This window comes from Grammomys surdaster, unplaced genomic scaffold, assembly GCF_004785775.1.
Source record: "Grammomys surdaster isolate TR1022 unplaced genomic scaffold, NIH_TR_1.0 125630, whole genome shotgun sequence".
Taxonomy (NCBI): domain Eukaryota; kingdom Metazoa; phylum Chordata; class Mammalia; order Rodentia; family Muridae; genus Grammomys; species Grammomys surdaster.
In genome coordinates this window covers 1747191-1816784 of record NW_021620469.1, presented here as the reverse complement: position 1 = coordinate 1816784, position 69594 = coordinate 1747191, and the positions used below count along the sequence as shown (strand labels likewise).

The window sequence follows — 69594 nt, the reverse complement described above, 5'->3', positions numbered from 1 at the left end:
AATGAGTGACTAAACAACTTCCCTTTTAAAGACCGAGGGCACTTCTGCGATCCCGCCCCCTGGGGTGGGGCAGGCAAAATCTTGGGGCTACTTCCTGTGCACTTGCCTGAAACTGCTTCTACCTGAGAAGTAACTGGGCGCTGGGTGTGCCACAAAAGGAGTCCTGACCTTCCAGTCACCACGATGACTCTCCACAGCAGCCAGTCTCCCTTAACTCTAACACTTGCCAACCACATTTTGATGAAGGGAGGATGGAGATTAGGAGGATTTTATGGTCCCAGGTTCAGCTCTCCTAAAATCATGGAGCAATGCTCCTAGTAAGGTTTGTCTTGGGCCAGGTACACATACTGGCTTCTTTAATCTTAGATTAACCATATTTTCTTTTTTATAGACGAGGAAACCCAAGTACTTTCAGTTTCAATAGTTTGGCCAAGTAAGCATGGAAATAGTTTAGAACCGAGCTCTGCTCCACCAAGCTAGCCCATATTTATTTATTTAAAAGAATTTTTTTATTTTTATTTATTTTTTTTTTTTTTTTTGAAGATGGGGTCAATCTATGTAGCCCTGGTTGGTCTGGAAACTCGATCATACAGACCAGATAGACTCAGACTCACAGAGAGCCATCTGCCTCTGCCTCCTGGCTAAATGCTGGGATTAAAGGTGTACATCACCATGCTTGGCTTATTTATTTATCTTAAAATTTATTTATGTTTGTGCACATCCATGTATGTGGGGGAGGGGTGCATGTCATGGCGTGTGTGTGTGTGTGTGTGTGTGTGTGTGTGTGCGCAGGTCAGAGAATATCCTCTGGTGTTGGACCTAACCTTCCTCCTTGTTTGAGATAGGGTCATTTTGTTCTCTGCTGTGTGTGCATAATGCTATCTAGCCTGTGAATGTCCCAGTATTCTCCTGTCTCTCATCTTACTGTAGGAACACTGGGATGGCAGAAGTGGGTTACTGTCCCCAGTGTCACTTGAGTTGTGGGGATATGAGTTCAGGTTCTCATGCTTGCATGATAAGAGCTTTGCCTACCAGGCTCCTCTCCCCCTCCCCCCTCCAGCTCAAGTTAATTTTTGCAAATGCCTCTGGGCTATATAAGTCTACCTGTGGTACAGCCGGAGGTATGAGGCATGCAGTGATGCGCTGGCCTCTCTCTCTGAATTCCTGCTCAGCAAGAGCAGCTACTAAAGAGGGATTGTCTGATCTATGAACTACTCCATGGAGCTGGAAGGCCCAGGATCTATCCCAAGGCATTGCAATCAGGATAGGTGTGCTGACCCTGCAATAGAGCTACTGCCATTGCAATGTCCACAGCAGCAACTCTGACCAAGGGCTTCCCACCCTTTCCTTTGTGTGACACCTTCGGCAAGTAGATAGTCTGACTCATGCTTCGGGCAAGCACAGCATATATTCTTGCTGAAGGCTTTTCAAGACTCAAGAATGTCAGAGTATTGGGTAACAGGACTGGTGACACACACCTTTGGCCCCTCAAGAAGAAGAGGCAAGCAGGTCTACACAAGGAGTTCCAGGCCAGCTAAGCTACATAGCAAAACCTTGTCTCAAAAAGAAATAAATAAAAATGAATTTAAGGTAGGGGCTAGAGAGATGGCTCATCAGTGAAGAGCAGCTCTTGGTCTTCCAGAGGACCCAGGCTCAATTCCCAGTACACACATGGGGGCACACAATTGTATGTAACTCTAATTCCAGGGGATCTGACACCTTCTTGTGTCCTCTGTGGGCACAGACTATATGCAGATAAAACATAAAATCAAATTAAATTTTAAAAAGAATTTAAAGTAGATGACAGATCCCTATATTTTATCACTCCGTAGCATGGTTGTGACTGGAGAGTCAGCCCTAGCATTCAGTCCTTCATAGGAAGATCCGGCCTCAAGCTAACAGTCATAGTTACCCCCATTCCTTCCTCCCGGGCCCACAAGACCACCATTTCCCCCTCCCCATTCTTCACAGAAGAATACTTCAGATGCCTTATAAAAGAGATGCGCCATTAATCCCAATACTTTGGAGGCAGAGTTAGGCCAGCCTGGTCCACAGAGCAAGTTCAGGACAGTCAGGGCTACACAGAGAAACCCTGTCTCAAAAAACAAAAACAAAAACAAAACAAAATCATATGCCATCTTCTATGACTAGTTTACTTCATTCAGATTCAGACACAGCATCTTCAAGGTAAATTATGTTATGGGATGTTTCTGAATTTTATTAAGGTTAAACAATATCTGTAAAGGCTGAAAGTATCCTAGCGCACTGCATACCACACCTCCGTATCTATTCATCCATTCTGGGCATTTGGATGGTTTTCTCCTTTTGAACATTGTAAATGATGGTGCTGTGAACATTAGTGTACAGAATCTATTTGAATCCCAGCTTCTAGTTCTTTTCGGAAGTGGAAGCGTTCGTAGCAGATGCTGGTTGGAACGAGTCACCCCTCTCATCAGCATGGGTTTGGAAGGATGCTCAGTGGTGTGGGTTGAATATGCTGGAAAACTTCCTCTCCTTGCTGCATCTCAGAGTTCCTGAGACCTTAGTTTCCATCGTTAGGAATGTCTTAGTCCGTGGAGGGGAAACACATGTTCATTATTTCAGAAATGTTGTCTTTTCACTCCTTGAAAAAATACATTGGCAGGATGTACGATCCGTGTTTACATTTTCCCCCTCTTCTGGTGCAATTTATGTATGTTAAACCTCTTTGCTCCTTACACAAAGATTTTCAGTAGCCTTGCCTGTCTTTGCCAAATTTAAAGGAGATTCTTTTTCAGGGAACCAATTTGCTCAGCTGTATCTCCAGCTCTGCCATTTTAGTAGTTTCAGGAATTTTTGGCTGATGCTCCTATCCCCATCCCCAAATCCATTTGGGACTTTAAAGATATTTTCTTGTTCTTTTTTTTATTTTTTAATATGTTTTAGCAATGAGTGATAATAACAGCAACAGTGTAGATGTACTTAACACCACTGAACTGTATATTTTAAATACATAAAATGATGCATTTTAAGTTACACATATTTTACAAGTAAAAAGGATCTGATAAAGATAAGTTTTCATGTATTAAAAAAGAGATTCAGGGACTGGGGAATGTAACTCAGTTGGTGGAGTGCTTTCCTCTCTTACAAGAAGCTCTGAGTTGGATCCCAGCATGTGCATAAATCAGGAGCGGTGATGCACGCCTGGAATCCTATAATCCCAGCCCTCTGCTGGTGGTGGCAGGGGAACCAGAGGTTTAAGGTTATTATTAATTACATAGTGAGTTTAAGACCAACCTGGGCTACCTGAGACCTTGCCTCAAAAAGGAGGGGAGTGGTATATGAAGATAGATAACGAATATTTAACAACTTGTATTAATAAGCATTTTAGCTGAGTGTAGACATTAAATTTTATTGGGAGAATAAAAGTATAAATCTGGGAATGGTAACGTGTGCCTGTAATCACAACACTTTGCAGGGCTAGGTGAGAAGATGAGAAATTCAATGCCATCTTCTGATAATTCCCAAATTCGAGGCCAGCCTGAGCTACAGGGTGAAAAGGGGCCTGTTTCAAACAATAGAAAAGAAACAAAGAAAAAAAGAAGTATTATAGACCTGCTTAGAAAAATATCTGAATAAGAGATAGATATATTGGTCCAACACAAGGGAGGCTGAGGCAGGAGGATGGTGAATTTGAGGCTAGCCTGGTCTATGTAGTAAGATTCTGTCTCAAACAAAACTGAGTAATCAAGTAGGAATATGTTCTAAGGAGTTGTTCCCAGATAGGGGTTTATGGGCTTTATTTTTTTGTGTTTTATGTTATTTATTTAGACGAGGGTAGAAGAGGGTGTCAGATCCCCTGGACTTGAAGTTAGAGGCTATTGTGGGCCACCTGCCTCGGTCATTGAGAACTAAACTTGGACCCCCTGGAAGAGCAGCAAGTGCTCTTAACTACTGAGTCATCTCCCCAGCCCTCTGTATCCTTATTTAAAACTTGATATTCTAATTTTTCTGATATGAATTTATGAGGTGTGCACTGAATTGCAGCCTCCTGTTCTCTCCTAGGGCCCTGTGCCGAGATGGAGCCGCTTCCCTCCCCTCCCTGCCCTACTCTAACCCAGAAACTCTTTGCTGTCCAACTTTTGCTCCTAACTGAAACTACTAGGACACAGAGTTTTCCTAGAGTAAGATTCTAACAGAGATAAACTTGGAAGTGTGTGTGTGTGTGTGTGTGTGTGTGTGTGTGTGTGTGTGGTGTGTTTCCAGTTCAAGAGGGTGCTGTGATCCAACAAGGAAGTTCTCTGGACAAACTTACTTTCTGTTTTCTTTCTGCCCAGGCGTCATCATGTCATGTGCATCAACGTGACAAGAGCTGGCCTTTTTCCTAGTTAATAATTCATAAAGCACTGTAAGCAAACCACCACAGACTGAGGTTGGACAACTACAGATGAAGAAATAAGGAACTCTTCTAACTTTTTTTGTGTTGGCCTGGATGTAAACAAAGTATTAAGGAGGTTTTTTTTGTTGTTTTTGTTTTTGTTTTGTTTTTTGTTGTTTGTTTGTTTGTTTTAAGGTGGCAGTACAGGTCCCTTGTCTCTGCCTTAACTGCTGGGAAATATACCTCACCAGAAAGGGGAAAATATCCCTAGGGGAAACAAAACCACAAAACCAAAAAACTCAAACCAAAACAAACAAAATACAAAACAACAACAGTAACAACTTACCACTTTGAGGAACTGTGCTACAGGTGGAGAAGTCATAAAGCAAATCCCAGGATTTGGACAGAAACAAGCTACAGAGTAAGTCTCTGCCTGGAGAGAGACCTCAGCGGCTGCTAGGCCTCACTTCTCCCTTCTCCTGGCAGCTTTCTTTTAGAAGCCCCTCCCGTGCTGGCCTGGAAGCCGTGGTCTTCTCCTGCAGGAGTTCATGCACTGCAGAACTTTGCTTTTCTGTATCAAAGCTGAGAGGCCTTCACAAAGCCACTGGATCATGTGCCACCTGTGCTTCCTGTCTCAGGGAAGTAAAACCCTCCCCCATTCCCTCTCAGAAAGGAGTGTGAAGGGTGTACTAGAAAATTCTACTCATAGAACCTAAGTCCCTCTTCTGAACCCTTAAGGCAAGGGCACTGGGAAAGGGGACTTAACTCAATTCTTAATTAGTGTGGAGAGGCTAAAAGGATTTTAAAGGGGGCTGAAGAGATGGCTCAGTGATTAAGAGCATTGACTGCTCTTACAGAGGACCTGAGTTTGATTCCTAGCACCCACATACAATTCCAGTTCCGGGATGCAACACCTTCCTCTGGTGTCCTGTGGACACGCATGCACATGGTGCACACGTATATTTATAGCCAAATACTCATACATCTAAAGTAAACACAATAAAATCTTAAAATATTTTGAGCAGCTATAACTGCTGTGGCTGCATAAGTACTTATAATATATCCAGTAGTTTAGAGCCCTTCTGTTTACTAACTATCCAGCTAGTGCCAAAGATCTGACTTCCATCCTGTCTCACCCCAGTGGGGCAGGCTGGTCCCCCAAATGGACTTCCTGCTTACTGTGCTATGGTACTTTCTTTTCTTTCCTTCTCCCTTTTTTCCCTCCCTTCCTCCCCCTCCCTTTTCCTTCCTTCCTTTCTTTTGTCTTTCTTTTTTTGGTTTTTCAACACAGGGTTTCTCTGTGTAGTCCTGTCTGTCCTGGAACTTGCTCTGTACCAGGCTGGCCTCAGACTCAGAGATCTACCTGCCTCTGCCTCTGCCTCCTGAGATTAAAAGCATGCATTATTTCTTAAATCCAACGAGCCTACAATATATATGGAGGATTCATATAAGACATAGGGTAGGAGTGCATTTATTTATTTCTGGACAGGGTCTTATTATATGGCACTGGCTGTCCTATAACTTATGTACTATGTAGATCAGCCTGGTGATAACACATTTTAAAATGAACACCACACACACACACACACACACACACACACACACACACACAGGAAATGAAGCATTGTCTAGTGGTCAAGGGATAAAACTCTGGTGCCAGTAATAAAATTCTGCTCTGTTAATTACCAGCTGCTTGATCAATCTCTCTGTGTTTTGATTAATTATAGTACCTGCTAGGCTAGGTTATTTGTGAAGATGTAATGAAATAAAGCACCTGACCTGTGCTTAGTAAGTAGTAATCACCGCTGCAATAAACTGAGTTTCCAGTGTGAGGTGCATTTAGACTCGACTTTCCTTGTAGAACAGAGACAGCAGATTTAACGACTGCTCTGAATGGCTAGCACTTCCTTCTGATAAACGTCCAGCTCCACCCTTTCCTCTCAGCGCCCCTTTAGTGATTCACTCTTCCCACAGTCTCTCCTTTCTCCCAGACACCTGTCCTGAGGGAGTTACTAAGGAAGTTAGTAACTCTGGCTTACCATCCTAATCAAGACAAGGGCGTGGTCACTGCTGCAAGTCCCTTTAGGCTTGCCTGCCTGGTACAATGACACCTTGCTGACTGAGGATGGGATCTGTGCCTGGGGCAGCACTTAGGGTGCTTTGTATATAAGCCATCGTGTGGCCTCTGGTTTGAGCTGTAGCTGTGGTAGGCCTTTTGCTGATCTTGACAAGGCCTCAAGTAAAAGGTCTCTCTCTGCCTTTCTCCAGCAGCTGAAAGAATTGTGGAAAGACACCAGACTGAATGCTTTGAGGGTGACCCTCAGCTTCCTGTTCCTCCTGAGGTTTATGATACAGTCTTATATATATCACTTCAGATGGCCTCTGGAGGGACAGTCCTAACCAGAGAGAGGCAAACAACACATGTGTGTGTTTGGTATCCTCTCCTTCCCTGAAGAATGGTTTCTCTTCTCTTCCTTCTGGAGTGGGACACCACCCACCCCCACTCGCCATGAAGGCTCCAATCTAGATCTTAGACCCTGTTCTCTGAGGAACACAGTCCAAGATCTACCTTCTCCTCTGCTTTCTCCTCATTGTTTCCTTTGGATGGTCTTTGTGACCAGGGTTGCTGTCTTCAAGGAAAGATAAAAAAGAAAGTAAACAGAGCCAAATCCAACCACCCCAGAGCTGGGGCCTAATGTACACTGACACCTGGGATGTGCTATCAGCGACTCGAGCTCGTGAGGCTGCATAGTAACAGCCCTATTTAAAATGTTTGTGTATTTTTTTATGTGCACGGGTGTTTTTGTCTATACCTATGTTGGTGTACCACATGTGTGCAGTGCCCACAGAGACTAGAGAAAGCATTGGATTCCCAGAGGCAGACAGTTAGCTCCCCTGTATGTGCTGGGAATTGAACCCAAGCTCTCTGGAAGAGCAGCTAGAGCTCCAGCTAGAGCTCGTTATGCTGAGCCATCTCTCTAACTTACATTAACATTATTTTAAGGAAGCTGGACAAGGCGTTGTACACCTGCCATCGCAGTGCTTGGCAGGTAGGGACAAGAGGATCACCGTGAATGTGTCAGCTTGAGCCACACAGTGAATTCCAGGCCAGCCTGGTCTATATAGCAAGCTCTTGTCAGAGAGGTGGGCTGAGCCAGAGAGTAGGCAGTGGGGTTAACCAGGCCAAATCCACACAAAGACAGACAGATGAAGATTTGGAAACTAGACTTGTTCTCTGTGTTTGAGGGTGAAGAGGGACCATTCTTTAAGCAGAGCTATTAGTTTCTCTTGAGATAGCTCAGCTTTGTTGAACCAGAATGTTTAGCATTTGATCAGAGTTACGTTTGTACTAATATCAGCACCACAGCGGGATAGCATATCTATCACCTCAGAGTTTCCTTGGTTCCCTCTCAGTCCCCTGTTCTGCCCTTTAGTGTTCTCCTTTCCTGACAGCTACAGTCTGCTGTCCTTAGATTGGCTTGCAGTTTTTGTTTTGTATAAATGGAATCGCATAGCATGTATCTTCTTTTGTCTTGACCTCTTTCAAGAAGCATGATTATTGTTCCCCTGTGTTATGTGTACCGGCAGATTGTACATCTGATTGGCAAGGTCATCATTCCTCCGTGCTGCTGTGTGCATTGGCAGATCATACCTTTCCTTGGTAAGTGGTATTCCACTGTACAGGTGGCGGATGCCCCTGTTTATTTTATGCATATGATTTTCCCCTGTGGTGCTGAGGAACCGGACTTGGGGCCCTACTCAGAGTAGGTGAGTTCTTACCACTGAGCCACACTCCCAATGTGGCGTACACTTTCAGTTGTGAATAATTATCTGGGAATGGAATGGCTCAGCCATCTGGTAGGTAGATAATATTTAACTTTTTGTGAAATGGTCAAATGTCAGGAGGATTGTTAAGTTGGAGGCCAGCCTGGATTACATAGCAGACAAGAAAGAAAGATAAGTTGGGCGTAATGTCGCCTAGAACTCAGGAGGCAGAGGAAAAAGGACCTCTGAGTTGAAGGCCAGTCTGATCTACTTATGAGCTTCAGGGTAGCCAACACCACATAGAGAGACCTTGTCTCAAAAAACAAAAAAGGCAAGCAAACAACAATAACACTTACATCTTACCCTTTTAAAAAATGTGCTTATATCTTTTCAAAAATTGTTTGAGACTGGGTTTTATTATGTAGCCCCAGCTGGCCTGGAGCTCACTATGTAGTCCAGGCTGATCCCAAACTCCCAAAGATCCACTGGTCTCTGCCTCCTGAGTGCTGAAATTAAAGGTCACCACCATAGTGACCTGCTTGTATTTCACTAGATTGTTTACTGTCTTATTAATGGGGTTTTGTTGTTTGGTGGGTTTGCTGTTTTCAGTCCTGGGAATGAACCCAGGGACTGAGTGTGATAGGCAAGCACTCAAGTACTCTACCACTGAGCTGCACCCTCAACTCTGCTCTGCTTTGTTTTTATAAGATTTATTTATTTAATGTTATGAGTACACTGTTGCTGTTTTCAGATACACCAGAAGAGGGCATTAGATCCCGTTACAGATGGCTGTGACCCACCATGTGGTTGCTGGGAATTGAACTCAGGATCTCTGGAGGAGCAGTCAGTGCTCTTTAAGGACATTTCATTATTTAGTTTTAAAAGTCATTTGTATATTCTGGATACAAACCTTTTATGGATGTCAGTTAAAACACTTTCTTCCTGACTTACTCTCCCTCTCTCCCTCCTTCTTCTCCTTCCTTTCTTTTCTTTGTTCCTTTCATTGTTTGTTTCTTCCTTTCTTCCTCCCTTTCTCTCTCTGTCTCTCTGTCTCTCTCTCTGTCTCTGTCTCTCTCTCTGTCTCTCTCTGTCTTCCTTCCTTCCCTCCTTCCTTCCTCCCACCCCCCCACCCCCCCCCACTCTCTCTCTCTCTCTCTCTCTCTCTCTCTCTCTCTCTCTCTCTCTCTTTCTCTCTCTCTTTCTTTCTGCCTTCCTTTCACTATGGACCCCAGGCTAGCCTAAAATGAACAGCCACTTCATTGCTATGATTATTATACACACCAATACGTCTTCTCTTCAAAACAGTTTATTTAAGGGCAAAACATTATTTTTGGTTTATTTATTTATTTATTTATTTAGTATGTATGAGCACTGTGTCTGTATGTACAGGTGCATGCCAGAAGAGGGCATCAGATCTCTTTATAGATGGTTGTGAGCCACCATCTGATTGCTGAGAATTGAATTCAGAACCTTTGAAAGAACAGCCAGTGCTCTTAATAACTGAGCCATCTCTCCAGCCCTTGGTTTGTTTGTTTTTTTAAGACAGGGTCTCTCTACGTAGTCATGGCTCTTCTGGAACTCTCTGTGTAGACCAGGCTGGCCTTGAACTCATAGAGATCTACCCACATCTGCCTCCCTCCCAAGATTATACCTACCCAGTGTGACACTATACCTACCCATGTGAAGGGCAAAAGTTTTACTTTTGATAAAATCCAAACCAACTTATTTATTTATTTTTAAATTTTTTTTATGGGCCATACTTTTGATGTGTACTTCCTGGATTTTCTTTAAAATTTTCCTTTAGTTTTTAAAGAAGTCCATTTTGAAAGTGACAAGTTGAGTGGTTCTGTTGTTGTTGTTTTTATAGGAGAACTATGAACAGGAAATTTACATGCCTTGACCCAGTTGTATCGGAAGAAGATGCCCTACCCAGAACCATAGCTACTTCCCTGGAGTTCAGTAGAGAAATAACTCAAATGCGCATGGGAGATACTTATATACCCACTGCTTTGGGCTGAAGATGCTCCTTCCAGAGTCCTCTGCCAAAGGCTGGTAGGGTTTGCTTTTTTTAAAAAAAATATTGGAAACTGGAAAGGTTCTGATCTGTGTTGTTATAGGGTCAGATTGATCCATGATTTGTAAAGACCAAGGCAGTGGCTGCGTGGAATGTGTATTGAAATGGAAGACAGGGAAACCAAAGTCTGTAGTTAGAACAAAGGCAAGGGGTATTCAGAACGGAATTAATGCAGTGGGGCTGGAGAAGAGGAACCCCAGTCTAGAGTTTTTTCTGAGGTATTAATAGAAAGATCTGGGGGATGAAAAAGTCAGAATCTTTAAGCTTCTATTTTGGGACATTGACAGAATGGTCAGGCCATAAAGTCAGATATGGGATGTAGAAGGGACACAATTGTGGAAACAGATGTATGGCTGTGGTGGGCCACATACAGCAGCCTCAAGGGCAGGCAAGAGGAAACATGGGATCAAGACGTGGGGATCGATGGAAGCCTAGTTGAACATTGTGGGCCAGGCACAGTGGCATGCAGATGTAATCCTAGCTACCTAGGAGTCCAGAGCAGGAGGATTACAAATTGGAGGCATCCCAATAAAATTTAAAAGGGGGTATGGTTGGAGACAGAGTTTAGAGGTAGAGTATGTATTTAGAACTCATGACGATCCGGGTTCTATCTCCAGCAGTGCCAGAACAAACAAGACAAACAAAACCAAACCACCAAGTCTAAAACAAGCAACCAACCATCCTCCCTCCCTCATACATACAGACTAGTGGACTGAGGTCAGAGAAGCAGAACCATGGTACTGAGCCAGCAGCTACTGAGAGGGTGGTTGTCTAACTGGGATTTTGCAAAAGGAGAAACTGAGCCAGGTCAGGACCCCATGCAGTGTTTTAAATGGGGAGTTTCAGAAAGGAGAGCAAGAAACCAGAGACCGCGACCCAGGAAGAGCCAGTGTGAAGTGTTTTGTCAAGACTGTCCTAGGCTACTCCAGTAGGAGCTTTAGACTCAAGTTTAAGTAGTGCCTCAGAAACGCACACACAAAGCAAAGGAAGCTGAAATGGTCCTTGAATGTAGGTCTTTATTGGCTGTGACTATGCCTGTGGTGGGCAACGACTTCCCTGTATTACCTGGATGTCGCAGCAGGAGGAGGACAAGCTGCTCCTGCGGGTATACAACCTTGTTGTTATTTTGAGCCAGTTCTCGTTTGTCCCAGGTTGGCTTCAAACTCATTTCATCACTGAGGATGACCTTGACTTTCTGATCATTCTGCTGGGAGCAAAGGCGTGTGCCACCAATTTATGCAGCGCTGGGGATCAACCTCGAGTTTCGTGCATTCTGGGCAACTAAGTTCTACCAACTGAGCTGTGGCCCTTGCGATGGCTAATTTTACATATCGACGTGGAAAGATTTTTTTTTTATGAGATTAAGATCTAAATTGGTGAACTTTAAATAAACACAGACTTGTTCTCAATAAAGTGGTGAGTCTCATCCATTCAGCTGAAAGGCCTGTGTGGAACAAAACAGACTCACTTCCCCTAAGAGAGCCAGCCTTTGAATGTCTTCTGTACCTTTGATTCTTTTGGGTCTTGAGCCTGTAGATCTGCTCTGAGGATTCTGTACTTGTCAGCATCCATAACCATGTAAGTCAGTTCCCTATATCAACCTCTATCTACTTGTTCTGTTTTTCTGATAACCTCAAGTGGTACAAACCTGGAGCAGAATGTGAGCCGTGGTGCAGACTTGGGCTATGGTGCTTGCAAAGCAAGGCCAGTCTGCGTCAGACTGAACCCTGAAGTGGATGCTTAGAGCACAAACACCACTAACAATCATCATCAACAACAACAACAACTAAAAATTAAAGATATATTTGAGGCTGGTGAGATGGCTTAGCAGGTAAAGTCTTTGTTCCAAGCCTTGTGGCCCGAGTTCTAAATCCAGAACCCACAAAGTAGGAGAGAACTGGCTTCACAAATTGTCCTTTAACCTCTACATGAGTGGTGTGGCCTGGTCACACAATAAATAAATTAAAATGTAATTTAAAAAGAAAAAATGTAGTACGTAGAGACACACAGTTGCATTAGCATCACGACAGTTGCTAATAAATATCAAAACAGTTAAGACTCAATATGAGAATTGTAATTTTATTTATTCTTATGGTAGACTTATATGTGATATGTTCCTTTTTAAAAATATACCATATTTAGTGTGTGTGTGTGTGTGTGTGTGTGTGTGTGTGTGTATGCCTTGGTATGCTTATGGAGGTCAGAGGACAACTTTGTGGAGTTGGTTCTAGATAAATTATTTCTTCACTGGTGAAATAAGCCAATCCAAGTCAGATTAGAGTATATATAAAGGTAGGTTGCAGTTTTATTGGGAAGCAGCTCTCTGGTGAGTTCACTGGTCTTAAGAAAGGAGGCCAGGGAAGTTGTCATGGGGATGGAGACAGAGGGGTGGGTGAAGAGAAAGAAAGTATACTTGCAGGGTTGGGGTAGGAGGTGTGGAACCAAAATGTCTGGATTCTGTAGGGAAGAGCTTCAGGGTAGAGGGTGGGGTATGCCATAGGGACTGAGGGATGCTGGGAGAGCTTGGAGGCCAGGCCCATTTTGGTGTGTTAAATAGGCACTTCAGCTATTTGCCCAGGCCTCAACCCTGACAGTTCTCTTCTTTCACCATGTGAGTCTTGGAGATTGAACTTAGGTTGTCAGGTTTAACAGAGAGTAGCGTTACACACTCTGCCATCAGATCCAGTTTCCCCTTTTTAAAACCAAAGGGAAGATGGCTCAGTGGGTGCGGTGGGCAGCTTCGCCAACCTGCTACACTTAGAATCACCTGGAAAGAATGACAAGGACAGATTCTCTAAATTGGGTTGGCCTGAGGCTTGTCTATGGAGGATTGTCTCGTTTGCCTTGATATGGGAAGACCCAACCCACTACGTGGGCAGTACCATTCCTTAGGCTGGGGGTGGGGTGCAGTGTAAGAGCGAGAGCTGAGCACAAGTTAGCAAGCCAGTGAGCATGGATGCATCTATTCCTCTCAGCTGTTAACTGTGGGCCTGGTGTGACTGTCTAGGTCAAGTTCCTGCTACTCTGACTTCTCTGCTGTGATGGACAGTACTGTGGAATCCTAAGCTGAAGGCAGAGACTCTGTATCCACTGAGCAAGCCACTTTAACTAAACTAGCTGAACCTGAGAGTTACAGGTTCTGAGAGGGACTGTCTCAATATATAAAGTGGAGATCAACTGAGGAAGACACCCAGCATCAATTTTGCACCTTCATATGTAGACAAACAAGTGAACACACATATACATACCCACACCATATACATGCAAAAATATATTAATTATAACAACTATATATTACAATGAATAGAATAATTGTATATTAAAATTGCAATATTAATATTACATTATATATAATGTAATATTAATATAATTACAATGATTAATCCAATACTTCTTTTGTTGTGGGTTGCCCTGGTACTATTTGTATTCTGATATTAATTCTGCTTCCTCAAGAGGGCCTGCCCTGGGCTGGAGAGATTGGCTCAGAGGTTAAGAGCACTGGCTTCGCAAGGTCGATGGTGGCACACGCCTTTAATCCCAGCACTTGGGAGGCAGAGGCAAGGCCAGCCTGGTCTACAGAGTGAGTTCCAGGACAGCCAGGGCTACAAGAGAAACCCTGTCTTGAAAAACCAAAAAAAAAAAGAAAAGAAAGAAAAAAGAGCACTGGCTCTTCTAGAGGTCCTGAGTTCAATGCCCATCAACCACATGGGAGCTCATAACCATCTGTAATGGGATCTGATGCCCTCTTCTGGTGTATCTGAAGACAGCTACAGTGCACTCATATAAATGAAATAAATAAATCTTAAAAAAAAAGAGGTGCTGCCCTGAGGAGTGGATCACATACTCAGGTGATTTCATGTAAACCTCCTCCTTGTTTTAACTGGTCAAATAAAGGCTAGAGCCTGTGATTAGGCAGTGGAAGGGAAAGCGGGGGCTGGAGGTTATAGAGAGTGGGGGAAGAGAGGAGGAAGAGAGAGGAAGAAGATGGAGGAAGAGGAAGTAGAAGAAAGATGGAACAGCTGCAGGTAGCAAGGGCTCTCGTAGCTGGGACTAGAGTGGTGAGGTGGTACATCTGCCCAATCTAGGGTGCAGCCTATAAATACTGTAATTGAGCTGTGTGGGTTTTGCACGGGCTTATCGGGGTTGAGGATTTACACAGCACTTTTTCTCTATCATACAGACACCTATCCACGGATCTGTCCACATACACTTGGCATTATTATGCATTTGAGGTAAATACAACTTTTTTTACAATCTGCATTTCTTTTTGTGTGTGCATCTGCATGCATAGTGAAGGAGGCAATGCCTGTGCTGAGATGGATGTGTTTAGGTCAGAAGACAGTCCCGGCTATCTCCTGCCTTCCACCTGGAGATAGCACCTCTCTTCGCCATTTTTAACTATATCAGGTTAGTTGGCCTGTGAGCTTTCAGAGCCTCTCCTGTCTCAACAGTCTTCTCATCTTGCCTGAGAATCAGGATTGCAGAAGCAATATACCTAGTGAGCCCTTATGTGGGCTCTGGGGATTTGAACTCAGGTCTTCACCCTTGCACACCAGAGCTTTACCCCCTAAGTCATCTCCTCAGCCCATTCTCTTTGTTTCTTTCTTTTGACAGCCTTATGATTAGCCCTGGGCTGGCCTTGATCTCTCAGTGTAGACCAAGGTGGCATTGAACTCACAGAGACCTCTTTGCCTCGGTTGTGGAATGTTGGGATTAAAGGCTTGCATCAGCACCCTTGGCCCTGCATCTTTTCTGGCCATTGCTTATTTTTTTTTTTTAAAATCACAACCAATACTAAAAATAATTTCTTATACAGAAGAGTTTTTAATATTTTTTTTATTATTTTCTTGAGACAAGGTCTCACTATGTGTGTATGTTTTACCTGTATGTATGTCTGTGAACAACATACACACCTGGTGCTCTCAGAAACCAGAGGAGGGCATCAGATACCCTGGACCTGGAGTCACAGATGGTTATGAGCCACCATACGCGTGCTGGGGAACCAACCCTGGATCCCTCGGAAGAACATCAAGTGTTTTCAACTGTGGAGCCATCCATTTCTCTAGACCCAATCTAATCATCTTTTGTGTTTTAAAAATAACACACTGCGTCCAATTTATGCCTTGCATGTATTCACGGATATGAGGCCACACCTCATCTAAAGGAAATTGCTGCTCCTTCCTCCAGAATTAGGGGTGGAGGCTGGAGAAATGGCTCAGTGGTTAAGAGCACTGACTGTTCTCCCAAAGGTCCTGAGTTCAATTCCTGGCAACCACACGGTGGTTCACAACTATCTGTAATGGGATCACATGCCCTCCTCTGGTATGTCTGAGACAGCAACAGTGTACTCACAAACAGAATTAGGGGTGGGAGCTCATGAGTCCCTCCCACCTCTGTGCTCTATGTTGGCTGGCTTTATCTTGTGCAGGCAACCACAGCTGCTCTGAGTTCATGACTGTAGTAGTCCTAGAATGTCCTGAAGACACATTTTCACTTGGGTCTTCCCTGATCTCTGGCTCTTAATCCCCCCCCCCAATCTTCCTCCGTGGTCTTTGAGTCTTACTGTTCGGAGTGATATAAATGTTGTGTTTGTGGCTGACCTCTCCACAGGGACTTCTCTGCACCTTGTCCAGTTGTGAGTTTCTGTATTAACTGCTATCCACTACACAAGACACTTCTCTAATGAGGTCTGGGAGCCACACTGCACCAAGGGTGTTGAACTATACATTTTGAGAGACATCTGACACTATGTGGTAAGTTTACCACTGAGAGCTACCCAGCCATGGATTTTGGTCAGCTTTACAGTATCAAGCATGTGTTTCTTCCTGTGGAGCAGGCCTTAAATCCAACCAGAAAGAAGTTGGTTACCCCCAAGACATCCATGCCACCATTGCTGCCTCATGGTGGTTCACAGGGTTCAGGGCATGGTAAGGTTGTTGATGACTCCCCCAATCTCAGCAGCCAACAGGATTTTCCAGCCCTGTGAGCAATTGCCACTTCCAGATGCACATGTACTTACAGAAGAGCTATAGATAATGTTCTCTCCCTGCCCCTTTCTTTCCTAACAGACTCTTGTTATGTAGCCAGGACTGGCCTCTAACTGGTAATCCCCTTGAGTCAGTCTCCTGAGAACTGAGACTACAAACCTGACACAAGGTCCAGCTGCCGTTTATTAATTGAGGGCATAAAAGCAAGTCAAGAACTAGTATGTTTACCACAACCTCATGCACATAAAAGATAGTGTTTGTGTACAAGTATATGCTAAATAGATACAAAACTTGCTATCATAGTTAACTACATATTTTGTCTGACTTGGATCATTTATAAAGAGAATGCATTTTGTATAATTTTTTTAAAAAGCTATTCTAGCCGGGCAGTGGTGGCGCATGCCTTTAATCCCAGCACTTGGGAGGCAGAGGCAGGTGGATTTCTGAGTTCGAGGCCAGCCTGATCTACAGAGTGAGTTCCAGGACAGCCAGGGCTACACAGAGAAACCCTGTCTCGAACCCCCCCCCCCAAAAAAAGCTATTCTATAGACTTTCAAGTCTATAGAATAATACCTATTAGAATACGGAACACAAACTGGGAAAGGCATCATTAGTTTAAAATTCCAGCACTTGGGAAGGGGAAGGACGAGGATAAAGAGGAGTTCCAAGACAATCTGGACCACTTGAGATCGGCTCTAGAGCAGTGGTTCTCAACCCTCCTCATGCTGCGATCCTTCAATACGGATGCTCACGTTATACCGACACCCAATCATAAAATTATTTCCGTTGCTACTGCCTAACTGTAAGTTTGCCACTGTTATGAATCATAATTTAAATATCTGATATTCCTAATGGTTTCGGGGACCCGCAGGTTGAGAACCGCTGCTTTAGAACAACCGAACTGAAGGAGCAAAGCAAAAAGTAAAACCAATCACAAGTGAACTCTGTTCAGGTGGGTACGCTAGGGGGCAGAGGAGCTAAGACCCACAAGGTGGCAGGAGAAATCGCCAAGAGGGAGGAAGGGCAACTGTGCTTTGTGGTCGCCAGGGGGCAGTAGTGTAGGACAGCCTAACTAGTCCTCGACCTCTAAGACCAGGGTGGACAAATCAGAGGTCATATGTTCCATCCCTCTGTCTAAGCCTAGGCACACCGGAGAGTTTGCTGTAGAGGATGCCCTACTCCGAAATAGTTTGTCTTTCTGAGCAATCATTGACATTAATACCTCACTTGGCCTAACTGTTCTCTCTTCTGCCTTCTTTCTTTTGCAACACCACGGTGGGGAAGTTGAGTCACCGGGAGGGGAAGAGAAAGAAAGTCGAAGTCAGCCAGCCCTTGTCTTCCAGACGAGAGAAGGGGGGAGGGTTCTCCAAGAAAACAAAGCGGGGTGGGTGGGGAGGCGGTTGGCTGGGCAGAGGCTGAGCCAGACACATGGAGAAACACTGCCCAGGATCAAAGGAAATATGACATTTGAAAAGAATGTGCGCGTCTGCTTGTGCCGCTGAGCGGGGGGTATGAGGGAGCAGGGCCCGGGCCGAATTTCCGGGTCTGTTCTCCATGGATTCCCACCTCTGCCCACCCTTCTCTTAGGTGCAGGGTGGTAGATGTTCTCGAGGTGCTCCTCGCGCCCCCTAACCGTGAGTTCCGCCAGCTCCGAGGTGAAGCAGGACGGGAATGTAACCTGAGAAGAACCGAAGGGGGGGGGGGATCAAACCAGGCCCTCTCCAGGCTCGGCCTCGGAACATTCTTCTCTCCCGCCCGCCAAGCCTCTCCTCCCTGCCCCTCCCGCCTCGCGGCCCTGGGCTTGCAGCCGGGGCAGCGCCGCACGTCACTGGGGTCCCCGGGGGCTGGGGGGGTCCCCAGGACGGGCTCGAGGGAGGACTGAGGGGAGGGAGGGGCGCCGCCTCCGCCGCCGCCAAGGAGCTGGGGCCCGCCAGGCCGGCCCCCCTTCCCTCTGCCCCGCAGAGCCTGTTTCTCATTAGAGTAATGGGCGCGGTCCCCGCCCGGCTCCGGAGTGTTTGTAAACGTCTGACCCGAGGGCCGGCGCTTAACCCTTTAGGTGCTGAGCTGGGGTTGCTATTGGGGGCGCGGGCCGGAGCCTGAGGGGTTTAGAGACTGAAGATCAGCCAGGTTTATCAGGGAAGTTTGAAACATGTGGTAAGGGTGCAAGGAGAATGGTGACTGCTCCCTTGCCTCGCAGCTCCCTCAGTCCGAATCAAGAATATCCAGTCCCATTCTTTCTCTTCTCACCCGGACCTCTTCCTGCCCGCCCTTCCTAGACACTCCAGAACGGGTCTTCCTTCCCTGCCCAGGTGACAGGTGTCCAGCCGGTGGGCCTTAAGTTTCTAGCTTCTGGCCCTTTCTAAACCAGGCCAAGAATTTAGGATGGCCGGGAGCGGAATGCCTTCCGATTCGAGTCTGCAGCTTTTGGGAGGAGGGAGCGGACTTCCTCTAAGGAGGCTAATTAATGGCCTATCTAGGTGGCTGGGACAAGGGTATCAGCAAAGCCTGGCCCGGATCTATGCCCAGCGGGGGCTGTGGGCCTTCAAAGGCTTCCTGGGGTTAGAAAGATCTGAGCGGCTTCTTGGACAGCTAAAAGTTCTTCATCTTAAGGGGTGGGTGGTGGAGGTGATGGTTAAGGAATGTAAAGGCTCCTTGGAGGCCCAGGTAGAGTGGTCTCAGCGAGGGTGGAGGCATGGCCTCCTCTTCAGAGCAGTTTAGATCCTCTCTCAATCCCAGAACTCTCTTTAACTCAAGATTTGGATTAAAAGTGCAGTGAGGTGGCCTTTCTTGGGAGATTTTGGCTTATACTACTCCAGAATGTACCGTTGGCCTGCTACAATGGGGGGGTGGTGGTGAAAAAATATGGCCTCTTTAAGGCGATCGGACCTGGACCCACAGTCTCTACGCTGGGACTAAATGGGTGAGGTTTGGGCCCTCGGTGAGAAATGATTGTCACAACTGCAGGCCAATAGGTACCATTAGAGTTCTATAACGTTTGAAAGGACCATTTTCCAATTCAGTTTTTTCTCCCTCTTTGGAGGGGGTGGGACTGGAGAAATGACTGAGGGAGGGAGAGTGGGGGAGGACTAGGGGCGCGTGGTTTTCCCATCTCATCCCTGGAGGAGGGGCCGGTGCATCCGGGGTAGCCAATCAGGGACAGGCTGGGGGGGCCGCTTTGAAGAAGTTTGGGAGAAAAAAAGTTTGGAAAAGTCTCTATAATAACGAGGGGGCGTCCAGAGGGAGGCGGCAGCGACAGAAGAGGGGGCGTCTCAGAGAAAGGAAGGGAGGGAACTACCCTCTCGTGAAGCTACAGCAACGTCCAGAGCCTCCCCCTCCCACCCAGGCGGGACCTGGGGGCTCCGGCCGGATCCATGGGGGCGGCAAGCTGCGAGGATGAGGAGCTGGAATTTAAGCTGGTGTTCGGGGAGGAAAAGGAGACCCCCCCGCTGGGCCCTGGGGGCCCTGGGGAAGGTTAGTGTGGGGCTGGGCAGGGGTCTTTTGGTCAGTGACTGAAGGGCCAGGAAATCTTGAGTCGGGACAGTTTGGGGGCCTGGAGCCAGGGGTGGAGGGTGAGGTGGGTCAGAGGATGAGAGGAGCTGAGGGACTAGACTACCAAGGCTGTGGAAGTGAGGCTGGGGGCTATGGCATCATTTTTTCCTTTTTAGGTCCTGACTGGGGTGGGAGTAGGGGTGTTGTTGCCTACGCGCCGCCTGCCGGCTAGGCCGACTGTCTCTGGGATGGGGTGCGGAAGGAAACTTCGGCCCCCAAGAGCCCGAGGTGCCGGCTTGGGAAGGGGAGGTTTGGCCCTGGAGTTTAAGGCTTTAGGACCTAGACTTGGTTCTACAAACGCGACGCCTGGGGCTGGGGGCTCCCTCGGGCAGCGCAGGGACACCCCCTCCCCCTCCCCCTGTCTGGCCGCAATGAGAGGCAGATGGCGGGGAACGAGTCGGGGGCGGCGGCTGCCGCTTGCACGGAATCCGCGCTGCCCGCTGCCCCCCCATCACCCGTTGGCTGGGCCCCGCACGCATCACCCTTGGGCTGCACCCCCGCCCCCTTTGGGGGGGGCGAGGGAGGAGCCACCTCCCCTCGTCACCACAGACATGCCCCCATCCCTCCCACCCCCAGGCCACAGTTGCGATGGTAACTGGGGTTTCTGCCAGCACCATTTGGGGGTTTGGGAACCGTCGCTAATTGGGTTCATGTGTGAGTCGCCCCCAGCCCAGTCCAGAGCCTGGGCAAGCACGCCTCCAGGCCCGGCTCTAGCATTCCCCAATTCACCCCAGCCCACCTGCCCAGGACCAGGGTGTCAGAGTATGAGGTTCTCGCATGCCTGTATCTCTTTTCTGTCTTCTGATGTTCAACTTTTCTTTTGTCCCGAGACTAGGAGACCTCTTCTAGTTGAGCATGTCAGGCTTTAGGGGCTGACCATCCGAGAATCTTAGACATCTCACCAGCTTCTCTCTCCCCATCTCCCTCTACCTCCCTTCCATTTTGACAGAGCTGGACTCAGAGGATGCCCCTCCTTGCTGTCGTTTGGCCCTGGGGGAACCCCTTCCTTATGGTGCTGCCCCTATTGGGATTCCCCGACCCCCACCCCCTCGGCCAGGGATGCACTCACCACCACCCCGTCCCGCCCCTTCACCTGGCACCTGGGAGAGCCAGCCAGCTCGGTCGGTGAGGCTGGGGGGCCCAGGAGGTAATGCGGGGGGTGCTGGGGGCGGTCGTGTTCTTGAGTGTCCCAGCATCCGTATCACCTCCATCTCTCCCACGCCTGACCCACCGACCTCGCTAGAGGACACTCCTGAAACTTGGGGGGACGGCTCTCCTAGAGATTATCCTCCACCAGAAGGCTTTGGGGGCTACCGAGAGGCTGGAGGTCAGGGTGGAGGTGCCTTCTTCAGCCCGAGCCCTGGCAGCAGTAGCCTGTCTTCGTGGAGCTTCTTCTCTGATGCCTCAGACGAGGCAGCCCTGTATGCAGCGTGTGACGAGGTGGAGTCTGAACTTAATGAAGCAGCCTCCCGCTTTGGCTTGAGCTCTCCACTGCCCTCGCCCCGGGCTTCTCCTAGGCCATGGACCCCGGAGGATCCGTGGAGCCTCTACGGTCCAAGCTCCGGAGGCCGAGCGCCAGAGGATAGCTGGCTACTCCTCAGCGCTCCTGGGCCCGTTCCAGCCTCCCCTCGGCCTGCTTCTCCCTGCGGCAAGCGGCGGTATTCTAGTTCCGGAACCCCGTCTTCGGCCTCCCCAGCTTTGTCCCGCCGGGGGAGCCTTGGAGAAGATGGTCCAGAGCCACCTCCACCACCCCCATTGCCTCTGATCCGGGACCCTAGTTCCCCTGGCCCCTTTGACTATGTGGGTGCTCCACCAACTGAGAGCATCCCTCAGAAAACACGGAGGACTTCTAGCGAGCAAGCAGTGGCCCTGCCTCGGTCTGAGGAGCCTGCCTCATGCAATGGGAAGCTGCCCTCCGGTACAGAGGACTCTGTGGCTGCTCCGGGGGCTCTGCGGAAAGAGGTGGCTGGCATGGACTACCTAGCAGTACCTTCTCCCCTAGCTTGGTCCAAGGCCCGGATTGGGGGACACAGCCCCATCTTCAGGTGAGGGTCAGATCTTGCACTCTTGAGTCCTTCAGCCCACTCTAGCAAAGGGCAGGAAGGGCAAAGGATGAGTTTAAAGACAAGTCATAATTCCATGTATGTTCCATATCTCATGAGAGCTTCTACAATAACATGCCCACAGTTAAACCAAAAATTGGTTTTAAGGCAATTTAGTTTTGGTTTTTGTTGTTGTTGTTTTTTAAAACCAGCTATCTGACAATGGGCTGAGCTGGTGATGGCTGGTTGCTTCCTGTGAACCTATTAGAAAAAGCCTCTTCACCCCCACCCTTCAGTATTCTAAGAGAAACAGGCAAGCAAAATGGAGTTCCTTCAGGGTTTCTTACACCTCCAGCTCTGGCCTTGCACAGGCAGGTTCATCTTAGCCACTGGCTGTTTAGACAGAACAGCTAGAACAGGCCTATGCTCCAATATTAAAAAAATCCTTCTCTAACTCTTAATTTCTAGGTCTAGCGCTTAAGAGCATTCAAATTGAAATAAAGTTACATTTATTTGCAAGTCAAAGAATTTATATTGAAATTTGGCATCTCTATCCTTTCTACTCTCAAAGAATTCTGCTCATTTCAATAGTCTCAAACCTCAGGATGTCAGACTGAGGTGGCTCCATCCTGACAAGCTTCTAGAGGGAAGCTGAGTCCTCTGGGATTCCAATAGGTCAACATTTCTCAATCTCAAAAAACTACTGTTTGAGTTGGGAAATTTGTAGTGCAGGGCTGTACTGTGTAATGGTTTCTCATCCTCCCAGGCCTATACTTACTAGTCACAAGTAGCCCCATTTTACATTAGTTACAGAAATTAAAAGACGTTGTCAAGTATCAGCTCTCCGTGTGTGTACATGTACAGGCAATTACCATTGAGACTTACTAGCAGATTATCTATAAATACAATTCCAGAAAAGCAGCTCCGAGCCCTTGTAACTTTAACTACTTAATCCCAGTTAGTGGGAAGGAGTTGGCCTAGTAGCAGAGTAGCCAACCCTACGTTTTATACAGGCTCTGTCCTCAGTCTCTTTGTCTGATGCTTTCTCTGGTCTTAAGTGGCATTTCTGTGCTGTGCCTGTGCTCTTAGGTGGGAAGACCAGCTTGGCCTTTGGGTTCCTCTATTTCTTTTTTTTTTTAGTTTTTTGAGACAGGGTTTCTCTGTGTAGCCCTGGCTGTCCTGGAACTCACTCTGTAGACCAGGCTAGCCTCGAACTCAGAAATCCGCCTGCCTCTGCCTCCCAAGTGCTGGGATTAAAGGCGGTCGTCACCACTGCCTGGCAGGTTCCTCTGTTTCTTGATAAAGTCTCCACATCCTGTGTGCAGAACTTGGGAGAAAGGGGTTTCTCAGGGCCTTTGTCATCTTCCAAACCCTCCTTTTCAAAGGACTCTGTTCCTTATCAATTCCCCTGTTTCTAAACTTTTAGAATTTACTTCTGTTGTGGTTTCTTATCTCTCCCATATTCATGCTTCCGCCTCCCTCCCAAGCCCAGTGTGATCCTGATGGGTCTGAGGTTCCAGGCAACCATGTTCTCTTCTATCCAGGACCTCTGCCCTACCTCCCCTGGACTGGCCTTTACCCAGCCAGTATGAGCAGCTGGAGCTGAGGATTGAGGTGCAGCCTAGAGCACACCACCGAGCTCACTATGAGACTGAGGGCAGCCGGGGAGCTGTCAAAGCTGCCCCTGGAGGCCACCCTGTGGTCAAGGTAAGGGCAGAAGGCAGGCCCCATGTTCTTTCTCTTCTCTAGTCCCAGGTTCTTGCAAATTGGCTTCAGCTGTACACAGAATCATGGCACTGCCCTTTCCCACACTCTCTGCTGTGACCCTGCAGACAGCCTAGGGGAGGGACTGGAACTGGGGGAGGAAGGGTACACAGCAAGGACCCGGATATACTTTCTACTCTTCTGTTCTCCTACACACACACACACACACACACATCCCTTGGGACATCAGCCTCAAGTCTACTTTGGAAAATGGTGACTTGCCAAATGTGGGGGAGGGTTTCAGCTGAGGCCAAAGGTCACTGGGAGTTAGGTTTTCTCTATATTGAGTTAGGCTAGTCTTTCTTGGAAGCTCTTCCTCCTTTTCCCAGCCCAGTTTGGGCTGTCCAAGAATAACACTGTGAACTCCAGGCCACATTTTCTCTACGACTGACGGCCAGTTTCCCACAGGGAATCCCTTATAGGAGATTCGTTGTCTTTCACCAGTCCCGTCCTTGGACTGAAAAATCCAAGGAGGGATAAAGGTTATAAGACTCGGGGGCTTTCAAATAGGTGGCCTCTGTCTCCCTCTGTCAGCTCCTAGGCTACAGCGAGAAGCCACTGACTCTACAGATGTTCATTGGCACTGCCGATGAGAGGAGCCTCCGGCCCCACGCTTTCTACCAGGTGCACCGAATCACTGGCAAGATGGTGGCTACAGCCAGCTATGAAGCTGTAGTCAGTGGTACCAAAGTGTTGGAGATGACCTTGCTCCCAGAGAACAACATGGCTGCCAAGTAAGCCCCCAGGCAACTTTAATCTCTTCCTCACCCCTAAAGTTCTGGGAATTGAACCTAGGGCTTTACATATGCTCAGCAAGGGTTCTGCCACTAAGCCACACACCCCCTCCCCACCCCATACCAGTTTCTATCCTTAATGTTTAGGAAGATAGTTTTGAGATTGGGGAGCTTTCTGGAGAGGCTATCTCTAGATTAGAAAACAGTCCCTCTAAGCACCTCTAGACACTCATGGCCTGAGGACTGAGGGCAAGGGGACTTTCCCTCTGAAAAAATGCATCTTTGTCTGGAAAGGCTTACCATCCTCTCCTTTGACTTCAGCATTGACTGTGCTGGAATCCTGAAGCTTCGAAATTCAGACATTGAGCTACGGAAGGGTGAGACAGACATCGGGCGCAAAAACACGCGTGTGCGGCTGGTGTTCCGGGTGCACGTGCCTCAGGGCGGCGGGAAGGTCGTCTCTGTGCAGGCAGCATCAGTGCCCATCGAGTGCTGTGAGCAAACAGGCCCTGGCCAGTTCTGTGTCTTGCAGCTCTTTTGTCTGTCTGCCACTTATTTTTGCTACATAGTATCCTGTGCACTGTGTGTCCTGGCTAGTCGGGTAGAGAGGTCTCAGCTTTTGTTTTAGGATGATGAGGGAGAGGTGAAGTTGGCATTTAAGTTTGCCCCTACTATAGACTCTGTCTCGGGGATGCCAGATGAACCTGTAGGGATCTGCTGTGTCTGCTTGCTTTGGGTCCTTACACAGGCTGTGTGGTTTCATGTTGCTATTGGTTACCTTTTGTATTTGTCACTAAAAGGAGGGCTCTCCTAAGGGTGCTTGTGGTGGAGAGGGCTGTCTTTTCTCCACTCAGCCCAGCCAGGTTTCTTTCTTATATTACCTTGCAGCCCAGCGCTCAGCCCAGGAGCTGCCCCAGGTGGAGGCCTACAGCCCCAGTGCCTGTTCCGTGAGAGGAGGGGAGGAGCTAGTGTTGACTGGTTCCAACTTCCTGCCAGACTCGAAAGTGGTGTTCATTGAGAGGGGCCCAGGTGAGTGCCTTCTGAGAGAAGAGGAAGAAGGGAGAGCTAACGAAGCTCTGACACTGTCACAAAAGTTAAGCCCCAGTTTTTTTGTTTTTTTAATCTCTCCTCCTTGTGTACAATTTCTCATGGGGAGATGGATGTGACCACAATCTAAAACTCCAAGGACAGTGAGCAAAGGCAAGGAGTACATATCTCTGGGGCTGGAGAGATGGCTCAGCGGTTTAGAGCACTGGTTGCTCTTCCAGAGGACCTGGGTTCAGTTCTCAGCACCCACACGGCAGCTCACAACTGTCTGCAACTCCAGTTCCAAGGGATCTGATGCTATCACACAGACATACATGCGGGCAGAACATGAAATAAAAACTAAAAATCAAAAAAATCATAAAAAATGCACATCTTGCTTATTGAAGAGGAGCTGGCTTTGAGACGGTTTACCCTCATGAAGATAAAGTATATGAAGGAAGAACTCACACGGTCACAGATCCTTCCGGGCCTGGCCTGGGATAAAGGCGTAGCTTTGGTTATGAGAGCCTATGGGGTGCCCCAAGATGAATCTAAGGGGTAGAGAAATGGGAGACTTAGAATTCTGGGGCCAGCCACCAAACTGTAGGCTTCTCCTTCATTCCACCCGGCTCACTGATGGCCCAGCCCCAAGACTCACATTTAGCACCCTGGAGTCTGGTCAGAGAAACTCCAGAGATTCCACACAATTAGCTTTGGTCTTAGCACCTCCCTTCAGGATGGGGCCCGCTCCTCCCTGCTGGTACCATGGGAGGGGATGTGTGAGTTAGGTGGGAGGTCTCCTGGGCTGTTTGCTTCTAACACTAACTCCCTCTTTGTCCCAGCCATTTTCTTTGCCTTAGTTTGCCTTCTGTCCTGTCTCTTTCATTGGCTAAACACCTAATACACTCTGTGCCATACCAGCTAAGAACCTTTTTAGTCTGGTGTTGACTCCAGCAGGAGGAGACATGGCAGAGGACTGGGGCAGGGGGTGGAGCCTAGAGCGAGGCTGAAGCTCTTCTTCTCCGGAACAGATGGAAAACTGCAGTGGGAGGAGGAGGCCGCGGTGAACCGGCTGCAGAGCAGTGAGGTACCAGTGTCCCCGGGGGACCCAACCTGATTGTGGAGTGAAGGGGAGAAGAAGTCAGGAAGTTCTCAAGAGCCCCCTTACCCATGGGCTTGGCGTCCAGAGTAATCTTTTCTGGCTAGGAGGGTCTAGTTGCTCGAGTAGGGAGATCTTCTCCAGGCAACGGACTTTACTCCTCAGCCGTGGAACTAGGAGCTAAGGGTTGGGTCTGTGGAAAGACTGGAGTGATGTGAGACCTTCAAGAACTTCTGTCCCATCCTCTGTTCTCCTAGGTGACATTGACTCTGACCATCCCTGAGTACAGCAACAAGCGGGTGTCCCGGCCAGTCCAGGTCTACTTTTATGTCTCCAATGGGCGGAGGAAACGCAGTCCTACCCAGAGTTTCAAGTTCTTGCCTGGTGAGCTCTAAGACTGCCTCTAGTTCGGGGGAGAGGGTTTGGACCACAACGTGAGGGGCTCAGGGGTGGGTGGGAAGGGAGGGAAGGTGGAAGGTGTGAATCGGTTGCCAGAACCTCACCAGCCTACTGCCTCATCTTCCTAGTGATCTTCAAGGAGGAGCCCCTACCAGACTCATCTCTCCGGGGCTTCCCTTCCACATCTGGTCCCCCCTTTGGCCCTGACATGGACTTCTCACCGCCCAGGCCCCCTTACCCCTCTTATCCCCATGAAGACCCTGCTTATGAGACTCCTTATCTGTCAGAAGGCTTTGGTTATAGCACACCCTCTCTGTACCCCCAGACGGGGCCCCCACCGTCCTATAGATCTGGCCTGCGGATGTTCTCTGAGACTGGGAGTACCCCCGGTTGTGCCCGCCTACCTTCAGTCTCCTTCCTTCCACGCCCCTTCTCTGGTGATCAATATGGAGGACAGGGCTCCTCTTTTGCCCTGGGGCTTCCATTCTCCCCTCCAGCCCCCTTTAGGCCTCCACTACCTTCCTCCCCACCACTTGAAGACCCCTTCCATCCCCAGAGTGCTGTCCACCCCTTACCTGCTGAGGGCTACAATGAGGTGGGGCCAGGCTATACCCCTGGGGAGGGGGCTTCGGAGCAGGAGAAATCCAGGGGTGGCTACAGCAGCGGCTTCAGAGACAATGTACCTATCCAGGGTATCACCCTGGAGGAAGGTGGGTGTGAGACTGGGGGCGGTGAGTGCGAGTGAGCGTAAGAGATCAGTTTGCATGTTTGCTGAAGGCTGGAGCTTGGCTGCTCAGGGACTTGGCATTCTTAGTCTCCCAGGGCTAGTCAGTGGTCTCAGGAGCAAGTTCTTTGTGTGTGTGTGTGTGTCCACCTGAATTCAGCAACTTAATTCTGAAGGGCACACAGAGTATCTGTTCTAGCCTTTTTTTTTTTCTGAATTTGCCCTAATCACAAAATTTCAGCCCTAGAAGTATTTCAAGACCATTCATTCCTTCTGGTTCCCTGAATTGTAGACCCAGGCAATGAGTTTCAGGGAGGGACATGGCTTGTGGAAAGCCAGGCTGAATAGTTCCCCCTCACCTTATCTTTCCCTGGCGACTATAGTCCACATTGGTGAAGAAGACTTCCGTTTTGTCTCTTTCTCCAACTGACAACACCTACGTCTGACCTGCTGCCACAGACGTAGGCCAAACTGGCAGGAAAGGGCAGGGCTGGGAACTTGCACGGATGGAGTTGGGCAAAATTTAGTTAGAAGCAGTTGTTATGAGACATTGGGGAAACTGAGGCCCAGCCAAAGAGGAATCCAGAGGTGCCCTAGCTAGAGGCCTGCCTAGAATTGAAGGGAGGGGCGGTCTCTGAAAAAGGAAAAGACCTGCCTTAGCCCTATCTTTCAACTGCCCCTCCTTTACAGTGAGTGAGATCATTGGCCGAGACCTGAGTGGCTTCCCTGCACGTCCTGGAGAAGAGCCTCCTGCCTGAACCACATGTAGTGGTCCCAGAAGCCCCGCCTCCTTGCCCTCTAAATTGGGGCGCTGGCTCCAGAAGCTTGGGGCCAACTCTAGTTTCTCTTTGCCCAGCTTCTATCTTCCTGTATTCCCTTTCTCTCCCAGCTAAGGTGTGGCCCCCAGGCCTGGTGCTGCCTTGAGAGGGACTGAGGATGTGGAGGACAGGGGATGGGGGTGGAGCCTGAGGCTGGATGCCAGAACTGACTGGGATGAAGATGGATGATGTCCAGGCTGTGCAGGCTGTGATGCTGGCAGGCTGGACAGGTTGATGGGTAATAAACTGCTCACTGACCAGTGCCTCAGGCTCCAGAGCTCTTTGGAGAAAGGGGTGGTGTAAGCTTACTCCAGCTTTGGCCCAAGGAGCCTGAGAAGTTGGGAGGAGATGGAGTCTGTCTTGGAGCAATGAATCCTAAGAATCTTTCTGATGGATGGGCCTGGGGGCTGCACACAGGGGTCCCTGAGGCCTCCTGGCTGGAGCTGAGGTGGAGATTCGAGACCTCCACAGGCTTCTTTACCCTCCTTGGAGGGTCAGGTTCCTTAGCTTTGGAATGAGACCTCAGAATCTTTGAGTTCTCAGGTTTCTGTGTCTTGCCACTACACAGATGATTCTGATTTATAGTCAAGGTGAGAAAACACCAGTCTAGTTTCTCACTCATTTAGAGAAAGAGGAACATGAAGTTCAGAGAAACAGGCTTGCCTAAAATCACACAGCTCCCCAGCAGCAGGCTGCACACTGGACTCCTGTCCCACTGCACACTTGGACATGCTAACCCAGATGACTCAGGCCCCCGAGGCTCATTCTCTAAGTGAGGGAGGGGACAAGGAAGAATCGGCATGGGCCAGCTACCCATGGAATCCCCTACCCTTGAGGATTATGAGGCCAATCTAGAAATATTGTATGTTAGTAGTAGACTGCAGGAAGCTAAGCAGTTTTCCTAACAGCTGTGAATTCCTTGGGGCTCAAGACATGCAGGAGCTCCAGGCTTATCTTGCAGATATGTCCATGCTGGCCTCCTGCATAGCTGGTGCATGCATTGTCATTAACAGACTCAGGCAGGAAGCCTGTTCTCTGCCCTGTCTGGGTAGTCTATGAGACCAAGATGCTATGAGCCAGGGAAAGTCAGACTATCTACCTGCTTACCCAGAGCCTGGTATATATGGGTAGACATGGTGCACAACCAGCTTCAAGGGTTCCTTTCACTTCGAGAGGGTACACCCAAGCCATTCAGAGAGTCAGTCCTTGGAAATCTTGCCTCACCTCCAGGCTGCTGGAGCATCTTCACGCCCAATGATTGCTGATAGCCCTGGGACTTTTCCTGGACTCTTGGAAAACAGGGAGAATCCAGATAGCCCTGGAAAGTCCCTGGAAAGCCACAGAAACTGGCTCAGGATTGGAAGACTAAAGAATCCAAATGACCTCGCCCCTCTGCCCATTGCTGCTTCATAATCAGTTTCTTTACTCCCTAGAACACAAACTGCTGCAAACCAAACTGACATCAGCTGCTCAGCTCACTAGGCCTTAGCCTGTGTATAGTGTGTGTGTGTGTGTGTGTGTGTGTGTGTGTGTGTGTGTGTGTGTGCGCGCGCGCGCATGGGCTCACACAAGAATCCTCTCCAACTCCAACCCAGAGTCATTATCCTATCAGTTTCATGTAGGAGGGGACCAGGGGACACATTGGTTATTTATAGCATTTCTCGGCTCCTCCCTGACCTCATACAGGATGGGTCTCCATCTGAATGAAGGGATGGGGTTTGCTGTCTTGTATTGGTTACTTTTCAGTTGTTTTGTGGAAATACTATAGCCAAGAACAGCTTAGAAGAACGAGTTTATTTTGGTTTAGGGTTCCAGAGGGCTGGATGTCCTTAATGGTGGGGAAAGTGAGATGGGGCAGGAAGTGGAAAAGCCACATCTTATCCACACACAGGAAGCAGAGAAAGAAAGCGTGAAGCAGGGGGAGGCTATCAACACCCCAAAACCCAGCCCAAGGAACGGATGTTCTCCAGCAAGGCTCTTCCTCCTAAAGGTTTTGTGATTTCCCCAAAGAGGCCAAATGTTCAGATATCTGCACTCCTGGAGGACATTCCTCTCTTCACCACAGACCTCCTATAACAGTTAGTTCCATCTCCAGGACATTAGCGCTCAGCTGTGGCCAGATGTTTATTGAGATTATTATTATTAGATTATTATTGAGCAGCTACCCAGTGTCAGTCTGAAGGATTTCTCAGTCTGCTGAGCTGGAATTCACATTGTCTCAAGGACATGTGTCATCACACAGGGCTTTTTTTTTTTAATTGAGATATTCTCTTCTAGCCCAGGCTGGCCTGGAACTCACTATGTAGCCAAGGATGGCCTTGAACTTCTTATTCTCCATCTCCTGACTGGGACTATAAGTGTTTGCCACCATGCCCAGTTTTATGCAATGTCAGGAGTAAAACCCAGTGCTATGTTTATGGTAGGTGCACACTCACTCTACCATCTGAGCTATATCCATATGTCTCTAGTTTTTTGTTTGTTTGTTTGTTTGTTTTTTCAATGCAGACTTCTAAGCAACCTCTAATCTCAGTTATGTTCTTGAAGTTCAGGACACAGGTATTTGCATTTTGTTTTTATTTATTGGGGAGGTATCTGCAATTCGTTTATTTGACAAGCTAGCCTGGAACTCAGTATATAGCTTAGGCTGGTCTCGAACTTGTAGTCCTGTTTCACTGGGATTACAGATAGTGACCCACTATGCCCACTGGGTCCATGCATTTTAAAGAACACAGTAGGCAATTCTCCAACTCAGGAAGTTGATAACTAAAAAGTGTAAGCTTCCAGCATAGGTTTTTTTTTTCCCCCATCCCAATCATGTCTGTGTGGGTCCTAGGGGAGGGCTGTATGGAGAAGTGGCCTGGAGCCTCTACTGCAACCAGGTCTATCCACCTGGTTTTGTTCCAATGGAATAAGAGACTGTTTATTCTGAGACAAACAGGAGTGACCGTGGACAAGGATCCAGGATGCCTCGAATGACATGCTCCACTATGAAAGAGGTTACCCGAAATTAAAATCACAAGAAAGTTGAAAAAGAAAGTTATAAATGGGTGTGTTTACATGGGTGGCTACATCAGGTGGGTGGGCTACAGAAAAACAGGGAGATTTCTGCTGCAGATTATAAAATTCTTACTTTTTGGGTTGGTGGACCTAGCGGTCAGCTAAGTTCAACCAATGTTTTGAGAGCTTTATCAATAGCTACGGAGTTGCTGCTCAGGTACAGAGAGAGATTTAAACAGCTACCAAATGAACTAGAGATAGCCCAATTTAAACAGCTACCAAATGAGCTAGAGATAGCCCAAGGTAATTTTGGCCCTTGATCAGGCAGCAAGTCACTTTACATTGTGAGATTCTAATCAGTCTCAAGGGTCTTTAACACAAATGAGATTTTTTTAGAGTAGTTCATTTCACAGAGTAATTCAAGGATGGTCTTAGGCAGATCCTGGAGCCCTGCTGCTGAAGCAGCCGCTCTTAGGACTCACTGAGTCTCCTGTGGCTGGAACTCTGGGCCTTCAAGATACTTGGAGAGAAACAAACCGGGCTGCCTTCCAGTTGAGTTTTTGGCTGTGCATGGAGCCAGTTCTGTGAGGTCTTGGGGTCTTGCTGCTGGGCTTTCTGAGTTGTGATGGAGAAAAAGGCCACACAGAATTGTCATCTCACACATCCTAGAAATTGTGGATGCAGAGGGTGTGAGGGCTTGATCACTTTTTTAGTACCTTGCTTTGGTGGCTGTTGGTTCCCCACAGACTTCTACAGGGCTCTTGTGGTGTGAAAACTCAGTGTCTTGTAGTGGGGACATGGGGGTCAGTGCCATACTTGAGCTTGTTCTGAGATGTCTCTAGAGGGAAGAGGCCTTTCTGCCTTGAGATTAGAGTGATGTGGACGTTAGGAGCGGAAATGAGGGGCTGGAGAGATGGCTCAGTGGTTAAGAGCACTGATTGCTCTGCCAGAGGTTCTGAGTTCAATTCTCAGCAACCACATGGTGGCTCACAACCATCTGTAATGTGATTCGATGCCCTCTTCTAGTGTGTGTCTAAAGCCAGCTGCAGTGTACTCATATAAATAAATAAATAAATAAATAAATCTTTAAGGAGCAGGAATGATATTTTGCTGTGGAAACACTGAGAGTCAAGCCCAAGGTCAAGTCTGAAGAATATTTTACTAAATGAATGTTTCTAGGCTGGTTTGTGAGGGAAGAAAGAGGATTTCTGGGAAAAAGATAGAGATGGCGGGGGAGGGTTGTACTTGCAGATTAAAGTGTATGAAGCCAAACCTTGTTTGATGAACACACCTACGATATCAGCACATGGGTGGTAGAGTCAGGACAATCAGGAGTTCAAGGCCAGACTTGGTTACACATGGAGTTTGATGCCAACTGGAGCTACGGGGAACACGTTCTCATAACATACAGACAGACAAACAATGCTGGAAGTCACACCTGGACAGCTAAGAAGAAGTGAAACACAAATGCTTTAATTGACCAGCTAAGAAGTTTGGCATGCATTTTGTAATAATGGAGAAACATTTGTATTTATTCGGTCAGAGCATGTATGTTTATATATGTGTGTACATGATAACTTACAGTTAGAGCCTATGTGAAGAGATGTTGCCAAGGAGAGCAGAAAGAAGGGGTTGCAGCAGGTTTCACAAAAGCAGCCTGTTTCTACGTACTGCTCAGATAAACGGGACGACCTAAGGCAGGGGTCAGAGAACAGGAAAGGTGGACGGTTGAGCTCAGCCACAAGGAACCACGTGACCCTTCATCATGTCACTAGGCTGAACTGGGTCATAGCTACATTGTATCATAAGCATTTCTTGATCTCTTGCTCTTTATTGTTCTTTGCTTTTAAGTGTAACTGGCAGCTAGAGGTTTTGGAGACTCAGAGAAAGGGCAATCTACCCGTGTTTTCCTGTTGCTTGCTTATAGTGCTGATACACAACTATACTTTGAAATAACTCCCTGGGCTCATCTCTTGATGTGGGCAGTGGCAGGGAAGGAAAACCGTACATTCTTAGAAATGAAAATGTATTCCCTGGGGCTAGAGAGATGGTTCAGCAGTTAAGAGCATTGACTGCTCTTCCAGAGGTCCTGAGTTCAAATCCCAGCAACCACATGGTGGCTCACAACCATCCGTAATGAGATTGGATGCCCTCTTCTGGTGTGTCTGAAGACAGCTAGAGTATATTCATAAATAAAATAAATAAATAAATCTTTAAAAAAATTTTAAAAAAAGAAAAGAAAAAGAAAATGTATTCCCTATGTTATTATCCCGAGCCAAGGAGTGTCTAGGGTCAAGACTATAGATGCAGGCACTGGGTAGAGTTGGAGAAAATAGCTCTCTCTGTTCTCTCAGATGGATGCTGGGGTATCTAGTAAGGCCTGAGGACCTCTAAGCAGCCTCTACCACAGTGAGGTAGAATCTGGGCAGGGCTGATAGCCAGGAACCAATGTTGTCCAAGGTGGTCCAGATGGGTGCTTCTCATCTGAGACTGCTCAGAGGCTAACACCCAGAAGTACTGGGCAGGTGACTGACAGCAGACAGGAGCAACAAAGTGGAGGAGTGGAGGCAGAGTGGGCAGGAGGGCGGGGCTTCTGAGGAAGGTTAGGAAATGGAATGTCACATTCTTGTGAGAATTTCACATCTGGTGTCCTCCTTTGCCTTTTCTCAACCTGCCTCCCCACTCTCCCACCAGAGAGACTCCTCCTCCTCAGAATCATTAGTCTTTTGGCCCTTAACAGTCATTGTGGTGGTGAATAAGGATGTCCCTCATAGGCTCATATACTTGAATGCTTAGTCGGCAGGTGGTGGCACTATTTGAAAGGCTTAGAAGGATTAGGAGGTGTGACCTTGTTGGAAGAACTGTGTCACTGGGAATGGGCTTTGAGCTTTCAAAAGCCCACGGCAAGCCTTGTGTCTCTCTTGCCTGTGGAGCAGGATATAGCTCTCTGGTACTGCTCCAGTACCTGCATGCATGCTGCCCTGCTTCCTGCCATGATGATAGTGGACAGTGTAAACAAGCCTCCAATGAAATGTGTTCCTTTTATATGAGTTGCTGTGGTCATGGTGTCTCTCCACAGCGATGGAACACTGAGAGAGCTGTGGAGTTGCGTTGTTAAACGTACTGTGAGGGAAACCTCCCTGTCTCCTTTACTGAATGGTAAGATCCTAAGGCGCAGAGACCACCTCCTGCAGTGTCTCACAGCGCTGTTGTGTGCTGAGGGGAGGGAGTTTTCATGGTTTAACTTTGAATTTGGTGCAGCTGCAAACCCAGGTTCAGGGAGTTATAAAGGAGGGTGGCAGGAGCCCTCACTCCACTTCAGGCGCCTCAGCCAGCCCTTTACACCCATGGCTCGTTCCTGTGATCCTGACAAGTTAGTCTTCCCAGACAAGGAAACCGAGGCACAGAGAATTTAAATAATATGTACAGAATCGGACACATCAAACAGCGCTGTGAGACACTGCATGAGGTGGTCTCTGCGCCTTAGAATCTTATCATTCGCCGGGCAGTGGTGGCGCACGCCTTTAATCCCAACACTTGGGAGGCAGAGACGGGAGGATTTCTGAGTTCGGGGCCAGCCTGGTCTACAGAGTGAGTTCCAGGACAGCCAGGGCTATACAGAGAAATCCTGTCTCAAACAAACAAACAAACAAACAAAAAGAATCTTATCATTCAGTAAAAGAGACAGGGAGGTTTCCCCCACAGTACGTTTAATAACGCAACTCCACAGCTGTCTGACTGTTCTGTCGCTGTGGAGAGACACCATGATCTCAAATCCCAGAGAGCTGGGATTTGAACCTCCAAACTCCAGATTCAGTTATATTTTACCCCAGGTTGCAACCAATTCCTTATGATATGGATGAAATCAGATTAATAGAAAGTTCCACAGCAGTCTTTCAGTGAGAAAGAACTGACTTTTAACCAAAGGTGCTGAGAGTCAGGTCTCACTTGGATGCTGTTATTTCTCTTAGCCTTGCACATCTTATTCAGGACAGCTACACCCAGCCACCCCGCCTCATCAAAGAAGTGAATTGTGGGCAGGGAACAGGAGGATGACAGGCTGAATTTAGGGTTTGATCCCATTCACCTCCTTCCTTACTCCATTCTTTAAGATTTTAAGGGCGTTACTCAGTGTTGGAGAGAAGTCTTCAGTGTCTGCTGTCTCCTAGAAACAAAGGGCAGAGGAAGAGAGGACCGAGGCCTTGACCTGCCTTGACTCAAAGTGAGGACACACAGCAAGAATGGTTTTTCAGAACAGAGATGAGTTTTTGGATTGCTTTTTATATTGTTTTCTCTATTCTATTGTTTGCACACATCCTGCCCCTGAATCTTCTGATGTCACTGAAGGAATGGCAGCAGCAGGGAGAGTGAAGGCAACTGAGTGGTAAGGCCCTCCCATCTGCCATGCCCCTTTTATCTGGGCGGCCATATTTGGGATTGGGGATTCCCACATCAATTAAAGCAATCAGGACAATTCTGCAAATGAGGCTCTCTATTCCTGTGATTCTTCTGTGCTATATTGACATTAAAACCAGCTGTCACTGGGCTGGAGAGATGGCTCAGTGGTTAAGGCTACTGGCTGCTTCTCTGGGTGACTGTGGGTTTGATAACCTGCACCCAAATGGTGGCTCACAGTGGTTTGTAACTCCAGTTTCAGGGAATCTGAGCCTTTCTTCTGGCCTTGCCCTCTTCTGGCTTCCATACACACCAGTCATCCATATGGTGCGAACACATGAAATAAAAATAAATAAATTGTAAAAAAAAAAAAAATCTTTAAGTAGACTTTCTTTTTGTGATAATTTTTGGTGACTAATTTTTATTTATTTTTTTATTTATTTATTTATTTTTTTAAAGATTTATTTATTTATTATATATGAGTACACTGTAGCTGTCTTCAGACACACCAGAAGAGGGCATCAGATCTCATTACGGATGGTTGTGAGCCACCATGTGGTTGCTGGGATTTGAACTCAGAACCTCTGGAAGTGCAGTCAGTGCTCTTAACCACTGAGCCATCTCTCCAGCCCATTTTTTTTTTTTTATTTTTGAGACAGGGTCTTACTGTATGGAACTTACTATGCTAGCGTGGAACTTACTATGTGGACCAGGCTGGCCTTAAAGTCACAGAGCTCTGTCTGCCTCTCCAGAGTGCTATGATTAAAAGTGTGCACCATCATGTCCACAATGGTGGCTAATTTGATATTTCACATTCACTGAACTAAGGAATATTCAAAGCTGGTAAATCATTGTTTCTGGGTAAATCTGGAGGGAGTTTCTGGAAGCCTTTATCACTTTAAGTTATAGAAGGTCTGTCCTCCAATCCCAGCCTCAGAGAGGGGGAATACCCAGTCATCTGAGAACCTGAATATAATAAAAAGGTAGATGGAAAGTGGATTATCTCTGAGCCAGGACAGTTTCTGTCCTCAGACATTAGAACTACTGGCTCTCAAGTCTTTGAATCTGGCCTGAATTTGCCACAGGCTCTTGTGTTTCTTCAGCCTGCAGATGGCAGAATGTGAGATTCCTTCCTTCATAATCATTGTCTTAGTCACCGTTAGAGTGCTGTGAAGAGACACTGTGAACAAGGCAACTTGCATAAAAAGAATCATTTAAATGGGGGCTGGCTCACAGTTTCAGAGCTTTAGTGCATTATCACCCCGGGAGGCAGCATGGCAGGTGGCACTCCGGAGGCACAGAGCACTGGCTGAGAGATCCTGACCTGCAGGCAGCTGTGGTGCTGTGGAAGTCTCTAAGAGCTACATCCTGGTCCATAGGCCGGGAGAGATGAGCTTGGCTTTGAAAACCCAAAGCACACCCTCAGTAACATAGTTCCTCCATCAGGGCCACACCCCCTAATCCTTCTAATTTTTTTCAATAGTTTTGTTCCTTGGTGACTAAGCATTCAGATAGATGAGCCTTGGGGGTCATTTTTATTCAAACCACCACAGTCAGATTAATCAATTCTAGTAATAAGTCTCACAGTCGTTCTTGCCTCTCTTTCATTGGTTTGTTTCTTTGGAGAACTCTGACTTGGATAGAGTTATCAGAGGAGGATTTCTGTGGGATACAAAGGGAAGTTTGTTTTGCAATTGCTGCCATTGTCAAAAGGGTATAGCTCTATGAGTTTGCTCACAAAGAATTTACTCACTACTAAGTATGGCCAAGCCCCCTCAGTCAGTCAACAGGTTCTCCAGCACAGGAGTGAGGATTAAAAGAAAAGAGATGGTTAGACAAAATTGCAGCGCCACCCCAGCCAGTTCTGAGGCTGAAGGCAGGTTCGTTTAATTCAACTTTTCTTTAAAACCCTTTTAATTACATGCAAGTATTTAGGTCAGTTCTAGGTTTGAGGAACCAACATTACAATAGAAACAAACAGTCAAGGAACAAACAAGGCAATATATAGAGTCCCATAATCACCCTGTAATCACTCTCATGGTCGCTGTTTCTAAGGGTTCATCAGGATGACAAAGTATTTGAGCCTACTTACCTGTCCTAGCCCACAGTCATATTCATGCCTGAGGCCTACTTCTTTGTTTTAGCCTAAGACTTGGATTCTAGACTGAAATTGCTTCTCTGTTTTAGCCTAAAAATAGACTCCTGCCTGAACTTACTTCCTTGTCATGGCCCAAAGTCCTATTATTGCCTAAAACCCATTTCCTTGTCCTTGGCCAATGTCAGATTCCTGCCAAGCAGCCCCAGTGGTTTCCCACATAAGTAGTAGAAAATGGTAGGCTCTAGAGATATCATCAAAGATATGTTTCCCATACTCAGGAAGTTGATCCTCTTTTTGAGACAGAGTTTCTCTGTGTAGCCTTGGCTGTACTAGAACTTACAAGTTCGTCTGTAAACTTAGTCTGTAAACCAGGCTGGCCTTGAAATCATAGAGATCCACCTGCTTCTGCCTCCCAAGTGCTGGGATTAAAGACATGTGTCACCACCACTCTGCTAGGAGTTGAATCTCTTAAGATAAAGTTTGCTTGGTTGGCAAGGTGGCTTAATAACTTCTGTCTATTGTGGCTGCATAATGATCTGATTCACTTCTGTGGCTTACAGTGACATTGATTCACTTCCTCATAGCTGTGTGGTTGGTTCATCCTGGCACTTCTGCTCCAGTCACCTGGTACACTCTTGAACTGTGTTCAGTGCCTGGTTCAGCTGGTTGGTTCTGTCTCCCAGGTCTGAAGCTAGATTTTTTTTTTTAATGATCATGTGACCTTTTTCTTCTGGCTATCTTGGGATCTCTTACATGAGTGCAGAACATCGCAAGACAGCCAAAGCCAAAGTTGTAAGGTCTTATTAGCTCAGTGTCACCCTCCCAACATCCTATTGATGAACACACATTGAAAGTCAGGTCAGATTAGGTATGTGTTCAGTGGGCTATGCTCTGAATGTGGGAGGGGATGTCTAACAACATCACATGTGCATATTAGGATGGGAGAGATCTGGGGCCATATTTTACGATCAGCCAGAGTTGCTAATGTAAGAATAAAATTTCTCATGAGCACTGAGTTTATTACACTTTTATTTATTTATTTATTTATTTATTTAAAAAGAGAGACTTGGTAATAAGCCTCTAAGATGAGTGGATTCTGTCCTGTTTAGACTGGACATCTCACCTATAGCTCATCCCTTTAAAGTTGAAAAAGGTGGGATTTTTAGAGTGAGAATGTAGATTCTGGATACTAACTACAACCGGTGTCCCGCCACTTCCCTTCTGAGCTATGATCTTATGTGGCTGAGGCTGTCCTTGAACTCTGATCTTCCGACTGCTACCTTCTAAGTGATGAGATTACAGGCTTATGCCACCATGCATGGCATGGGCTTGTGTTTTTAACCACTATATCCATCTTCTGTCACCAAATGTTCTCCATGGATAATGATACCGGAAACCATTGCTAAGAAGTCACTCAGCATGTTCGAGGAAGGCTGTGCCACAGAGAAAGTGATGTTCTTCAGTTAATCAGAGTCTGGAGTTATTATGGAGCAGGGAGAAGCCTCTATACCAATTTCACTGTGGTTACAGTAGCCTGGGCAAGTAGTGTCTGCAGCATCTGACCCATAAAGGTCAGAAGATAAGAGTCTTGTGATCTGACCAGAGAAGCCCCAAAAGAGCCAGTTGGCCATAAGACATTAACTTGACTGTATCACTTTTCCTCTTGAGAACTTCACAGGCCCTGTTCTACCTTTACTTGGTGGTCTCTGTTTAGATATATTATTTTGTTCCTATTTATTTAAAAATAGAATGTGACAGGGAGATGATTTGATGGATAAGATTGTTTGCTCTGAGCGCATGAGAATCCCGGTTTGAATTCTTATCACTTTATCCTGGCTCAATATTGTTCAGTTGTAACTCTAGTGTTGGGTGTCATGTGAAGACAGGCAATCCTAAGAACTCCATTGCCAGCCAGAAAGCCATACGAGAGAACTGTGAAGTCTCAGTTCAGTGAGAGGCCCTGTCTCAAGGCAATTAGGTGGAAGCCAACAGAGTAAGACCACACACAGGCCAGCAGGGGCTCTAATGTAGCTTATGAATCTGGGCTGCTGCTGATGTTTCAATGTCCATTGATTACCTTGGAGCAAATATTGATGGCGGAAGAAGTTGCCAAGAAAGGTAGGAATGTGTGGGAATCCCACAATCCCTAAATTTTGCTCTGAACTAAAACTGCTGTTAAAAATAAAGTCTAGGCCAGGCAGTGGTGGCGCACGCCTTTTAATCCTAGCACTTGGGAGGCAGAGACAGGTGGATTTCTGAGTTCAAGGCCAGCCTAGTCTACAGAGTGAGTTCCAGGACAGTCAGGACTACACAGAGAAATCCTGTCTCGAAAAACAAAAACAAACAAACAAACAAACAAACAAACGAAGTCTAAGTTGGGCTCAGTGGAGCAAGCCTGGAGTCCCAGATACTCAGCAAGGGGAGGCAGGAGGATTGTAAACTCAAGTCCTGCTCAAGCTACAGAGTCAACTTCAAGGACAGATGGGAAACTCAGTGAGGCTTTGTTTCAAAATAAAAAGTAAGAAGCCACTGAGATGGCTCAGTAGGTAAAGGCAGAAAATTTGAGATCAATCTTCTGGACCCACATGGTAGAAAGAATTAACTTTTGAAAGTTGTTCTGGCCACCACATACCTGATATGGCATGAGTATACACTACACACACACACACACACACACACACACACATACACACACACACACACACACACACACACACGCCTAATAAAAATAAAATACAAGGGAAAAATAAAGTTGGGAGTATAGTTCACTTGTATCAGTCTAGCATATCTGAAGCCCTAGAATCAACCACCAGAACTGCCAATAAATGAGTAAGTAAAATCAATGTATACACTATTTCTTTATTTAAGACAGAATCTCATTATGTAGCCTGTCTGGTTTGGCACTTGCTGTGTAGAACAAGTTGGCCTTGAATTCATATAGATCTGCCTGTCTCAGCCTCCTGAACTCTAGGATTAAAGGCGTGCACCACCATGCCTGGCCAACTTTTTTTTTTTTTTTTTAGATGATAACATTGCTGGAGAAACTCTAGCACACAGTTGTTGTTTTAGAGTTAAAGACAGATCTTTATTTTAAACTCTGATCACCAACTCTGGGAGCAGAGACCTTCACAGGCTTCACGATCTTATGTCTGGGTGCTGCCTCTGTGGGGGCCTTGGCCACAGCCATTGCTGTCTTCTTTGATGCCTGCTTAGCCTTTTTGCTTCCTTGGCAGCCCTTATAACCTGCTCTCACTGAGCTCTCCGAACTTCTGGTGTCTGATTCCTTTTGGCCATTACATCAGCAAGAGATGTACCAGTGATGGCTCGCCAGAATTTGACCGCACGGTGGGTTCTTTTTTTGTTTGTTTGTTTGGATTTCTTCCAATTGTCCTTTCTTGTGTTTTCTTCTGTAGGGGACAGTCCAGTTTATTTGCCAAGGATTCCTTTTGTAAAGGAGTTCAGACTCACATTTTGCATTAAGAAACTGGAAAACCTTCCCGTTGGTCCTGGCATAGCTCCGCCTGTGTCCCAGGTAGATCTTGTACCCGCTGAAACTGCACAGCGGTTTCATGGTGATAGATGTCGGCCTGCCCGGGGAAATATGGTGAAGAGAAAGAAACTACAGTTGTTTTAAGAAACTTACATGACATATAGCATTGGTTTTTATTCATAATAGTTAATGTAGTTAGAATGAAATCATTGTGCAGTTTCTGTCATTTCAACTCTAAGATATAGGGCCTTAAGCAAGCTCACTCTGGTTCCTAGTAGTCTCTAGCCTCTCTTCCAGACACCTAGACCCTTGCTTGGCACACTATGAACACTGTAGATATTAGTTGAAGGACAGACATATCAATCTACAGGGCTTAATGTGTAACTGGATGAGAGTGGGAGATCCCCTGCTTCAGAGCGGCTTTCATTAATCATTTGACATTCTCTGGGGCTCCTCTCCCTATGATGTTCTGCTTATCTCTGATGGCTTCTGACCTCTAGTCCTGCTGAGTGACTACCTTGGTCCCTTACCTCCCCTCAGTAACCATCACTCAGTATGCCTGGTGCTTTTCTCAGAGACTTACAGCCTCTTTGCAGGTATTCACCCTTAAAGCGTTCCTACTGAGCCCCTAAAGCCACAGCACAGCCCACATGGTGCTCTGATAAGCTATAAATCTTGTTCCTTAGACTTAGTTGTTCAGAGTGCACAAAGGGCTTCGTAGGTGAAGATATGGGCTAGGGGCGGAGGATATCAAGGTCCTCTAGTGTCTCTTGTACTTGGGAAATACATCCTTATGAATACAACCCCATGGTTCCTTTAACAAGTGGTAAAAATATGCCAGGATGGAGGCAAGACAGAAATCACTGAATCTGGTGAGCCACCAGGGCAGACAATCTTGCCAGCTCAAGCCAAGACAGTAATTCAGAAATGAGTTGTGGAGAAAGGTAAAAAGTGTCTCATGTAAGATACAGAAGTCTTTCTTTGCCCATTGGCCTTGAGCTAAGGTCTCACTCTGTAGCCCAGCTAGCTGGTCTTAAACTTGGGGTCATCCTTCTGCTTCAGCCTATTTAGAGGATTTTAAATTGTGAACCATACACTGGCAAGAAAAGTATTAAAACGACAGAGATATTTAGGTATTGGAACATTTATGTATTAACAAGGATACACGCACACATCTTTCTCCTGTTAATATTAAAAAATTGTGCCAGGTGGCAGTAGGCACATACCTTTAATCTCAACACTTGGGAGGCAGAAGTAGGTGGATCTCTGAGTTTCTAATATGGCTGGTATTGGCCTAGTAGTTTGTGTTTGTGATCCAGCACTTGGAAAGTGGAGGCAGGAGGCTGAAGTTCAAGGTCATTTTTAGGTTACTAGGTGAGTCTGAGCTGCATGAGACCTCTCACTGGTGGCAGCACCTGGGAGAGCAGGACCTGTACCTGGCATGGGCAGCACAATAGAGCTGACCCGGGTGGCAGGGGCCCAGGTGAGCCAGCCCTGAATGTGGGAGAGAGGGAGAGCTGACTTAGACCACTGCTGGCTGCAGCACTCGGCAGAGTAGGCCCCAAGCCTCATCTAGGCAGCACAGCAAGCTGGCCCGGCCCCAAGGGCTTGAGAGCAGGAGAGCTGACACCACTCAGTGCTGGAGGTGGCATTGGGTAGGATAGCTGAGGGCACTGACGGGGAGTTCACCTGGTGGTACAGATAAGGGAGGTTGACTAGCTCAGCTGGGTTGGCCCACCCCAAAATCTACATCACCTGTGAGCTGTTGGCCCTCGTGAAAGGGCTGGTCCTGCAGATCCAAAGCTGCAGGATCTCCATGACACAGAACAACAACAGGATATCCAAGAGGAGTCCTGTGAGGATCTAATATTGATGGTGTGTCAGAAGCCAGAGGCCTGGAACCAGACTGATAATACTTTGCGTTGACCTCATTGCAAGTGAAGATGTGTGGACAGAGGGGTATACTGTGGGACACACTGTGACTCCAGCTTTCTATGCTTTGCTTTTTGTTTGTTTCTTATTTTCTTTGGGGGGGGGTTGCTAGGGTGGAGGGTGGGTATGAGGAGACAGGGAGATGAGTGGGATTGGGACTGGGGTGCATGATGTGAAATTCACAAAGAATCAATAAAAAGTTGGGGGGGGGGGAAGTCTGAAAAACAAAGCAGGATGCTACAGCATGTGTCAATAATCCCAGCACTTTGTCTGGAGCAGGAGAATCACAAGTTCAAGGCTAACCTGGATTACATACCAAGATCTCTGAAAAATGAGTAAATTAAATAAATAAATAATCTAAAAATGATGGAAAGCAGGAGGATGAATTCTGATACTACACACACACACACACACACACACGCACGCACGCACACACACACACACACACACACTGTACAGTGAGCACAACACACCTAGCATGCACGTGTGCATCTCCTTCTCTTTAGGAATTGGTCTACCATTTGCTCCATCATCTTAACTGTCTTGACACTTTCCCGAAGTTCTACATTACCACGATTTTGGAGAACCGTCTCTTTGTGTCTATCTTCTACTGCAGCTTCAGTTCCAGGAGCTCTCAGGCCGCCGTGTGTGCAGGAGTGTGAGCTACGGGATTGTTTGTTAGCAGTGCGTCATGCAGCAGATCTATTCACTGTTTTATAGTCAAGGAAAGATAAAGCTGACCACTTAAGAATGCGAAACTTCGAGACAAAAGGCTGTTATCAGTTAGTGTACATAAGTTTTCTATTAAGAAGTTTCCCTTTGTGACAAAATAGATAAGGAAGTAAGGCTATCTAACCTACGAATTAGATTCCTAAAGTCCAGAAAATAGCAAGGATATTCCTGATAGTAGTTTTTGGTTCTGGTTCACAAAGCTCCCCACCCCATTCCTAGGAATTCACATGGGTGTGGATCTGGGCTAGGTATTTGAATGACAGAACTGTCTCTCCCTCCAAAGCTTTGGAAGGATAAGGATCTACCAGTCAAGCTCACAGTGCAGGGCCCTTCTTAATCCGGATGATCTTTTGGCTTGGAGGCCTCTCATTCCTCCTGCAAGTGGACTCCTGACAGGGCTTCTTACCCACTGCTGATCATGCTACTCAAGGTAGATTTGGGCCAGGTTTCAGGAGGCTTCCACCATTTAACCTAATGTTGTAGGTAAAGAATTAATGAATGCCGGGCGGTGGTGGCACACGCCTTTTAATCCCAGCACTTGGGAGGCAGAGGCAGGTGGATTTCTGAGTTCAAGGCCAGCCTGGTCTACAGAGTGAGTTCCAGGACAGCCAGGACTATACAGAGAAACCCTGTCTTGAAAAAAACAAAAACAAAAAAACAAAACAAACAAACAAAAAGAATTAATGAATGTAGGCCAGGCAAAGTGGCAGATACCTTTAATCCCAGTATTCACTTGAGAGGCAGAGGCAGGGAATCTCTGAGTTTGAGGTCAACTGGTTTACAGAGTGAGTTCCAGGACAGACAGGGCTACACAGAGAAACCCTGACTTGAAACTTCCCACTCCTTTTCTCCCTCTCAAAATCAATGAATGTAGTTGAGCTGGAGCTGGGAAAATACTTGGATCAAAATTTAAGAGAAGATGGGTATGCTGGTGCATGCAAGTGATCACAGCCTTTGGGAGACAGAGACAAGAGGATTGTTTCTAGTTCAAGGCCAATTTGAATGATGTAGTGAATTCTAGGGCAGTCTGAGTCATATAGGATCCATTCCAACAAGCGAGTAGATACCCAAGTTGAAGCTGCACCCAAGAGCCTGGCTCCTAGCAGATAAATAAATAAGTATTGAAATTGTTGAATGAACTTGACCCAGTGAATACATCAACGGAAGGGACACTTGAGCCTGGACCAAGGGATTTTCTGACTTGTTTGAGGGTTCACAGGCTCATTCCTGACAAAGTGGGGTGATAACCAGCTTTTTGGACAAATCCACTTCATCCGTGTGGATAGATGATCAGGCGGTAAAGGCTGAGTCAAGGAGGAGAGAATTTCTAGAGCAGAGAATCTATAGGACACACTGGCTTGAGCTGAGATGGGGAAGAAGACAAGATCTGGGAAAGGAGACAACCAGTTAGCAAGTGTCACAGTACACTGTACACAGCTACACTGGTAAGTAATTCAGTCTCTCAATTACATAAATTTACCTATGAGCTCTGATGTTCATCCTGCGCCCCAGACTATTACCCCCTTGTTTGTGAGCTAAAGCAACAGAGCACAAAAGTTTAAATAAATTGCTTTAAAATGATCTGTTTTTGAAGTATCTTATGCTTGGCTTCTTTTTGCCCTTCACATCACTTCTTTGAACATAGGATTAAACCTGGGGCCTTTCCCTGACAATAGTAACTGTACTTGAAGTTTTCAATCATTAGTAGGGGCCAGAAAGAATTTAGCATCACTAAGAGAAGGAGTGGCAAGAGGCTGTGTGGCTCCTTACCTATCCCTCGCTCCTGAAAGGGAAACTGAGGCACAACCCTCCATCCTCTTCTGAGTCAGGGCCTCTGGACTCGGCCTTCTGCATGCTGGAATTTCTGACGTGCATCACCAAGCCTGCTTTTTGATAGACAGCACGATGATTAAAGACAGGGAGAGTGGAGAGAAGTGTGATCACTCAGACATCCTTAGACTTCAAAGGGTTGGGAAGCTGACTACCCAGAACCCCACAGACCACCTTTTCCTTTTCTGAATTCCAATCCAGGGATAAGACCTTGTAAAGGTGGGGTTTGACCATCCAGTCTAGTCTGGCCCCTTTTCTATAGAATGCACCTCCTCACTGGCCTGCATACACACATAGGTGGCTCTGTAACACAGATGTCCCAGGAAAGAGACTTAGTTAAAAAAAAAAAAAAATCAGCTGTCCTTTGTTCCCACGGATCAGGCCATACGTGTGTCTGTCAGACTGTGACTCTTAGTTTGTTTGGAAAGTAAGGTTCTCTTGAGGCCCCAAGTGCAGACTGTGCCTTCACAGTGCCAGGCTACTTCAGGCTACAAGACTACATAAAGTGTTCTTTGTATTGAGTATGTCTCCAAGGCTGCTAGGGTTTTTAAAGTGTCCCCAGCCCAGGGCTAGTCTTGGATCACTGATGCCAACCAGATGGCTGTGGATAAGGGTTGTTGGAGACCCTACCTCCCACTGGCTCCTCACACCCTAACTCACACTTGCTAAAAAGGGGGTTCTCATAAACACAAGCCTGAAAACCCTGGCAGCTAGCTCCCCTGCCCCTCCAGCCCTGGGGGGCTTCCGCAGGGTCTGGGCCTTGAGCCAGTTCCTGGCGGTCCCCAGACTTGAGTGGGGGTGGGGGGTCAGAGCTGTAACCCTTTACTTCCTGCTTGGTCTCTCTCCATCCCATAGTTTCTACAGGCTCTAGCCTCTGTGGTCTCTCCACCCCATTTTTCCTTAACCCTTTCCTGCCACAAAGAGCTGGGTGAGGTAAGGATTTTCAAGGGACCTCCAGACAGCCAAGGAGTGTACGTGAGTGTGTGTGTCTGTGTGTGGTGTGTATATGTAGTGTGTGTGTGTGTATGTGTAGTGTGTGTGTATGTGTAGTGTGTGTGTGTAGTGTGTGTATGTGTGTGTGTGTATGTGTAGTGTGTGTGTGTATGTGTAGTGTGTGTGTGTAGAGCACTGCTTGAAATCTAAAAACAGGGTCTCAGAGACCAACTCTTCAATCCTTTCTCTTCCTTCCTTTGAGAAGGGAACTTTGACCCCTGAACACAAAACTTGGTTGGAAGGCAGTTGCTTTCAAGACCCCGTCTGGCCCTCTCCCTCCCGCCCAGCCTCCTCTCCTTCCCTCCCTCAGTCTCCAGCGCCCCTTTAAGCCATCCAGCAGCCTAGGCGAGTTTATCCAGGGGGCCTGGCTTCGAGGTCGAGGGGGAGGAGGGGGTGGTGGTTGAGGGGGAGGAGGGGGTGGTGGTTGAGGGGGAGGAAGGGCGGCGGGAATTCGCCCGGTCCCACCCCTAGCTACAACCCTTAGCAGGAAGAGCTTGTCTCCTGTTCAGCGGCGGAAAGGGACAGAGCTGGGAGGGCGGGAGCCGAGCGCTGGCGGGTGGGTCGCAGAGCCCGCAGCAGGGAGGCGGGGGCGGGGGGGCGGGGGGCCGGGGGCGCGCCTCAAGAAGGGGAGGCGTGGCTTAGGCTGCGGGGCTAGGTGGCTGTGGGCCTCGGTGCTGGGACCCGTGACACTTCTCACGCTTTCCAGGGGCGGGAGGGACAACCATGCTCTTGTCGGGGGGTAGACCCCCGGCGCAGGAATGGTTCATGGTACAGACAAAATCGAAGCCCCGGGTACACCGACAGCGGCTGCAAGTCCAGCGCATCTTCAGGGTCAAGGTGACCGCCTTCCAGAGCCGTCCCGACACCCCTTACTTTTGGCTGCAGCTGGAGGGGCCCCGGGAAAATACGGGCAAAGCTAAGGTAAACAGCTTCGTTTTGCTCCTTCCTAGCTTTTCTGATCAGATCCTCTCCCTCACTCCTGAACAGTTAGCAGTTCCAGAGGTCTTGAGCTTGGGTCCTGCTGCTCGGCTTGCAGGGTCTGGGCCTTCCTCCCTCCAGATCTGCAGCCCCAGTTCTGTCCCTCTGCTTCCTTCTTTCTCTTCTGCCCCACCCCTCTCTTGCATGTCACATCTGTCCTTTAAGTGTGCTGGGATAACCTCTGCTCAGGGTCTCTTTCTGACCAGAGCCTTCTCTGGTCCGAAACGGGGCCTGATTTTCCATCTTGGGATCAGTTTAAGGGCCTGCATTTTTGTGGCCTCTGCAACATACCTCTTTGTTCTCACCAAGACTCTGGAAGGCCTCCATCCTTTCTTTCTGTTTAAATCCTGGGCGGTTTCTCTGAGTACTAGGACCGGAGGAGGGCCCTAGAGACACTTGTAGAGCAGTGTTGCCAGTTTATAGATGAGGCATTAGGGCTTAGAGAGGGTGAGGGTCTGCCTCAGTTATCAGTGTCGGGAAGGAGTAGGTTGGTGGAGGTTGGGCTAGAACCTAGGACCTGCCCCATATTCTTGCTGTGCCCAGTGGCCTGTCTGAGAGGCTCAGGGTAGGATGCGTCTGTTCTGGAAAGCAGTGCCTTGGGATGCCAGGGGCTCTGGCAGGAGGACTATGGAAGTTGAGATGAAAGGGCCAGCTCTATGGAGCTGGATATTGGATAGGCCAGGTCACAGCTTGTCCCTTTTACGCTCAACTTGGCTTCTCCCTCCAGCCCCTCTGCTTGGGCTCCTCCCTCTGCTTCAGTCACACCCAAGGGCCCCCACTCCCTCAGATCCCCTTATCTTCTGTAGGAATGCTCTGGGCTCCCTTCTCTCAGATACATGCCAGTCCTAACCTTTTGGCTGAGGCTTTACCCACATCTCAGTTGGCCAGGGCCTAGGTAGGGGAGGCCCAGAACACAGCCAGCAGAAGGACGGGGAGGCTGGGAAATGTCTCCCTTAACACGCCCAGTAAGCTGCTGCATCAGCAGTTTTCCAGTTCTGACAGAGGTGCTGGGGGAGGGGAGAGGTGTCTGCCCAGAGAACAGATGTGCAGAGGCCTCCTAGTTTCAGAGGCTGGGGTAGGGTAAGCTAAGAAGAGGCTTTTGGGCTCCTTATGTTCTTAATCTTTCTGTTACTGTAAAGTACCACAGCTCAGCCTTCATGGAGAACTAACTAACTAGCTGACCAGCGACTTCCTTAAGATGGAGACTGAACCCAGGGCCTGTGTATACCACATAGGCCCTCTGCCACTGAGCCACCTACTCCCCCCCCCCCCCCTTGACTAGCACTGCTTGAGATGCTTGCTTTGTGTTTCTTGTTTAAACTTCAAGTCAGCTTTAAGCTTGTCAGCATCGCTGCCTCTTTGGGCTGTAGATTTTCACCCCCAAGTTTCTCACTCCAAGCCCTGCTAAGTGGATCCAGTGGTGCTGTCAGTTTCCTCCTGCGTCCCTCATTGCCTTAGAGAGAGGCATTGTTGAAGATGGGAGCCGCTTGCAGGGATTCTGGGTAACTTCCTTTCTTGTACTGGTGGAGACAGAGGGAAGAAGTGGGGGAGGGGAGCAGGGGCAAGGGACAGTGGAATGTGGGGAGGCTAAGGATTTCAGGAGGTCTGGATTTGACACATTGTTACCACATCATAGCCCAAAGAGAAGCACAGTTAAAGAGGTCCAGGTCTAATAATTCAGCCATCTTGAACCTTTTTCTCCTTGTTTGTCAAACAATGTAATAACACTCTTCTCATGTAAGAATTGTGAGGGCCAACCGAAAGAATGCATACAGAAGCCAGATGCTGCTGTTAGTAACTAGCTTTATTAGGGACCAGGCCTTTCTCCCAGTTTGATATCTTGTAAGCTGATCAGCTTTGATTACCTGCTGTGAGCCTTTCCTAATGTGAAGACGCCTTGTTATTTCAGAAGGATGCAATGTGGACTCCAGTTGTACCTGTAGGGATCTGGAGTTTTGCCTTCTGGCGGTTGCCTTCCATTCGTAGGTCAACTGGTATAGAACTTTTGGCAGAGATGGAGGAGGAACAATGAGGTCGGTCGTTTGTTCTGGTCAGAGTGGAAGAGGGGTCAAGAAGATGCAGGCTCACTTAAAGTAGGATCTGGTATGTTTTTATATTATTTGTGCTTGCTTTTTGGGAAAAAAAACTCCATTAAACTTGTGTTTTAAAGTTCTTATCAAGTGGCAGGATTTAGGAAATATCAGAATCGTTACTGTGTATCACACCCCAGGTAGGAAAACAAACCCTGGGGAAGCTGGCTCCCCCGAGGTGAAATCACCTAGTGGAGAGAGGAGTTGAACAGCGGTTGAGTGAGCCCCTCGATGAACCTGTGTACCCGGTCTGCACTATTCTGCATAACAGACTATGGGGGTTTGAGTGCCGCCAGACAGGACAGGAGACGTGGTTACTCCTCTTAATTTTGGAGAAAATGGGTAGAGGTGACAGGGACTCCGAAGACAGTAGTAGTGGAAGTGGCTTCTGGAGTCTGTGTTCTGGTTCTCTGGTTGGTTATAAGACGGAAGTTGGTCTGTCCCTGGTACTCAGTGAGTAGAATCATGGAAATTGATTGTGGTCAGGTGTGTGCTGGGTTTGGCTCACAGAAACCCATTGTTAAAATTTCAGGAACTTTGCAAGCTACTGGAGAGCTATTTATAGCCACCGTGAGAATATTTACACCGCAGAAATTGGCAAGTGCTCTAAATCAGGGCTGTACTCTGTCCCTATGAGCTGATTATGAAATGTTGGCCTATACGGCTGTGTTGTGACTGAGAGCCTAATCTCTTTTTGTTTAAATGTAAGTTTAAAAATTCTTTATTATTATTATTATTTTAAATTTTAGTTTAAAGTTTTATTTTGTTTTTGAGACAAGAGTTTTTCTGTGTAACCTTGGCTGTCCTGGAACATGCTCTGTAGACAACAGGGCTGGCCTTTAATTCACAGAGATCAGCCTGCGTCTGCCTCCTGAGTGCTGGGATCAAAGGCATGCAGCACCACTACCCAAATTTTTTTTTTAAATCACATAATTTACATTTAAAATTATTGTCCCTTTTTAAAATTCACAAATTTTTTCCCTCCCTGCCTCAGGACCTTTCTGGCATTCCCAAGTCTCCATGTTTCTCACGGAGCATGCAGATACTCTTGCCTTTCCACCGATGTGGGATGTTTGCTTTCTTCTTCCTGTTATTACATGTGAGGGTTAGCTCCCTCACGCTGACACTGCCTCTTCCTTTCCCGTGTTTGGTTTGAGTTTTCTAAGTCTATATTTAGGTTTTACTCCATCCCGCCTCTGTGCTCATCATCCATGTAGGAAGTCATCTGGGGCCTTTGTTTTCCTTTTGCTTTTATGGTTTAACCAAGGTTTAAAACTCCTTTCCAGCCGGGCGATGGTGGCGCACGCCTTTAATCCCAGCACTTGGGAGGCAGAGGCAGGCGGATTTCTGAGTTCGAGGCCAGCCTGGTCTACAGAGTGAGTTCCAGGACAGCCAGGGCTATACAGAGAAACCCTGTCTCGAAAAACAAAACAAAAAAAAAAAACAAAAAAAAAAAAACTCCTTTCCAAATTGCTTGCCTTTCTATGCACATATCGCTGATGCTTAAACCTTCTCCTAGCTCCGCACTTCATTCTTCTCTCTGAGGTAAACAATTATAAAGAAGAAGGTTTCACTTGAGCCTGTAGTGGTCCGTGAGTCACAGTGACAGCACATTGCAGAGGAGGCCTCTTCCCTTTAGAAGAGCTGAGGCTACTAGAGAAAGGCAGGGTAGGGATCCCAATATCCACTTAGGAGTGTGTCCTGGTGACCTCACTTCCTTTCACTAGTCCCCACTTTCCAGAGGTCCCACCATCTCCCGAGAGTGTCCAGCCGAGGACAAGTCCCTACAAATAGGTTTTAGAAGAACATTCTAAACTTAGCAGCCTGTCTGTGTAGCTGCAGATAGTCTCTTGTGGACAGTCCTTGATTTATGCTCTGTCCTGTCACTCTCTCTGTCACCTCAGGCTTCAGTTTACCAATCTCCTGGCATCCTGTTATCGCTTCTCCGTTAAATCCTTTCTTTCTTGGGTTGATGGCGCTCACCCATTATTAGTTTCCTTTTCTCTCCTTCTTCTTACCCCTTTCTTCTCTTCTTTTCTTTTGATAATGTCTAGTTATGTGGATGTAGCCCAGGCTAGTGTTTTGATAGAGTCTAGTTATGTGGATGTAGCCCAGGCTAGTGTAGACTTAATATATAGCTTAGGCTGGTATCTAGCTCACAACCTTCTTGCTAAAGTCTCTTGAGTACTGGTGTTTCAGGTATGCAGCTGGCACTCACCAGTGGTTTTATCAAGTTAAAATGGTGGTCCCCCAGCAGAGGGAATGCTAAAGCAAGACGTGGTTTGCTTCCCAAGTATGAATGAGTTGGGTCCTACAAAGACCGTTGCAGTCAGTGTTCAGTAATGACGGTAGAACAGATGAGTGCATCCTGAGGTTCCTCTTGATTGTCATCCAGGACATTGTTTGGCTCTTTTCTCAGTTTCTTTTTGTTTTTGTTTTAAAGATTGCTCTGTAGAGCTGCTATGCTCTGCCTGTCCCTACTGAGGTGCATGTTACAATTTAACTTCGATCATAAGGGTAGTAAGAGAGATGGCTGTTAAGAGGTGGAAGAGGTGGATTATTTAGGAGGAGATGGGCTCATTATACAAACATCCATACAAAGCAGGCTCAAAGTGTGGGGACTCTCCTGCCTGTTCTCTGTCTGAGCATGGGGTGATGCTGGTGCAGCGCTCTTGGGTTTCACAGTCTCTAAAACCTGGAGCCAAATGAAGTTATGCCCAATTTAAATGGCCCAACAGGTGGTGTTTTGTTATGGCAGCAGAGAATGAATTAAGTGACTTCCATATATATATGAATATAAAATACACATATATAAAACATATATAAATATATATTTTTCCCAGCACTGAGGCTCTTCCATGGAGCCGCATGCTTACCCCATAATTCCTAGGAGGAAAGATGTGTTGTAATCTGCATGTCTAGGCTGCATATCTGAAGGTCACTTGATTGGTAGTTTAGCTGGTATTGCGTGATGAAGGGAAACTTAATTTCTTTCAGAAATGTGAAGACATCTCTCTGTTGACATCTAGCTTTTGAGAAGCCCAAGGCAGTTCTTGTCCTGCTCCTTTGCCTGAGATGTTTTCCCTTGAGCAAGTCCATAGTTTTCTCCAACATGCTGAGTCTTCTAGGTGAGCCTGCTTTGTATGGATGTCTGTTTTCATTTCCTGTGTTGCTTGGACACCTTCCTCCTGGACTTGATGGTCTTCGGCCTGGGGGATTCAGGGCTGCTGACACTTCGCACCCACTTTACTGTAACTCTTGAGTTCCTGTCTAGATGAACTTTCTACAGGCCCTTTATGTTTTCTCTTATTTTTGTTTGCTTTTTCTGTTTTTTTTTTTAATTTTTATTTTTATTTTAAGTTTATTTGGCTGTGTTTTTTATGTATGAGTGCTTTGTCTCCATGTGTTCCTGAACACCACAAGAGGGCATCAGATCCAGTGATAACCAGTTGTGAGCCACTATGTGGTGTTAGGAATTGAACCTGGGTCCTCTGGGAGAGTAGCCAGTGTTCTTAACCACTGAGCCATCTCTACAGCCTCCAGTTTTTTTTTTTTTTAATTATACTTTTTTTTAAAAAGATTTATTTATTTTACTTATGAGTACACTGTAGCTGTCTTCAGTCACACCAGAAGAGGGCATCAAATCTCATTACGGATGGTTGTGAGCCACCATGTGGTTGCTGGGATTTGAACTCAGGACCTCTGGAAGAGCAGTCAGTGCTCTTAACCGCTGAGCCATCTCTCCAGCCCCAGCCTCCAGTTTTTTTCTATTTTCTGCCTTTTTATTTTCAAACAGTTTTTCTGTGTACCCCTGGATATCCCAGAACTTGCTATGTAGACCAGGCTGGCCTTGATACACCTTCCTCTGTGTTCTAGTGCTGGGATTGAAGGCATGCATCACCATACCTGGTTAACTCTGGCTTTTTGCCTAACTATCTCTCAATCCTTTTCTTAGGTCTTTTATTGCTGTTACTACATTTCAAAGTTGAAGTCATATGTGTTCTGTTTTCAAAAACAAATGTCCGATTTACTGTGTGATGTATTGTTTTATATGCTTCTGAGAAGAGAATGATAGTAAGCCTTTTGGAGGTAGGGAAGTCTGTTTATGTCTGTCTGTCCATCTGTGTCTCTATTTCTTTATTTCTCTATTTCTCTGTCTCTGTGTGTCTCTGTGTGTCTGTCTCTGTCTCTCTCTCTTTGTGTGTGTGTATATGTGTGTGTTAGGGGTACTAGGTTTTCAGATTAATCTTCTCTAAGAACTCAACCTTTTCCCCTGTTCCCTTCGCTCTGACTTTAAAGCTTCTTTGTTCTGTCATGTTTCCTGGCCTTTTTGGTTTTCCTTCGTGTATATAGGGGCGGCCCTTGAAGGCAGATTGAACACTGACTTATAAAAAGGAAGGAGAATCTTGGGGAGTTGTAAGCACCATGGCGTAATATTGTTCGGTGCTAATGTTTTTATTTAACTTCAAAGTGAGAGAGGATCTGTGGATATTGGGCAATATATTTTTCAAATAATATCACTCTTTTTTATGTTTTTCCTATTTTTAAGTGCCATTTATCTATAGATTGTTCAGATAATTTTCTGGACTGTAAATACCTGCTGTTTCCTTGTCTGGTTTTGCTTTTCAGTGTATATCAACATCATGGGTAAGACCGTTGACTTTGGGGTCATTATGCTGGGTAACCATGCCTATATGTGAGCTTGAACATGTGATTTTCGTTCATTTAAAAGGAAGGTAACGAAGGTTGGCTTTGTAGGACCGAGGGAGGAATATATCAGATAATCTATGTGTCCAGCACATAATAAGGTTTAAATAAGTATTAGTTCATATTTATTGTTTTTGAAATGATCTTAATTGCTATACCATTCATAAAAATGGTGAACTATCGGTGGAACAATATTTTAAGCACTCTCTGTGTGGTGAGAAAGATTGAGAGGGAAAGAAAGAGAACGAGAGAGAGATAGGGCCCTCATGCGCAAGCATAAGTGTGCCATGTAAGTGTGGTACTCTCAGAGGCTAGAAGAAGGTGACAGAACTCCTGGAGCTGGAGTCATAGGCTGTTGAGAGATGTCAGGTATAGGTTCTGGGAATTGAATTTGGGTGCTCTGGAAGAGCAGCAAGCACCCCTAACTCTTGAGCCATCTCTCCAGCCTCTCCTGCCTACCTTTTTGAGGTACATGGAACATGAACATGGAACTTGCTGACAACTAGGCTGGCCAGTGAGCCTCTGGGATGCTTCCACCACTCTAGGGCAGCGGCTCTCAACCTTCCTAACACCGCCACCACCTTTTCAGTCACTTCCTCACGTTGTGTGACTCCCAACCATACAATTATTTTGTTGCTACTTTATAACAGCAATTTTTCTATTGTCGTGAATCGAAATGTAAATATCTGAGTTTTCCGTTGGTTTTGGGTGACCCCTGCAAAAGGGTGGTTTGACTCCACTCCCAAAGGGGTCGGGACCCACAGGTTGAGAATCACTGCTCTAGGTTCTGGCGCCCTAAGCTCAGGTCTCATGTTTATGCGTTTTACGTTTTACCCACAGAGCAGTCTTCCCGATCCCATTAGACTTTTTTTTTTTTTTTTTTTTTTTTAAGAAATTGTCCCCAGCTGGGCGGTGGTGGTGCACGCCTTTAATCCCAGCATTTGGGAGGCAGAGACAGGCGGATTTCTGAGTTCGAGAGTTCGAGGCCAGCCTGGTCTACAGAGTGAGTTCCAGGACAGCCAGGGCTACACAGAGAAACCCTGTCTCGAAAAACCAAACCAAAAAAAAAAAAAAAGAAAAGAAAAAGAACTTGTCCCCAATTTTCTTCCTTAACCTGCCTCTGACCTTACGTGTTGTTTTTGTGTAGCTGGGATGTGGGGTGCACGGCGTGGGGGTCATTTGTTAAGGTGAGAGCTGTACACACATTTGCTCTCTCTTGGCAGTGAGACCAGTTGAGGTTTGGGTGGAATGCCCGTCAGATTTTGTTGAAAGATGTTACAACCCCGGAAGGAGGTAAACACAAGGTAAATCAGGGAGAAGTGTCCTGTGCCCTGAGCAGAGGTGCTAACGTGGGCTTCAAGATGGCTGCTAGAGACTTAAAAGGGGTGGGGTGCGGTGGAGGAGCATTTGTCATGGAATGGAACTGTCAAGGAAGGCACAAGGGGGGTTCTGAAGGGTGTGGATGTGAAAGATCTCAAGGTGACCTCAGTCCACTTGGGCTGCTTTCTCGGAAACTGTTTAGGAGCTCCTGAAGATCACTGGGTTATGCCGGTAGGTAGATGAAACCAGCCGCTCTCCCTGCAAACATGAGGGCTGGTCAGCCAGAGAACTAGAGGCCCTCCTTCTGGTTAGACACAATGTGAATCTGTGGGATTTTCCCTTGGACACTGGCCCAGCAACTTATCTCCACCACTAGGCAACAGTTACCATGGTAACAGGTACAGGTTGTGCTGGAGAGCTTCTGGAGGGAGATTAAGCCTGAATCCTATAGGATTACCTGGAAATCACTGTGTAGTCAGCCAGAGGAACCTCAGAGAGCTCTAGTTTCAGTCAGGTAGACATAGGCTGTGATCTGGTGTGGACACTGTTGAGCTGTGTGCACTTGGGCAAGCTCTGATGAGTCTGTAGAATGGGAACAGGCTGTGCCAGGCACTGTCCTAGTAAGCCAAGCTCACTTAGCTCTCTGAAGCTTCCAAGTAGACTCATGAGGCAGGGGAATGGATGGGGAGACACAGATGGGAGGAAGGAATTAATAACTTGCCCCAGGCTGCCACGTTCTCGGCACATGAGAGTACTTAATAGTGTGTGGCTGAGGGTCTAGACCCAAGCATATTTAGCTTTACTTGCCATGCTCTATGAGAAGACATTGAGGTCCTGAGAAGATGGCAGACTTCCTATAATCCTCCCTTGTCTCTTGAGGCCAAGTTAGAACTAAAGGTGAGGTCTCTTGACTCCAAACTTGGATCTCTTCTTCCCTCTGAGTTCTCATCCATTCTGTCACTGTTCCCTGGAAAGAGGGGGTGGGACAGAGGGAGAACATCTGGCCTTGGCGGTGTCAGCATTGGCCAGCTTGAGCTTAGAGAGAGGTTGGCTTTTGAGGTACAGGGGACAGACTGGGGCTAACCACTAACAGGGGACTGGTCCCCTTTGTTCTCTCCCTTCTGCCCAGGAATATCTGAAAGGTCTGTGCAACCCAGAGCTATGGAAGGAGGTTCGCTACCCGCCAGTCCTGCACTGCGCCTTCCTTGGGGCACAAGGCTTGTTCCTGGACTGCCTCTGCTGGAGTACTCTGGCCTACTTGGTGCCTGGTCCCCCTGGCTCCTTAATGGTGGGTGGGCTGACTGAATCTTTTACCATGACACAGAACTGGCTGGAGGAGCTGGTGGCACGGCTGCGCTGGGGCCCTGCCCCAATGATCACCCCCCGAGGGGTTTGGGAGACAGAGGTGACCCGGGCTTTTGGGGCTCTGGTATGGATTCGTGGTGGCAAGTATGCAGGAGATCTGCTGCAGCTTCCTCCAGCAGTCCAGGAGCTGCTTCTCAGTCTAGTCCGAGATGCCGCTGGCAAGGAAGACATCATTGAGTGGCTCGGCCACTTTGGCATCTCTGGTACCTGCCCCAACCCAGAGATCCTGATCTGCCTTGCCCGGCAGCAGAAGGAAGGCTCATCCCTGGTGACCGTAGGAGAGAGCCCTGGAGCCCTCCAAGAGATAGGAACCTTGAATCGGGCTTCAGAAAATTCAAAGAAATTAACAAGTTCGGGAGCAGCTGGGTCCCTGAACCCAACTCAGAGCAGCCCGCAGGAGACAGCACACCAGCTAGTAAGGTAGGTACTGTAGAGTGGGTTTTCTCTGCCCCTGCCCTGATCCCGATCTCCAGGAAATAGTAATTTGGGACCAAACTGCCATTCTCACCTTTTCAACGAATTTGGGCTTTCTCCAGGGACCAGTCCAACAAGCAAGGTGATGATACGAACAGTGTCGGAGAGGAAGGGGCCTCTGCACAAGACATCAGCAGCCAGGACTCTGCGAACCACCCACAAGCCCTCTTGCAGCAAAAGCAGGTACAGAAGACAGAAGACAGAATCTCATTGCTGTCGCCAGTGTCAGCTCTGAGCGAGTACACATCCTGGAAAGTCTGGGCCCCGGGGCCAGGCTTTGGGCCCTCATGGCCAGGGACCATTGCTGCCACCTTCTGGAAGATCAATGAACTGCAGTCTCTTCACCTGGCCTGGCTCCTATCCCAGGCTTGCTTCAATTTCCCCTTCTGGCAGAGGCCCACGGGCCCCATCCAGCTGAAGCTGCCAGGGAAGAATCCTTTGCCCTTAAAGCTGGAATGGAAGCAGAAAGTTCTGGTTCCTCTGCCCAGTGCAGAAAGCCCAGCTTGTAGACCAGACGGGGCGCTAGGGAGGGAGACAGCCCTAAAGAATAGCCTGAGGCCAGAGACTTCCACCAAAATCATTAGTTTATCGGTGGTGCCAGGGGATTGTGGTATCAAAGAGAAGGTTAGCCCAGGAAGTCTGCAGGGAGGGCCATCTTCGACATCTGTACCCCAAGCTGGATCTGAACAAGGAGATAAAGGAAGCACATTGTCAGATTGTAAAGGCCCGGAAAAACCGTCCTCTTTAGCACTGTCTGCAGAGCAAGGGGGACCCACAACTCAAGAGAGGCCACTGGCTCAAGCCGGGATGACAGGTCGTTCAGTACCTGAAGCTCCAGCGATGTCTGAAACTCTTGAAGTGTCCAAGGTTGAACACCCATCCACCAAGGATGGTCTGCCTGCAACTCCCAAAGTGTCTACAGCCTTAAAGAAGCCTGCCGTGTACACAGAGTCTACAGCTCCCAAAGTGCCTTCAGCTCCTACAGAACCAGCAGCTCCTGTGGTGTCCACAGTCTCCAAAGCAGCTGTGGATCAACCAGCAGCTCCTGCCACACCCACAGCCCCCCAAACTCCTACAGCTCAGAAATCACCTTCAGTGAAAACACCTGCAGGCCCCCAGAGCCCCAAAGTTCAAACTGAGACCATAGCTAAAGCAGGGTCTGAGGCTCCCACAGCACCTGCAGCTTCTAATGCCCCTGGAGCTTCTAAAACACCAGAAGCTCAGGGGTCTGCATTAGCAGGGCCAGCTGTGGATGAAACCAAACTCTTGAGTGAGGTTCAGGCTTCAAAGAGTAGAGCCACTATGCTGAAAGGCCAGGGAAAGCCTGGAAGGCAGGATTTCCAGTCCAGTAGCACCATGGCCTTCAGAAGTAAGCATCAGTTCTTAAAGGAAGGACTTCTTGGGGCTTGGGAGGGGTCCCAGAGGCTGTCACCTCACTCCCAGGGCACCAACATAGTGACCAGCTTCCAGAGGTACAACGAGGCCTTGAATACACCCTTCGAGATGAACTTGTCTGAGGAGCCTGGGAATCCAGGGCTGAGGAGAGTGGTCATTGATGGCAGCAGTGTGGCCATGGTGTGAGTAGCGATGGGTTGGACATGCTGGGGGGCTGGGCAGGCATTCCTTCCAGACCTTCTATGGGAGCAAAAGATAGAGGGAAGGGGTCCATGCTGAACGGCTACTTCACGGTAGGTCGTTGTACAGAATCGGCACAGAAGACAAAATCTTTATTCTTAGGTAGATGTAGTGTCTGAGAGGTGAAGATTTTTGCTTATGATCTCTGAGTCAGCCGGGGATTTATTTGGCCTTTGGGCTCTGATCTATCTGCTGCGAAGGTCCATGCTCTACTCATGTTATTTTTTTGGTAGCTCAAACTTCAATACCTGACTCCAAACCTACTAGAAGCTTTTCCAGACCTCAACTGGCCTAAGAGATTGTTTTGCATGCTCAGCATTCACTGTTGTAGAGGTGTGAGTGCAGAGATGTGCTTCATCTGTCACATGGTAGAGTAGTTATTTGTGTCAATCAGGCTCTTGGCATACAATAGGTGGTCAGGATTTTTTTCTTCTGTCTTTAAGTTCTAGGCAGCTGTTTCAGGGCAGGGCTTCAGCTGGGTCTGATGGCACACAGCATTTAGCATTCAGCATTCCTGAGACAGAGGCAGGAGGGATCTCTGTGAGTTCAAGACCAGCCTTGTCTACATAGTAAGCTCCATCCAGGACAGCTAGGACTTCAAGGAGAGACCCTGTTTTATAGAGCCGGGTAGGGTGAAGGTAACGCTGGAGCATCTTTGGTGCTCTTGAGACATTACCTGCTTGGCTCTCAGGGAAGGGGATGAATGGTGGGGCAGGGTCTTCTGGGAAGTAGCTCTCTCATTCCCACTGTCCCACAGACATGGCCTACAGCACTTCTTCTCGTGCCGAGGCATCGCCATGGCAGTGCAGTACTTCTGGAATCGTGGACACCGAGAGATCACCGTGTTCGTACCCACCTGGCAGCTGAAGAAGAACCGGAGGGTGAGAGGTGAGGTGCCTACGCTGCCCAGCCCTTCCAAGGTCACCCGACTTTTCTTTTCCTTGCCTTTCTGGCCCATTCTTCCACCACCCCACCCTGGTCTTTCCCACATCCCCCTTCCATTATCTCTCTGTTCTGTCACCCTCAGAGAGCCACTTTCTGACGAAGCTTCACAGATTTAAGATGCTTTCTATCACCCCCTCCCAGCTGGAAAACGGCAAGAAGATCACCACTTATGATTACAGGTATGCTGGCCCTGGCCCTCTGCAGGGCTCAGGAGACAAATGCCATGTCTGAGAGCAGGGATTGGCACACAAATGAGGAGATGGCTGAAGGTTGGCTCTTCCCAAGCCCAAGGTCACTGCCATCTTTGGAACTCTGGCGTTGTACTTCTTCGAGTTTCCTGGCTTACTTTCTCCATGGCCCCTAGATGCTACGCACTGGTTCATGAGCACAAGGCTCATCCAAACCATTGCATTGGATTGCAGCTTGAGGTGCTGATTTGCTAATTTGAGGTGCTGCTCAATTGGATGAACTTGAGGCCCATCCAATTAGCATTCGAGGTGCCCTAGGCTTTCGGTGCCAGTTTGGGTTAAAGTTCCTATCTCAAGGAATGCATTCAATCTTTGTTCCTTAAGCTCTGATGCTGGAGGAACCTTATGTAGGCAGACCCTTGGGCAAGGCTATAGAAACGGAATTAGATGGGCCTGGTTAGCCTAAACGTTGACATCCTCTCTGCTTGTCAACCTTCAGCCTTCACTGTCCAGCATGGGTACAGAACCAGCATGCCCAGGGGAGTCTGTGACCCTGCCTGTATTAGGGCAGGGAAGGAAAGCCCTGCTGTAGACCTAGCCCAGATGCCCAGCTGGCAGTTCTTGACTTCTCTTTGGCATCTAGCATGTTGGGTAGGGAGAGGTTCTGTTTCTTTCCTGTGTTTTCTACAATCCATACAGCTGTTAAGCCTGGGAAGGGCTGGGAAGGGCCAGGCAAGCTTCCCATCTCCCAGATGAGTGAGTTCGAGTTAAATCCTCCAGGCAAGGTTTAAGGGAGGATAACGTTTCTGTTGAAGCGCCCTCTGCTGGGCACTTGGAGAACAGCGTGTGAAATCCCAGAGAATGCTCTTTTTCCTGGTTAAGGCCCTCCTTAGAAGGAAAGTGATCCTGGGGGGGGGGGCGAGGAGTGGGTTTGTTTATTAAGCCATGTGATTTTATGTTTTGTTATGTGGATGTACATCTTTGCACGGATGTGAGTATTGTGCCTTGATGAAGAATATTATGTGCTGTGCACTAGGCACTGAATTGGACTCAGTTTAATTATTACAGCAACACGGGGCAGGTATTTTATCTACATTTACAGGTGAAAAAATGGGGGCAGAAAATACTCATGTGTGAACATGACCAGAGGATGGGTTCTGTGTTGCATGAGTCTGCTGCATGTGTGAGAGGGGTGTGTGGCTGTGTATACATTTGGGGGTTTATGCAACCAAGTCCACCTTCTGGGGGATGCTGGGATCCCAGGCAGACACATGGAAGAGAGGATGTGCTCTGTAGTCTTGGCTTGATCACTGAGAGCAGAGTCCTTGTCTGACCCTCCAGGGAGTTCTAGTTCATTTTCCAGAGGGTCCAGGAAATGAGAGGGGTTAGCTGTCGGTCGGTTAGTGACTTCCTTTTCTCTTGCAGGTTCATGGTAAAGCTGGCGGAGGAGACAGATGGAGTCATTGTCACCAATGAGCAGATCCACATCCTAATGAATAATTCCAAGAAACTGATGGTCAAAGATCGGTGAGACACTCTAGGGACTTGAGCCTCTGTTTCCCAGTGATGTCAGACAGCCTGTGGCAGAGAAGGTGGTGAGGCAGGAAAGGAAGCCTTAGAGTAGGGCTTGCCAGTGCCTGCTGGTAAGTGTGTGTGTGTGTGTGTGTGTGTGTGTGTGTGTGAGAGAGAGAGAGAGAGAGAGAGAGAGAGAGAGAGAGAGAGAGACTGACAGACAGACCTGCGGAGGCAACAGGATGTGGCTGAATCTTGAGCTCACCTATGACTTTGCCTCTTTCTCTTGTGTCTTGTGGGTCTAGCCTGCTGCCTTTCACGTTTGCTGGGAGTCTCTTCATGGTACCAGATGACCCCCTAGGCCGTGATGGCCCCACCTTGGAGGAATTTCTGAAGAAGCCAAACAGGTAACTTGTCAGGCCTTTACCTCGCAGGCATTCCTGGGACTGACCAGAAACTTAGTGTTAGTTAGCGTTTATCTAGTTCTCAATAGTGAACGGGCGCTTTGACCTGTTTACATCTTTAAGCATCCACCACATTGTGGTGCTTTTATCCACTCTTTACATTACGATTTTACTGTTTCCCACGTGCCTTCTTTTCATGCATATTTCCACAAATGATGTCTGTGCTCCGCCTTTTCTGCTGTCTTGGAGCTATGCCATATTGCAAATGTCTGTAGTGCGCTTCAGCAGCTGTGTGACACTCCATTACATGTGTGTCTAGCAGGCAGAAAGAACATATTCTTGGGCTGGGGCTATTTGACTATTTCTGCTTTAGACTGTTGGTGATGTGGGACAGGAAACAGGCTTGTTTTTCTTTCCTCATGTTCAAGAGAGCCATGTATACATTTGCGCTGTCATGTTCCTCTCCTTTGGTGCTCACAATTTCAGTTAGGTGTAAATGACCATATGTCTCATTTCATAGATGAGCCCCAAGTCAGTTTTCCAAGGTCATTTTGGCAGAACTAGTTTGTGGCAACTCTGACCCTCTGGCTTCTCTACGGTTTGAGCCACATAGACTGCCCATCCCCCGGTGCTCTGGGGCCCGTGGATAGGACACTGCTTCCTGCCCACCCCAGCCATCTCTCATCTCATTCCATCAGCGGATACGAAGCTGAGGCTTTTCTGTTGTGTTAGGCTTCCCCTCTGATGCTGACCTTTCCCTGGAATGTTCTTCCTGAGGTAATAGTGCCAGGCATCTTTTTACCAAGCCATTAGCTTAAAACTAACTTAAATGATTCATTGTCTTAATTTATTTAGTGTTGTTCCTTGTTGTGATAAAATACCCCAATAAAAATAACTATGGAGAAAGGGTTATTTCAGCTTAACATTTTTTTTTTTCTTGAGGGGGGTGGGTCACAGTGGCAGGAGCTTGGCAAGAACTGGTCGCGGTATATCTGCAGTCAGAAGAGAGCAACAGATGTGTGTTTGCTGGTGCTCAGCTCACTCACTGTCTCTATTTTGCACTCTTGGATCTCCTTCCTAGGGAATGAAACCGTCCATAGTGGGAGGTCTTCTCACCTCAATGTAATCAAGATAATTCCTCACAGATCTGTCTACAGGTACTAGATCTAGACAGTCCTTCACTGAGACCACCTTCTCAGCTGATTGTCAAGCTGACAATTAAAACTGACCATTACAGTCAGTAAGGTTTTGGTTTTGGTTAAGGTTTCTCAAAGCCTAGAAGAACCCTTCTTGAGTGAAGTTCTAGCATGCGTAAGCTAGAGAGCAAGTATTTATGGTCTGGCTCCTGACTGACCCCTACTACGAGAGTGACGGACGCATAGGGGTGGAGTGGGCTCTGTGGGGTGATCATATCTCCTCAGATAATCTGTGGGGTTGAGGCCACCCCTCTCATTTTTCTACTTGTTTTGGCAATAGGTTGGACATGGACATTGGTAATTTCTTGAAGGTGTGGAAGACCCTTCCTCCCAGCTCAGCCAGCATCTCTGAGCTGGGTGACGATGCTGAACCTTTGGAGGAGCCACAGAATGTAGAAGAAGGGGAGAAAGTGGGGGAAAGCCTGGAAGAGGAGCTGATGGAGGAGCCAGGGATTCCAAAGCCGGATGAAGAAGACGAGCAGGACTCTAACCCCGCATCAGTGTTTGGGGTTGAATGCCCTTCCTTTTCTGAGGAAATCCTCCAGTGTCTCAGCCTGCATGACCCCTCTGAGGGGGCTCTAGACATTGACCTTCTGCCTGTGGTGTCATCTCCGCACTTGGACGTCCCCTGGGATGGGAAGGCTCCCTGTCAGCAGGTCCTCTCCCAGCTTGCCCAGCTCAGCATCCCCAGCAACTTCACCGCACTCTCCTTCTTTATGGGCTTTATGGATTCCCACCGGGACGTTATCCCTGACTATGAAGCCCTTGTGGGCCCCCTGCACAGCCTCCTCAAGCAGAAGCCCGACTGGCAGTGGAACCAGGAGCATGAGAAGTCCTTCCTGGCCCTGAAACGAGCCCTAGTGTGTGCCCTCTGCCTGTCGACCCCCAACCCCAACCTGCCCTTCTACCTGGAAGTGACCGTCAGCCAAGTGTCACTGACGGCTAGCCTGCACCAGGAGCACTCAGGAAGAAAGCACCCTATCGCCTATACCTCGAAACCCCTCCTCCCCGATGAAGACAGTGAGGGTCCTCAGTCAGGGGGGGACAGCCCCTATGCTGTGGCTTGGGGCCTCAAGCATTTTTCCCGATGTGTTGGAGACAATCCAGTGGTTCTACGTCTTTCCTATGCCTCCCGGACCACCGTGGATAATGAGGCATGGGATAGCCGTAGAGCTTCCAAAGCATGGTTGATTCGATGGTCTCTCTTGCTCCAGGACAAAGGCAAGAGGGAATTGGAATTGTCCCTTCTCCAGGGCCTGCTGGGGGAAAACCAGCTGCTGACACCCGCTTCCTCAGTGCCCCGAGTTTTCCAGCTTCTGCCTCCTTCTTCTGACCTGTCTACTTTTATCTGTGTTCATGTGTCTGGCTATTGCTTCTACCGTGACGACGAGTTGTGTGCTGGGTTTGGTCTCTACATCTTGTCCCCCACCAGCCCTCCAGTCTCCCTTGCCTTTTCCTGTTCCCCTTATACATCCACATACGCTCACCTGGCAGCCGTGGCCTGTGGCCTAGAGCGCTTTGGCCAGTCCCAGCGCCCAGTGGTTTTCCTCACCCACTGCAACTGGATCTTCAGCGTCCTCTGGGAGCTCCTGCCACTTTGGAAAGTCCGGGGCTTCCTGTCATCTGACGGGGCTTCACTACCTCATCCAAGCCTCCTTTCCTACATCATATCTCTCACGTCCGGCTTCTCATCCCTTCCCTTTATCTACCGAACCTCTTATCGGGGCTCTCTCTTTGCTGTGACAGTGGACACTCTGGCCAAGCAGGGTGCCCAAGGGGGCGGGCAGTGGTGGGATTTGCCAAAGGATGTGCCAGTGCCAGTGGTGACTCCCCATACTAAAGGCAGGAAGCCCAACTTGCTGGCCTTGCAGCTGAGTGACAGCACCCTGGCCGATATCATTGCCAAGCTGCAGGCAGGGCAGAAATTGTCTGGGCCCTCCCCTTTCAGTTCTGCCTTTAACTCTCTCAGCTTGGACCAAGGCAGTGGTCTGCTCATGTTCAAGGCGGAAAAGTATCCCAGGGTCTGGGTAGTCCCAAGGCAACTTCGGAGGGATCTGATTTTCTCTGTGCATGACAGCCCCATGGGGGAGCACCAGGGCCTGGAGGACACTTATAAGACACTGAGGCTGCTGGGATGGTGGCCTGGGATGCTGGAGCACGTGAAAGATTACTGCAGGAGCTGTTTGTTCTGCATCCCCCGGAATCTCATAGGTGGGGAGTTGAAAGTTATCGAGTCCCCATGGCCTCTCAGGTCGACCGCTCCCTGGTCCAGTCTGCAGATTGAGGTGGTGGGTCCAGTTACTGTAAGCGAGGAGGGTCATAAGCATGTGCTCATTGTGGCAGATGCCAACACCCGGTGGGTGGAGGCATTCCCTCTGAAGCCCTACACGCACATGGCTGTGGCCCAGGTGCTACTGCAGCACGTGTTTGCAAGATGGGGTATTCCCATAAGGCTGGAGGCAGCCCAAGGCCCCCAGTTTGCCCGGCATGTTCTGGTGAGCTGTGGGCTGGCCCTAGGAGCCCAAGTGACTACACTGAGTAGGGCCCTCCAGTTCCCCTGTCTGATGAGTTCTGAGGCCTACTGGGAATTCAAGAGGGCCCTGAAGGAGTTCATCTTTCTGTACGGCAAGAAGTGGGCATCCTCTCTGCCCTTGCTGCATCTGGCTTTTAGGGCCTCCACCACAGAGGCCACACCATTCCAGGTGCTGACTGGGGGTGAGATGAAGCTGATGGAGCCCTTGTGGTGGGAGATGAGCCGGGCCAACATCGAAGGGCTCAAGATGGATGCTTTCATGCTGCAGCTGATGCGGGAGCTATTGGATCTCCACTGGAGAGTGGCCGAAAAGGCCAGCGAGAAGGCTGAGAACAGGCGTTTCAAGAGGGAGAGCCAGGAGAATGAGTGGAGCGTGGGTGACCAGGTCCTCTTGTTGTCTCTCCCCAGGAATGGCAGCAGTGCCAAATGGATGGGTCCTTTCTATATTGGGGACCGGTTGAGCCTATCACTTTATAGGGTGTGGGGCTTCCCAGTCCCAGACAAGCTGGGCTGCATCTATCCTAGCAGTCTAATGAAGGCCTTTCCCAAGAATGACACACCCCTGTCCCTTGACTTGGAGCAGTGAGTTAGAGCAGTCGGGGAGCTGCCTGTTCTAGGGGTCCCACATTTCTGCTGCTAGTCCTCCCTTCTGATCTGAGCAGTGCTCTCAGCTCTTTGGGGCCCCTCAGTTGTGCCTTTTGTGGAGAAGTTCCTTTGTAGAGCTTTGCTGAATTGCCTTGACCTAGGGATGAATGTCCCTATAAAACATCCCCAGATAGGGGTGTTTGGAGAAAGTGCCAAAGGTTGTCCTATATGGGCTCTGGCAGTTTTACACCTGGGGGCAAAAGAGTCTCCTTGACAAAGTAGGCTGGGCTCACAGTCTTTCCCAAGTGCTGTCTTTTCCCTTCTTACACATTCAGGTGTATATTGGTGTGTGCACCTCTCTCCAGTGTCTGACACCCAACATATTACACTTAATAGTGTGTATTTGGATGTCCCTGTGGGTATCACGGCTCTCTCCCATGTGAGTGCCTCCCCTTACACCATACATTTGGTCAAGCCTTTGCCCTTGGAGTTCTTAATGGCACAGACACACACTGCCAGCAAGAAGGGAACAATTCTCCAGTCAGCCTCCTTTGCCAGCACCAGGACAACTGTTAAGAAAGGCTTGTAGCCTTCCTGTGCCTCCAGGATGATGGCTTCGGGTGGAGGTGATCAACAATAAGCCACCTACCTCTTCCTAAGGGGAGGTGCAAGGGATGAATTGGCCTACCTCATTTGATTCCAGTCAACAGAGTTGATTCCTGACCCCTGCTGTGATGGTGGTCACCTCACAGGAATCAAGGACCTTGATACCAAGCGTGGCATCTGTACTGGAAGAGCTGCTTCTATTAGGTTCAGTGGTGCTCACGCTCTGCTTCAAGGGGAAGACATCTGACGTGGGTAGTTCGATACGTGGCCAGGCACTGGGTGGCTTTTCCTCTCCCCTTCTGACTCCTCTCACCCCCTGCCAAAGCTCACAACCCTCTCCTGCCTGCAGTACACCCATCTCCTTAGTGGCACTGCTTTGTCCTGGTCAGCTGCAGTACCCTGAATCTGCCTTTGAGTAGAGCTCCCTTACAGCCGTGCAGAGCTCACTCACTCAGCGGGAGTGGGCCTCTCATAATCATGAGGGCTGATTCTCGCTGCTCTGCATTTCTACACAGCTGAGAGTCTGGAGAGAAAGGCCAGCACCAGGCCACTGTGACTTAGATTCCTAGTAGCTCATTTCTTGAGGAGCCAATCCAGTTGTCTGGCTGAGCTCAGGTTGCCAGACAGGACGTCATAGAATCTCCTGAGTCCTGAGGAGAAGTTGTCATTGAGTCCAGCTTCTTTCATGGCAGAGGAAAGAGGGAAATGACTTGCCTACAGTGGGGCTGGAGCTGGGACTTTGATGAACCTTCCTGACTTCGAGGTCACCATGACAGGGGTTCTAGCAACATGTTTAAGCATGAGAATCCTTTCAGATTTTGTACCTCTGTTCCCTTTGATGTCATTTCCTCACCTTTCTAGATAAACTACCTGGATGCTGTTCTTCAGCTGCCCAGGAATGGATGCTGGGTGCTCCCCCAGATGCTGAAAGGTTAGCTGTAGGATTTTTAGCAGGTACTGTATTTCTTCAGACCGACTCACTTTTGCCTCCCCCTCCCCTTCGTATATTAGTCAGACTCACTCTCCCACCCCAGGGCTTTATTCAAACCCCTCTTCCTGTTAAGTACAATTTCGATCATATGCTCTTTCAAGTGATTTTTATTTTATTTTTCAATAAATCGATTAAAATGGACCCAATGTTTAGTAATTTTTTTTCCAAATGGGGGATAAAGAGAGTGGGGGTACCTGTGGGGGTTTATTGCTCTTCCTGAACTGGAAACCCTTGTTCTTCCTCAAGTTCAGAGTCCTTGCTCTTGGCTAAGCATTCTGACTTTGGGCCTTGGCTTTCTGCTGCCCTTTCTACATGGTCAGACTTCTGCCGGGTGCTGGCACGGTTGTGGAGTGCAGGAGGGAAGTGTGACCTCATATGTAACCCCATTTATTTCCTATTTGAAACACACCCTACTGTGTGTCATGCTCTGTCTAGGAGTGGAGAGGATAACACGTAATGTGAAGGGCATAATCTCTTCCCTCTGGGAGCCCAAAGGCAAAGGGAAAGATAAGCAGACCCAGTGTAGTGTGGTTTGATATGAGGCATATTAGAGCCTGTGGAGCAAAGGCTGAGGCCTTCGACCTGTGGTATTCAGAAAGGCCATCCCAGAGTCCCTCCTGCAAAAGCAAAGGTCGCTAGTTAGTGCAGGTCAGAGAGTGAGAGATTACGGGTGCTAAAGTGGAAGGTCGTTTGGACAAGTGGTCAGCAAAATTCCCGTCCTTTTCTAGTCTAGATAGCTTGAAGCAATGATCAGCTCCTATGCACACTGATTTCTAAGAATGTTCTTTTGCTTACTGTTACTTTATAAGGTTCTAGTAGAGATTTGTGTGTTCCTCTGCTTTTTATTTTTTTGAGACAGGGTTTCATGGAACCCAGGCTACCCTCCAACCTACTATGTAGCCGAGGCTGACTTAGAATTTCTGACCCTTTGCTTCCACATCCCAGGTTTTGAGATTACAGGCACAGACCACCATGCCTGGCTGAGAGTCCCTTTGTTTTTTGGATAGTAAATAGTTTGTCCACAGCCCAGTATGTGGACAGTGTTAACAGACATCAGCGCCTTTGTTTCCACCTGTGGCGTTCCCACTCAGGGCACCAGTAGCTGAGCTTTCTCATTTCTGAGCAAGGAGTGAAAACAGTCACCTCATAGACAGCCTCTTCACCTAATGCAAACCATACAGCCCTCCTGTCCTAGGGTCAAAACTCACATAAGCACCTGTGAGTTTAGCACCTGGGCTAAACCTTTGTGTTCACTGTAAA

At 47.8% G+C, this 69594-nt stretch overlaps 3 protein-coding genes and 1 pseudogene across 4 annotated transcripts in view; 2 read left to right on the top strand and 2 right to left on the bottom strand.

Moving 5' to 3' along the window:
* Ripk3 (receptor interacting serine/threonine kinase 3) overlaps nucleotides 1-30 on the bottom strand; it is a 3913-nt gene extending 3883 nt beyond the window's left edge. For both annotated transcript variants that reach the window (XM_028787358.1, XM_028787357.1), the window contains exon 1: nucleotides 1-30. This exon is cut by the window's left edge and continues 197 nt beyond it. The gene's annotated coding sequence lies outside the window, so the exon portion shown is untranslated.
* A 19206-nt stretch (nucleotides 31-19236) lies between these two features.
* Nfatc4 (nuclear factor of activated T cells 4) lies at nucleotides 19237-28601 on the top strand. The gene is made up of 10 exons (XM_028787349.1): nucleotides 19237-19654; nucleotides 20682-21777; nucleotides 23319-23481; nucleotides 24073-24272; nucleotides 24594-24766; nucleotides 25161-25301; nucleotides 26330-26385; nucleotides 26655-26781; nucleotides 26925-27506; nucleotides 28211-28601. Exons 1-10 carry the CDS (start codon nucleotides 19555-19557, stop codon nucleotides 28276-28278), a joined length of 2706 nt encoding a protein of 901 aa, XP_028643182.1. The 5' UTR covers nucleotides 19237-19554; the 3' UTR covers nucleotides 28279-28601.
* Nucleotides 28602-40913: 12312 nt separating this feature from the next.
* Nucleotides 40914-42912, bottom strand: LOC114638819 (annotated as a pseudogene).
* A 4593-nt stretch (nucleotides 42913-47505) lies between these two features.
* Nucleotides 47506-68475, top strand: Nynrin (NYN domain and retroviral integrase containing). Its single transcript, XM_028787426.1, has 8 exons — nucleotides 47506-47726; nucleotides 57030-57685; nucleotides 57802-59316; nucleotides 60132-60262; nucleotides 60402-60498; nucleotides 61933-62034; nucleotides 62325-62426; nucleotides 63900-68475. Exons 1-8 carry the CDS (start codon nucleotides 47529-47531, stop codon nucleotides 66736-66738), a joined length of 5640 nt encoding a protein of 1879 aa, XP_028643259.1. The 5' UTR covers nucleotides 47506-47528; the 3' UTR covers nucleotides 66739-68475.
* The last annotated feature ends 1119 nt before the right edge of the window (nucleotides 68476-69594 follow it).

Coding starts and splice junctions, on each gene's coding strand:
- Nynrin (XM_028787426.1), top strand. CDS start 47,529: ATGCTCTTGTCGGGGGGTAGACCCCCGGCGCAGGAATGGTTCATGGTA. Junction 47,727..57,029: donor AAAATACGGGCAAAGCTAAG/GTAAACAGCTTC, acceptor CCTTCTGCCCAG/GAATATCTGAAAGGTCTGTG. Junction 59,317..60,131: donor GGCAGCAGTGTGGCCATGGT/GTGAGTAGCGAT, acceptor ACTGTCCCACAG/ACATGGCCTACAGCACTTCT.
- Nfatc4 (XM_028787349.1), top strand. CDS start 19,555: ATGGGGGCGGCAAGCTGCGAGGATGAGGAGCTGGAATTTAAGCTGGTG. Junction 23,482..24,072: donor GAGGCCACCCTGTGGTCAAG/GTAAGGGCAGAA, acceptor TCCCTCTGTCAG/CTCCTAGGCTACAGCGAGAA. Junction 25,302..26,329: donor GTTCATTGAGAGGGGCCCAG/GTGAGTGCCTTC, acceptor TCTCCGGAACAG/ATGGAAAACTGCAGTGGGAG.